The 72,089-nt window shown below is 39.6% G+C and overlaps 1 pseudogene; it reads left to right on the top strand.

Moving 5' to 3' along the window:
- Positions 1 to 11,995: 11,995 nt before the first annotated feature.
- LOC149212982 (polygalacturonate 4-alpha-galacturonosyltransferase-like) lies at positions 11,996 to 64,473 on the top strand (annotated as a pseudogene).
- Positions 64,474 to 72,089: the final 7,616 nt, after the last annotated feature.

The following is a 72,089-nucleotide window of genomic DNA, read 5'->3' as shown; positions in this document are numbered from 1 at the left end:
ATGCAGAGCTGCACTAAAGTGCGAAAATAAATTGTTCAATAGCTAACCTACTGAGGCCTGAGGCCTTCTTATTTATACAAGTTGAGGACACCCAACATTCCTCCTAAACTTTAGGAACTCGTATGCCAAAACTTGCAGATAACATCAACTTCACTAGACTTGCTCGGCTGCCCTTGTGATCATCGATGTGGTGGCCTTTGAATTCCGAGTCGCTAGTGGCAATCTGAATTTGAAACTACTTGAAATTTGTTTGCAAGGTATTCAATTCAGAATAAAAAATGTTTAAAACATTTCCATGTCTTGCAGAAAAAAAAACACATGAAATTTTCAGCTGTTCATGACCCATTCAAGCATAGCAGAGTTATTTCCTTTTGCTGTTTAACACATTAAAATGAATTTTTTCCGCAAAATAAATCAACCACATATGCAAAAGAAGTTGATAAAGCAGTTCACCCCCTCCAGGGCTACGTCTGTTGGGTCCAAAACTCCCAACCCGGCTTGTCCTTATTTTTATTAAATGCTCAAATTGAAAATACAGATGAATAGAAGCATCTACAAGTGAAATAGATGGAAAAAATGGATTCAGAACACTTGAATCCTTCAGGATTGACTATTGGATCACCTCCAATGGATATCTGCAACCCTATACAGTCTTCACAAAATTGGGCCCTAGTGGCTCCTAGAACTTTCATGGCTCCAAAACCTCTGCAAATGACCTCAGATGGCTGTAAGACCTGTACCAATGGCTTCCGAAGGTCGAAATTACCCAAAATCAAAAACAAAATCGTCCAAAACCGCCTTTCCTAGCCAAAGTTATGGCCATTTAATGATCCCCTCCAGTTTAGCCTAAAAGAACTCGAGCTAACTTTAGTGAAGGTCCAGTTAGGCCCGCCAAATATGGCGGGCCCGCCAATTTTGGCGCTCCTGCCAAATTTTCCGCCAAAACTGCAGTTTCATTAATTGTTTGCCTCGGATTTCGTGCTGACCATTTGGGGCTGGCGGTTGGCGCTTAAGCCCGTGGTTCTGGGTCGAGGTCATATGGAAGGCGGGGCTGGCCCCCTTTGTTTTCCCGCCCAGCAAATTTCAAACTTTAAATATAGTTTGTGCCGCCCACATGTGAAATGTGGCTGCATTGGTGCAACGGTAAGCATCTGGAGTCGCTTGCGGGAGGTCTCATGTTCAAACCCGACTGGTGCCAAAACATTTTTTTACATAAGCCCCAAGAGCTTGCTGACGTCATCTGGAGGCCACGTGGCGGCCTCCAGGCCTACCACGTGGCAGCTTCTGATTGGCTGTTCTGAAGGGAATATTCCCTGGAATATTCTATGGAATATTCCTTTTTTAATTTTTCAAAAAAGAGCTTGCTGACGTCATCTGGAGGCCACATGGTGGCCTCCAGGCCTGCCACGTGGCATCTTTTGATTGGCTGTTCTGAAGGGAATATTCCCTAGAATATTCCAAGGAATATTCTGCGGAATATTTCTTTTTTAATTTTTTTTGAGAAATTAAATTTTCTAATGTTATGGACAAATTATTCTTTTGGCCATATCTTCCTCATACGATGACCGTTTTTCGAACCGTTTGCGGCGCCGGAATCGGGAGGACGAGCACTTCCCATTCATTCAACTTTGAACCAGTTATAAGAACTTTAAATTTTGAGCATTTTTACGACACTTAGGACATGAGCACCTGATCTCGCCTCCCCATTGGGAAGATTTTGGACCCCAAAAGCCTTCAAATACCTATTAAAGAGGTGAGGGTACAGCTCCTTCACTCTATCCACCTCCATCCACTTTGCCTTGTTTGGTTTGCTGCCTTTGAAACCAACCCGAACATAATCTACACTGCCCCTTCTTGAAGTGCATGTCCTTCTGTCAAGGATTGTATCTTCTTTTAGCTCATCTAAGAATTTTGGCGAGAAATCTTCTATAGATGGCAGCTGAACAGCACTTTCATGATCAGCAATCAAAGGAGGCTCATACAAACGTAAGTTCTCCACATTGACAACAGAATACATTTGCATGTAGGAAGACAAATCTAATTTAAAATCATTATTTCCAACCTTCTTGATGATTTTGAATGGACCATAACGAATAGGCTTCAGCTTTTTACCTTCTCCTTGCAGCCTTTCCTTACTAATGTACAGCCATACCTCATCCCCTTCTTGAAACTTTTGATCGACTCTATGCTTGTCGTGTCTTTCCTTGTACTTGCCTTGACTCTTCTCAAGCTGTTCTTGAATTTGCTGATGTATTTGCTGAATTCTCTCAATGAATGAACGAGCTTTGTCAATATCACTATGTCCCTCAATGGCAACATCTTTCTCAAGAATGAAATCAAGAGGTGATTTTGGCACGTAACCAAAACAAGCTTCAAACGGTGAGGTGTTTGTGGAAGAGTGCTTGGCACAGTTGTAAGCATGTTGTATGTAGTGCAAATGTTCATCCCAAAGCTTGGGATGCTTGCTGCAATAACCTCTCAAGAGGTGCACAATGGTTCTGTTCACAACTTCGGTTTGTCCATCTGTTTGTGGATGGAAAGCAATACTTTTCTTCAACTTTGTGTCCATCATCTCCCATAGGTTGGACCAGAAATTCCCCACAAATCTGGAATCCCTGTCACTAATAATGGAAGTAGGCAAACCAAAGTGAATCCATACATGATGAAAAAATAATTCAGCAGTTTGTTCAGCAGTTATAGTTTTCTTACAAGGCATAAGTATACACATTTTGCTGAAACGGTCAACTACTACATATAAATAATCATGCTGCTTTCTAGATTTTGGCAAACCTCTTACAAAATCCATAGAGATGCTCTCCCATGGTCTAGAAGGTACCGGCAAAGGAGTATACAAACCAAGCTTCCTATTGCTAGGCTTGCTTGTAGCACATAATGAACAACCTCTTATGAACCTTGAAACAGAATCTACCATGCGAGGCCAATAGCAATACCTCTGTAGATGTGCAACTGTTTTGCTCACACCAAAATGGCCAGCAATAAGAGAAGAATGAGCTTCTCTTATGACATTTATCCTCTCCCCCTGTGGTATACACAACTTGCCCAAATGAAACAACAAATTGTTATGCATGTGATAATCATTTTCCTCTACATGATTCCCTTTACTCAAGTTAGCATACACATCTTTAAAGTCATCATCAGATGCATATTGTTCTACGTAACTATCATGTACAATGTAATCATTCTTAAGTAAAGTAACAACACCAATAATAGGCCTTGAAAGCATATCAACAACCTTATTCAAAGTACCTTTCTTGTACCTTATTACCAAATGGAACTGTTGCAAGAAGCCCATCCATCTGAAGTGTCGTGACTGTTGTAACTTGCTTTGTGATTGCAAGTACTGTAAGGGCTGATGGTCGGTATGTATAATAGTTTCTTTGCCCATCAAATAGTGTTTCCATTTTTTGACGCTTTGTACCAATGCATACAACTCCTTATCATATGTAGGATAATTTACAACAACACCATTAAAAGTTTCAGAATGAAAAGAAAGAGGCTTACCATGCTGTAGAAGAACTGCACCCATAGCATAATCACTAGCATCAGTTTGTATCTCAAATGGCTGTCTCAAATCCGGTAATGCAAGGACTGGAGCTGAACTAATCTTCTCTTTCAAAGATTCGAAAGCTTTTTGCTGCTTGCCTCCCCATTGGAAAGCATGCTTCACACTTGTCACTGCATGCATAGGAGCTGCTATAGAAGAGAAGTTAGAGATGAACTTCCTCCAATATTGAGCTGCACCCAAAAAACTTCTTACCTCTGTTATGGATTTGGGAGTAGGCCAATTCACAATAGCCTCAATCTTAGTAGGATCAATTCTCAAAGCACCTCCTCCTACTATGTGTCCCAAATAAACCAAAGAAGTCTTTCCAAATTCACACTTTGACATTTTAAGAAATAACTGATTCTTCTTCAAGACATCAAGTACTTTTCTAACATGCATGACATGATCTTCTCTATACTTGCTGAAAATTAAGATGTCATCTAAGTAGACAACAACGAAATCATCAAGAAAAGGACGCAAGACATCATCCATTACCCGCATGAAAGTTGCAGGTGCATTGCACAAACCAAACGGCATCACAAGCCACTCAAAGAGTCCTTGTTTGGTTTTAAAGGATGTCTTCCAAATGTCACTTTCTTCAATTCTTACTTGATGATATCCACTGCGCAAGTCTAGCTTAGTGAAATATCGAGCATCTTTCAGCTGGTCTAGCAAATCATCTATCCTTGGGAGTGGGTAATGATTCTTTACCGTTATCTTGTTCAAGGCCCTGAAATCAACACACATACACTAAGTGCCATCTTTCTTTGGAATCAATACAATTGGTGACCCACATGGCGAAGTACTTGGCCTTATGAAACCCTTGTCCAACAAGTCCTTGATTTGCTTCTTTATTTCAGCATTCTCCATAATAGACATGCGGTACATGCCTATGTTTGGAAGAGGAAAATCTGGATGCAAATGGATTTCATTCTGAATCTCCCTCTTAGGAGGCAAACCTGTTGGCTCCTGAAACATCTCATGATATGCATCAACTACATCATATAGATTTGATTTAAGTTTTGGATCACAATTGTCAAATGACTCATGATTCACATCAACCTTGGGCTTAATCATAAGAAGAACAAAATTCTTCCTTGAATTGACCAGCCTTTTTACCTGTCCTGCATTCACCATCGCTATATTTGTCTTCTTGCGATGAGCTCTAACAATGAACTCCTTGCCATCTTTGAACATATTATATTTGTTTTCATGGCGATGAAAGATAGCTTTCCTGTCAAACAAGTAAGGACTTCCCAAAACAATTCCTGCTATATCAAAAGGTACCACATCAAGTTCAACTGTATCAATAAAATGTGCAGTAATTGCAAAGCGCAATGTGCACTTTCTTGAAACTTGTAAATTTGCATCCTTGCAAATCCATCCAAGTGGATATGGCTTCGGATGTGGAACGGTCTCAAGTTTAAGCTGCTTGACCAATTCCTCTGATATAAGGTTTGCTTGTGACCCACTATCAGAAAGTGTGTCAATTTTAGTATGTTTTGAAATCACCCTCACATGAACCAGTTCAATTCTTTCTTCCTCATTAGGAGCTTGTACATGGCAGTTTGAGGTACTAGTGCTGGCTTGAGTTTCAATTTCTTTTCCCTTCAAGTTTTTCAAACCCATGGCTGCAATTTTTCTTTCATCACCTGAATCTTCCCCTAAATCTTGTGGTGTAGATGTAGTAGCAGCAGTTTTCTGTTTCCCTTTGGATTTGTTAAATTGAGGTCTTTTTTCAGGATATAATTTCCAACAATTTTTCTCCTCATGGCCTGGTTTAGAACAGTGTTTACATATCACTTTCTCACTCTCTTGTTTGACAGATACATTCTTTTTTCCCTTTCCCTTGGAGGTTTTCTCTTTTTTTTTCCCCTTGGGGGGCTTGTTTCTACCCTCTTCAAATGTGTTTTTTCCCCTTGCCTCTAAATGGGTAGCTTGGACACAAACCTCGTCTAGGCTAGTAGGGTTAAACACCAAGATGGTGTGTCTAAGGTAGCTATGCAAGCCACCAATGTATTTCAGCAGGGTTTCTTGGGTCTGTAAATCTACCCCTAACGAGAGAGCTCTTCTCCTGAATTCTTGGGTGTAGTCTTGGACACTCTGACCCTTAAGTTGTCTGAAATTTTGCCAGTTCATAATGGCTTTTTGCATGTGAGCAAGAGGATAAAATTGTTTTTTAATGGCTAACAGAAATTCAGGCCATGTTAAGGTAACCTTACCAAATTTCTTGATCTCCTCTTTAGTCTTGGCCTCCCACCAGACCAATGCTGCTCCATCCATTCTCAAAGAAGACAACTAAATCTTTGTGGCATCATCATGCATATTTTGGATCCTCAAGTAAACTTCCAACTGCCTAATCCAGTTGTCAAGCTTTTCTGCATTCACTTCACCATTAAACATAGGTAATTCGAATTTTACATCAAGCTTCAAAAAACGACTTTTTCCAGAGGATCTATGCTTATGAACAGAAGAAGACGAAAATGAAGAGGAAGAAGGTGAAGATGGGGGTGGTGGATCACCATTTCCTCCATGTCCTTTCTTAGAATGATCGTCATCCTTCTTACCTCCTGAAGAGCCCTCTCCTTCATGTGGATGTTTGGACCCTTCTCCAGCCAATTTCTCATTTCTTTCTTGGTACAATATCCTCACCATTTCAGTGAGGTCCAAGAAAGCCTTTCTGAAGACTCTTTATTCTTCTCTTGGATCTGTCTCTATAGGAATTTCTCCTTCATGTTTAGACATCCTTGAAGCTTCTGCTGAGACTCTTGAGGGTGAAATTGAAGGTGGAGGTGATGGCTCTCTGGCCTTCCTTGACTGAGGATTCTCTCGTTCTCTAGTCAACTGTCCTTCCCCTCTTTTGAGTTTCAACCTGGTAAGCATCAATACTTTGCAAGACAGTTAGAAGATCTTTACACAAAACCCTGAGCTCTGATACCAACTTGATCTGAATTTGAAACTGCTTGAAATTTGTTTGCAAGGTATTCAATTCAGAATTAAACATGTTTAAAAGATTTCCATGTCTTGCAGAAAGAAAAAACATGAAATTTTCAGTTGTTCATGACCCATTCAAGCATAGCAGAGTTATTTTCTTTTACTGTTTAACACATTAAAATGAATTTGTTCTACAAAATAAATCAACCACATATGCAAAAGAAGTTGATAAAACAGTTCACCCCCTCCAGGGCTACGTCTGCTGGGTCCAAAGCTCCCAAGCAGGCTTGTCCTTGTTTTTATTAAATGATCAAATTGAAAATACAGCTGAATAGAATCATGTAGAGGTGAAATAGATGGAAAAAATGGATTCAGAACACTTGAATCCTTCAGGATTGACTATTGGATCACCTCCAATGGATACCTGCAACCCTATACAGTCTTCACAAAACTGGGCCCTAGTGGCTCCTAGAACTTTCACGGATCCAAAACCTCTGCAAATGACCTCAGATGGCTGTAAGACCTGCACCAATAGCTTCAGATGGTCGAAATTACCCAAAATAAAAAAAAATAAAAAATCGTCCAAAACCGCCTTTCCTAGCGAAAGTTATGGCCATTTAATGATCCCCTCCAGTTTAGCCTAAAAGAACTCCAGCTAACTTTAGTGAAGGTCCAGTTAGGCCCGCCAAATATGGCGGGCCCGCCAATTTTGGCGCTCCTGCCAGATTTTCCGCCAAAACTGCAGTTACATTAATTGTTTGCCTCGGATTTCGTGCTGACCGTTTGGGGCTGGCGGTTGGGGCTTAAGCCCATGGTTCTGGGTTGAGGTCATATGGAAGGCGGGGCTGGCCCTTAGGGGCTGGCCCCCTTTGTTTTCCCGCCCAGCAAATTTCAAACTTTAAATATAGTTTGTGCCGCCCACATGTCAAATGTGGCTGCGTTGGTGCAACGGTAAGCATGTGGAGTCGCTTGCGGGAGGTCTCGTGTTCAAACCCAACCGATGCCAAAACATTTTTTTACATACACCCCAAGAGCTTGCTGACATCATCTGGAGGCCACGTGGCAGCCTCCAGGCCTGCCACGTGGCAGCTTCTGATTGGCTATTCTGAAGGGAATATTCCCTGGAATATTCCAAGGAATATTCTGCGAAATATTCCTTTTTTAATTTTTTTTGAAAAATTAAATTTTCTAATGTTATGGACAAATTATTCTTTTGGCCATATCTTCCTCATACGGCAACCGTTTTTTGAACCATTTGCGGCGCCGGAATCGGGAGGACGAGAAATTTCCAGTCGTTCAACTTTGAACCAGTTTTAAGTACTTTAAATTTTGAGCATTTTCACGACACTTAGGACATGAGCACTTGATCAGGTGGAGAACTCGAGGAAGGGGTCATTAATGCAGGGGGAACCCTTCCTATAAGTCCCCAGCTTCATTTATTCGAGTTTTGGCTGTGAATCTGCTCATAAATGCCTAGTCTTGGTCAAAAAATGTCCAAAAATATGCAATAAACACTCATTAGACTTTGTGGTAAAGTGACTATCCCCATTCACTCAATTAACATATATATATTAAAAAACATGCACAAAACTATGGAGAATGGTGGATTAAATGAAAACAATAGGCAAAATGAGCCCATATAGTTACCCATTTCTGGGGCTCATCATCATCCCCCTCCTGAATGGGTTGCTCATCCTCTGAGCAACTAATCCAGTTCTTCATCCTTGATGGCCTTAACAGCTTCCCTGACATCCCATGCTTCTGAGGTGATGTCCTCTTCCCTGTCATGAAAACCTACCTTTCTGTCTACTTCCTCCCATTGCCTGTGTTCTTCTTCTTCCTTAACCCCTTCCAGTAGTCCTAAGAGTAGTGGAGGACTGAACTTAAGGCCAATCCAGTTGGCTTTCAAGTTCTGCATTGATTGTTTGTACAGAGGCACTCTCACCAAAGCCTCCCTCATTCTGGTTGGGGAGTGATACTCCCTGATCTTTAAGCTGTAGGATAATGTATTCCATCTCCTCATACAAGCATGAAGGCAATCATCACCAAATAATCTTTCCATATCTTCAAAATGGGCGATAGCTTGCGCTTGCCTTTCGACATAATCTGGGAGAACTTGAGGGTTGTTGGCAAGGTGTTGATGAGCATATATGAGAGCTGAGGGGTCTTCCGGTTCTGCCCTGATTAGTAGGGGCTCATTCAGTTCTTTGGCCATGATCTATTGAACTTCCACTGCTCTTTTTCCTCATGGCTCATCTAGGAAGCCATAGCCATGAGCTAGTACATCTCCCAATGCAGCATTGGGGTCCCAAAAGTTCATATCAGGGAGTGCCATATTATGTAAGTAAAACTCTACTAATTTGGCCTTGTCCTCAGCCGAACTAGTAGCACACAGATGCATAAACTGACCATAATTTTGGAAAGGGATTGTGCCCCTTTGGGCCAATGTTTTGATTTGGAACTGGAGCCATTGGTCTTTAAGATACAATGCATAAGATCTAGCCAGTTGTCTACATTGCAAGGCTTCCATTGCCCAGCTAGCCATGCAGGCCATCTGGGCTTCTCTCTCCTGCAACTGCTGTTTCAGCATCAACATTTCAGCTGCTGCCTGAGACTCCCTCTCTTGCTGCTGCTTTATCATCATTTCCACATCAGGCTGTGGCTCTCCCTCTTGCTGCTATGTTTCTGTTGTTTCCTTGTCTGTTATGGGTCCTCGCTATAGTTGTTGTTCTTCAGAAATCTATGTTATGTCTACCCCTGGAGTTTCCTGTTGCTACGACTGCTTTTTCAGCAGTGCATTTTCTTCCTGTAGCTGGGCTCTTTTACTGCTCTCAGTGTGTCTCACCATTGCCAAATCTCTTCTTAATTATTTCAGTTGTTCTTCCATGTGGCCTATGTTTGCAACTCCCTTGGATTTAGCAATTTTCATCCAAGTGTGGGTCCTAACCCTTTCATGTTCCAATGCAAAGAAAAGTGGTGCAGCAAATTTCTGTGGGATGATCTTCCCACCTTCTAACAAGTTGTAATATGAGCCCAAATTAGGCTGAGGGCTTGGTTCAGGTATCTCCTCGGTCTTGTCTTCTTCTTGTGATTGTTTCACTGCCTCCTCTTCCAATTTTTCAGTCTCCTTTAGCTTGGATAACGTTTCCTGTAGAGAGGTCTTAGCTTCCTGTAGAACTATTTTGGTGTCCATCAGTCTGATTTTCTCCTTCCAGGTGGAATTTTTGGGACTTCCTCTCTCATAAGTGATAGATATTTTGGAGGGGGATTCCTCCTTTTTCTCAGTAGGTGCATCCTTGATTATTATAGGTTCCTTTGGTGGAGGCTGGGGCTTACCCACCTTTATCCTGGTGCTCCTTCTGGCTTTAAAATACATTGATGTTTCTCTTTTTCTTTTTCCTTTTTGTTTTGTTGGAGTACTTAATGCAGCCAGCACAACTGCTGCTTCTTTTGCCAATGTCTCAGGGGATGTTTCTTCCTGCTGTTGTTCCCCTTCATCTTCTACTGTCTTTTCCGTGCCTACTGTTTCTGCTTGTGTTTCTGCTATTTCTGGCAATGGCTTCTCTGCTTCTTGCTGGGTTCCTGCCTTGCTTGTGGCAGTCCTCTTTTGGGCTTTCTTAGGCTTTTTCTTCTCACTTTCTGTTCTGTTCCTTTTCTTTGTCTTTGGGGTGGTCTTCTTTTCTGTAGTAGGTTTTTCAAGTTTCTCTTCTGCTTCATGTTCCTCCTTTGTTTCCTGCTCTTCCTCTGTTTGAATATGTGGTGTCTCCTCATGCACTTCTTCCTCAATTTCCTCTTTCTCTCCCTCCTCCTCACTGCCAGAGGGGTTGATATCCTCAGTCAAAGTCTTGATGTCATCATCTCTGGACATATTTCTGAAAATTTCCCAAGCTATGGGAATGGTATATGTATGTAAGGCATCTTCTACCAACAGTTTGATGAGCCCATGGTGGGCCAACTGGTCTAGGATTCCTGCATTTAGCTTGGTACTACATTCTATTAAAGACTGGAGGAGGAAATATGGAAGGCTCAGTTTTCTAACTGGAGGCAGGTCCATCCCATACCTCAATTCATGTAGTAACCTGAAGTGATAACCATAAATAATGTTGAACCTTCCTTCACAAGTGATATATTTCATTATTTGGTAGCTAACTTCATTCCATGGAGGAGGCAAGCTTGTCCTCTTGACCCCATTTTTATCCTCTACAGGATCCTCCCCAGGTTGAAAAATGTCTTCTTGGCCACTTGTCCCAAAGCTTTTTCCTCCTTGCTCCAAGGGAGCCCAAGTGGAAGGCCTGTAATTCGACTGATAAAATCAAGGGTGAGTTCTAGGGACAGACCCCTAAAACTGACTGTGGCATGTGTCCTCGAATGGGGTTTTAAGGCCATCAGAAATTCTTCAGTTACCTCATCATCATATCCATGTATTCTTTCGAAGAAAATCATCCAATTTTCCCTGGTGAAGAGGGCCACCACCTCAAGATGTTCATGTAGTTGGCTAGAGTTCAAGGGATCCTTCCTCATAAACCCTCCTAGCATGGTGTTGAGTGGTTTCTGAAGTGCTTAGGTGAGGAGAAAAAAATCAGAGACAGAGGGACAACTGAGTTTTGTTTCTTTTTCTCTCTAAACTATAGGAGGAATTTTTGTGTGCTCCTTCTCACAACATCAAATTGCAATATTTCCCTTGTTTCAAACTGCTATTATCCTGAATTTGATCTTCTGCTTTTGGAAAGAAAATATTTTTTGACAGACAGAGGATAAATAACACAGGGTTTTTCTTAGAGAATAGATAGATATGCAAATTTGATTTTTTTACACAGGCTGGTTTCTACGATTGCAAGTGTTTTCTTTACAGTGGAATATGAGAAAGAAGAAGACAGACTTTGAATATAGAGAAGAAAATAGAGAACTGTGTAGAACTCAGGGAAAATATGCAGGCAGACTTTTAAACTTCATTCTCCTTTCTTTCAATCCAATTCTATGTTTTTAATCCACCACCTTATACAAATAAGTCCTATGCAGGGAGGTTTCCCGAGCCTACCTCATTTTAAGCTCGAATTTTGATAAAAATCTCGGGTTTTCCTTCTGCTGGCTGTTCTCTGCCTTTCTTGTAGAAATTCTCCGGCTCCTGTAGAATGTAGCAGGGCTCCTGTAGAGCCCGATAGGCAAGAGGGTTTCAAAAAAAACTGGTAGAAAACTGGTAGAGGATGACTGGTTTGCTGCTCTGAAGGTGGTAGATGAACACTGCAGTCGAGAGCTTCGTAACATGCAAATGAACCAAAAGGGTGGTGGAGGCTTGGAGTGCATTGTACTTAACTGTTGGCGTAATCCGCGGTGAGGAGATGAGGTGGCCGGATGGGTACGTTATCCCCATCCGGACCGTTGGTCTGATGCCAGTGTCATTATGGTTCCTCATGCTGCCTGACTGCCATCACCTCCCTTACTCCCGTTATCCGCCACCACCACTACCAGTTTCAAATGCCTTCTTCCCGAGTTGACATGCCGCACGTGCTGACTGCGTATCTAATCAGCAGTTTGAATTTGGACGTGGCTCAACTGAATTCTGCGAAGGGGTGTGAACTGAACGAGGGTGGCCAGTTAGCTGGCCACCGATTCCACGTAATTGACCATTCCCACAGTTCATGCAGTTTTGAAATATTATTCATGCAATCGAGGAATAGGTTTAGGCACTTACCTGCTCAGTCGTTGTTGTGTTATGCATATTTCGGATTTTGTCACTTCGTTTCCTCGTTGCTGCTACTGCTTGCGGTCTGCATGCTCGGCCTTAGGTTTACCCGATGATTTCTCGTTCAAACATTACTCTTCATACGTCCTGCTGCGTTGACCGTGTCTCTGGAGTATGTTTTTCAAAGGGATCAGCTGCTACGGGAATCCTATATGATTTCCTATAGCTGCTTCTCCTCTTGAAATTCAATCTAATATATGCGTGGGGCTAAAACTACTGGAGAAGTTCTCAACTGAGAAGGTATCACAGCTGGAGGGTATCAGGTAGGGATGAGTAAAACTGTTATTGCCTTCATTTGTCATCTTTTTTTTTGTGTTTGTGTTTGCCGGATGATTGATATAGAATATCTCTATGTGGTTGTGCAGGGATAAAAACGAGTGGAGATGTAGGTGTACAGGGATGGAATGGCGAAATGGGAAGATGAACGGTGGTAGGGAGGTTCACAAGGCTGCTAGACGAATTCGCAACCCTTGGGCTCAGTTTTAAAATGTATTTTGGCCTTCCTGTAATTTCTACAGGATCCTCCTGTAGAAAACACAGAGTTTCCTGTAGGATGTGGAATTATAGAACAAATGAGACCAAAACTTGGGAAAGGATAGCAGTGATGGAGTGATGGACTGTGAAGGGTGCATGAAACCTGTCATGTCTTTTCCTCTTATGCAACCCCCCTACAATGACCTTCCTGCAACCTACAATTTATTTAAAAAAGAAGTTAAGTTTTTTCTTTTTTCTTTCTTTCCTTTTTCCCTTTTTTTTTTTGAGACAGCTGGGGCGCCTCTAGGAGGTTTTCACCCTCACTGCTTGCCCTGGGCGCCTCCAAGAGGTTTTCACCCAGCGATCTTTTATTCCATTTTATATTTTCTCTGTTTTTTTGCTCAGGGTGTGGGTGGAGTGGAGACAGGGACCTGCTCCACTACCAGCACTGATTTACCCAGAGTTTCAATGAACTCCTGCTTGGAAAGGGGCTTCCTGTAGATCTTCAATCGATGCCCATTGACGAGCATGGGGATGGCTTCTTCATCAATGGTCCGGATAAGGACTGAACCATTGTCATTGCATTTTTCTACTGTATATGGTCCCAGCCATCTGGTTCTCAGCTTGCCCTTGAAATCTTTGTACCTTGAATCATACAGTAGCACCCAATCTCCTGGCTGAAATTGTTTCTCTTTGAGGTGTCGATCATGCCATATTTTTCTTTGAAGCTGGACTACCTCTGAGTGGAGAAGGGCTTGCATTCTCTGTCTATCTAATCCATTTAGCTGAAGAAATCTCTCTTTTTGTGCATGGCTGAGGTCTAGGTCGAGCTGAGCTACCAGCCTTAATGTGTTATATTCAAATTTTATGAACAACAAAGCTTTCTTCCCATAGACCAGCTCATAGGGTGTGAAACCTGTGGTAGTTTTCCAAGTAGTGTTATAGGCCCAAGTGGCCTCAACCAATTAGTCTGCCCAATCTTTTCTGCTGCTGCTCACTACCTTAGTCAAAATCTCCTCCAAAGCTCTGTTAGTGACTTCCACCTATCCATTTGCTTGTGGGTGATAAGGGGTGGAAGTTCTGTGCTTAATCTTGTGGTGTGTGAGCAGGTCTTCAACTAATTTGTAGGTAAACTGACTCCCTTGATCTGTAACTAACTCTCTCGGGTAGCCAAACTTGTAGAAGATATTTTCTCTTAAAAACTCAACTACTTTTTCTTCGGTTGCTGCTTTGATTGCCTTTGTTTTTACCCACTTTTTCAGGTAGTCCGTGCACACAATGATGTAAGACTTCTATTTTGAAGGAGGGTTGATAGTACCCACAAATTCCATGCCCCACTTCTCAAATGGCTCGAAAGTCACTTGAGCTTGAAGGGGCGTCTCATCCCTTGGAGTCAGTTTCCCCATCCTTTGACATCGGTCACATTGGCTGATGTATCTCTTGACATCTTGATGAAGAGTGGGCCAATAGTAACCTGCCTGCAAAATCTTGAAAGCAGTCCTCTTTGTTGCAAAGTGGCCCCCACAAGGTCCATCATGATAGGTTAAGAGGATGTCAAAGACTTCCTCTTCCCTGACACATCACCTCAAAATCTGATCCGGGCCAAGTTTAAAAAGATTGCCCCCAATCCAAGTGAATGGGGTGCTTTTCCTCACGATCTGGCTCTTCTCTTTTGAGGACAAGTGTGGCGGAAACTGTGCTGAAACCAAGTAATTTGCTATATCAGCAAACCATGGAGAGAGTACTGGAATAGAAAATAAGTGTTCATTTGGCATTTGATCATCCACCATTCCTTCTTCACCTGCAGGCAGATCTAGTCTAGACAAAAAATCAACAACATCATTTTCCTTACCTAGCTTATCAACAATAGTCAAATCAAATTGCTGCAACAAAAGTAACCATCTAATAATACAAGAATTTATGTCTGGTTTATTCATCAAATACCTAATTATAGCATGATCAGTGTGTACAAATGTTTGATAACAAGTGATGTAGTGTCTAAACTTATTTAGGGAATGGAATATAGCTAGGATCGCTTTTTCGGTTACAGTGTAGTTTAATTCTGCCTTGGACAGGTTTTTACTGACAAAATATATGGCATATGGTAGCTTCTTTTCAACTTGTCCTAAGGCTGCTCCTATAGCTTTGTTCAAGGCATTTGTGTGAATGTGGAAAGGTAAGGCCCAGTTTGGACCTCTCAAAATTGGGGCAGTTACCATCTTACCTTTCAAAGCATCCAAAGCCTCTTGACAGTTGTCAGTCCATATAAACTCAGTGTCTTTCCCCAAAAGGCCAAACAATGGAGAGGCTAGCTTGCTAAAATCCTTAATGAATCTTCTATAATACCTTGCTAAGCCTAGAAAACTCTGAACATCTCTTACCTTTTGAGGAGGTGGGACCCTTTGGATGATAGCAATCTTGTTGGGATCCACCTGTAATCCTTGCTGAGAAATTGTATGACCTAGCACGGTCCCTTCAGTCATTAGGAATTCACATTTATCAGGATTGAGGGACAGGTTCATTTCAATACACTTGGCTAAAACTTTCCTTAGGTTAGTCAATGCTTCTTGGAAGTTAGAACCATAAGGGGTAAAGTCATCCATATAGATTTCCACTGAATCATGAACCAACTCAGCAAATATGCTCAGTACTGCTCTCTGGAAAGTGGCAGGAGCATTGCACAACCTAAAGGGAAGGACCCGGTAAGAAAAGGTACCCCATGGACAAGTGAAAGTGGTCTTATCTTGGTCTTTCGGGCTAATTTGGATCTGGTTGTACCCGCTAAACCCATCAAGGAAGGAAAAGAACTTCTTCCCTACCAGGCCATCTAACACTTGATCTATGAAAGGCAAAGGGAAATGGCCCTTCTTGGTGGCCTTGTTAAGCTCTCGATAATCTACACAGATCATCCACTTCCCATTTTTCTTTGGCACTAGCACCAAAGGAGAAACCCATTTGCTGTCAAAGATGGGGTAGATGAATCCTACATCTAGGAGCTTTTGCAGTTCTTCTTTGACAACATCCTTGAGGGCGGGATTCATTCTCCTTTGAGGCTGCTTGACTGGTTTACAATCCTCTTTAATGTAAATGTGATGAGTACAGACTGAAGGGTGGACTCCCCTCATCTCCTTATAACTCCAAGAAAAAGCATTCAAATGGCTGCTCAATAAGCTACACAGCTCTTTCTCCTCAGAGGTGGATAGGGCTGAGTTAATCCTAAAGGTTGTTTCTGGGACAAATTCCACATTCTTAACTCGGAGAGAGGTCAGATCAGCCACATAGAGATCAACTGAAGCATTGTCTTGGGTTACTTCCACCAACTCTACTAATGGCAACTCATTGGGGGGTGGATTTTGAATCAAATCCTCAATAAGATCATCCTCGGTTTGTAGACCCCCCATGGTAGTTTCTACTATACACAATGGTGCAGAGTAGACTTCATCCTCATCTTCCTCCTCCAACTAGAGAGGTAAGTCGTGTTCTAGCAGAGGTTGGGCAGGAGGATAAAGGACTAGCTGCTTGGACATCTGCCCATTCTTGATGGTCATGCTCCCAGCTTGACAACTGATGTAAGCATCTGCAGTGACTAACCAAGGCCTTCCTAGGATGAGAGGATACCCAGTGAGCTTTTCCTTTGGCTGAAGAACCAAGAAGTCAGCAGAGTACTCCCAGGAATCAATGGAGACCATGACATCTTCCATGATCCTCTCAAGGGTCAAAGTGGAGCAATCTACCAATTGCAGTACTGTTTAGGTCTTTCTTAGGGAACCCTGAAGGTTGAGTTTGAGCATAGTGTCCCCGGTCATGACGTTAATGGCAGCCCCTAGATCAATCAAGGTGTAGGGGATTATGGTGCCATTGATGTGGACATCGACTACAGGACTCCCAGGGTCCAGATATTTTGGACAGATTACATGTCCCAACATCAGGTCAAATAGTTGTCCTATGACATTGATAGTTGGGGCATCTCTCTTGTGCCTGCTTGGGTGCCTAAAACACTTCTCTTTGATCAACTTATTGTAGATTGGTACATCTTTTATGGCCTGGAGAAGTGGTATTTTTACACATAACTATTTTAGTTCTCCCAGAGGTTTAGTTCCTTCTGGGTCGGTTGTGTGGTTCCAATTAGTCTCTCAGGAAAGGGTGGAATGGCTTTTGGTTCACTTTCCTGTTTCTCTTCTTCATCCTCCTTAGGAGGAGGTTGGCTATCTGGGAGAGCCTTCCCAGATCATAGGTTGATCTCTTGAATCTCCATAGCATAGGTAGGGCATGTTGTTTCTCCAGTATATACCTGCTGTGCCTGTCTGTTATTGGGGTTCGGGTTTGGTTGAGCAGGTATTTGGGGTTGTCTTCGAGGAGCATGAGGTAATGGTTGTGGTTGAGCAGGTGGTGGAGGCAAAAGAGTCGGAGGAGAGTTGTATTGCGGCCTCCACCCCTGATGAGGTGCATTCCACTGAGGTTGTGGCTGAGCACGAGAATGAAACGAATGAGCAGCAGGTTGAGTATAATATTGGGATGGATACAACCAAGGAGGGGGTGTGGACCAGGAAGGATGAGCAGGGGGACCCCAAGAAGCTATCTGAGTGGATTGATTGGGGTTGTAATAAGTCTGGGATGTCCCTTGCATTACCTGCTGGTAAGGTCTGGGTCCATGTGGCCTCCTTTGGTTCATGAATTAGAGTGGTTTGGTGGCCCCTTCAGCCCCTTGGTACATAGCTTTAAATCCGGGTAAGGATGGGCACTGATTCGTTGGATGGTCTTCTCCACAGACAAAACACACCTCTACGGAGTGCAATGGACACTCATTCCTAGGATGCTTTCTAGTGCATCTGGGACAAAATATGGCCAAAGCCCTCTTAGCTTCCTCTTGCTTCTTTTGGATTCGCAAGGTATTCATTTGCATGGCAATGGTCTGTCTCATCTCGCTTTTGAAGTCTTCCATCTGATTTGCAAATTCGTTTTTGGATAAGGGAGCATTGGCTAAAATTTGACTTCCCCTACCTCTTTTTCTGGCCATCCTAGAATTGTTTCTAAACACAGTTTTTATGTCATCATAAGGTAGCTGGTAGATGTCTCCCCCAGCCAGAAAATGGAGGGTATCTAGAAGGTCTGCAGGGACTCCTCGGAGCAGAACCAACTTCAGAGATTTGGGGTCAAGTGTGCACCTGGCCCTTTTATAACTGAGTTGAAACCTCTCTTCATAGTTTTCTAAAGATTCATCACTTCCCATGGTCATCCGAAAGATTTCTTCCTTTGTTTCCTTTGACTTACAGTAATCCCGGTATTTGTTGTTAAAGGCATGTTGAATTTGAGCCCAAGTTGTGATATTGTTTCCAGGTAACCCCATGAACCAGTGTAGTGCTACATCCTTGAGGGTAGAGAGAAAGAGTTTCAACTTTTGCTTGTCTTCTGCATAGTTATAGGTTCGGCAAAGGACAACAAACTCAAACAAGAAGGTATCAGGGTCTTCAGTAGTCAATCCATGGAAGTGAGGTAAGGCTAAGGGACTTATGTTTTTCATCTTTGTGTCCCCATTGGTCTCTCAGATGGAAAAGGTACCCTCTATTCTCTCCCCATTTCCTCTACCATTTCTGTTTTCAGCCATGGTCTCAGGAGGAATGTTTTCTTGATCTTCTTCTGTTATAGGATCTTCGTATATCTCTGGAGGTTCACCTATAGATTCTTCTGGATCACTGCCACCAAAGAAGAGAGAAGGGTGACTTAGTGATGTGGTGGGGGTGTTGGGTAGGAATTTTCTTGAATTGTCTCTGTTCCTACGAGGCATGAAAGGAAATCTCTTTTTTGGGTAGAATTTTTGTTTCTTTTTCTGCTTGTACCTGCAAAACTAGAATGGATTAAACATCAAATTGCAGCTAACTAAAGTCTATATTGTTGAAATGAAATTGCATAATTGAAATGAAAGCAGGAAATGATTAATTTACGCTTACTGAAATGAAATTACAGAATTGAAATGAAAGCAGGAAATGTCTAATTTACGCTTGCTGAAATGAAATTGCAGAACTGAAATGAAAGTAGGAAATGTCTAATCTACTTTTGTAGAAATGAAATTTTGGAATTGAAATGAAACCAGGAAATAACTAATCTACTTTTGCAGAAATGAAATTGAAGAATTGAAATGAAACAACTACTCTACTCTTGCTAAAATAAACTACTTAGCAGAAGGTTGCAGTGGAAAATAGAAGAAAGTAGTAATCACAAATACTCTTATGCTTCCCTGGAAATGGCACCAAAAAGAGTGGTGAGCTCCAATATTGCGGCAATAATGCTACAACTCCTAGGGCTCCCTTCTTTACTTTTATCAACCCGGTAGTTCGTAACAAACTTGGAAGCGACGGTGTTGTATGCACAAGTAATAGCTTTTACTGCAGGTTGTCACATGTTCGCTAGGAGCTTAATCCAACTTCTATGAGTTCTCAGAAGAAGCTTTTAGCTGTGATGGAAGAAAGCTAACTCAAAGGAGGCTATTCTACTTGCAGAAAGAAGATGAAAACTAAAAGGAAATGCAAACCCTAGCAAACCCTAGTTTTACCCACTAACCCTACTTTTGCCAGAAAAAGAGTTGAAACTACTGAAATGGATGCCATGGACTATTGTCAAGGTAAAATGCATGTGCTTAAGCTACTTCTGAAGGAAAATGTGGAAGAACCATCTTTTTGTACTTTTGAGCAATTTTATGCAGAATTATTATGCTTGTGTTTTAACTATTTGACTGTGCAGAGGTTTGGTGGTGAAGGGAGATGGAGTTGGCTGTTGCAAATGATGAGGAAGGTGTGGAGAGGACCTAAGGAGTCCCTAGCACCCTTATGGAGATTTCCATTGTGATCAGACTTCGAAAAATTGCTCGCATGAACTTCTACAGGAAGTCTGCAGGGGATCTACAGGGAATTCTATAGGAAGTTCTATAGGAGGAGGCCAAAAGTGATTTTTTAAGGGTTGGAGGAGGAAAATGGTGGAAAAAAGAAAATGAAAGTTGGATGAGGGTATTAGAGGGTCTAGGACTCTGCCAATGAAGATCAAAGGTGAAGGAGATGGTTGGAGTTGTTCAAAAGATAAGAAAGCTATTTTGCACAAAAACATAGAAATTAGGGCTGTTTGGGAAAGTGTAGCGAATGAGTGGAGAAAACGTTGAGATATGTAATGGAGTAGGTTGGGTGATGAAAGGATGATCAGCTGGGATGGTATTCAAGTGCGCTGCACACCTGGTTCTAAAATCTGATTCAAGGAGAACTAAAAAAAACAGAGTTTTACCTATTTTAACCTAATTCTGACCTAAAAATGAGAAAAGCGCTGAACAAAACTTTATGGACAGGAAATGATGCAATAAAACCATGGAAATTGAACAAGAATAGATCTAATCATGTAAATACAACTAACATTAATTTCTCCAACTCGAAATCTCTCACTAGCAATTGCATTGGAAAGCAAAAACAGTGTTTTGGTGGCAGCAAGAGTGCCTTGGTCTCAATTCATGGTCCCACAGAGGGAGAAAGGAGATCAAGGCCTGCTTGGTGGCCTTTTTGTGAATCTTCTTTTATTACTGCAACAAACTATCTAATCAATCTTGAAATTAGAACAACTACTCTAATCATAAAAAACAACCTAAGTAACAAAGCAAGATTTAATCTAAACAACATAAATTATTTCATGAATGCAAGAAAAACACATATAAATACAAGAAGGAGGTACTGGGAACTTGGGTTGGGCCCAACCCCAAGAGCTACATCCCCCTTAGAAATATCAGTGTTGGTTCAAAGCTGGATTCATCTTCATTGCAGAAAAATAATAGTCATATCACAAATTGTCTACAGAAAGAGCTCAAAAATGAGCTGAATGCAGAGCTGCACTAAAGTGCGAAAAATAAACTGTTAAATAGCTAACCTACTGAGGCCTGAGGAATTCTTATTTATACAAGTTGAGGACTCCCAACAGTCCTCCTAAACTTTAGGAACTCGACTGCCAAAACTTGCAGATAACAACAACTTCACTAGACCTGCTCAGCTGCCCTTGTGATCATCGATCTGGTGGCCTTTGAACTCTGAGCTTCTGGTGGAGAACTCGAGGAAAAGGTCATTAATGTAGGGGACACCCTTCCTATAAGTCCTTAGCTTTGTTTCTTCGAGTTGTGGCTGTCAATATGCTCATACATGCCTGGTCTTGGTCTAAAAATGTCCAAAAATCTGCAATAAACACTCATTAGACTTTGTGGTAAAGTGACTATCCCCATTCACTCAGTTAACATAAATATATTAAAAAACATGCACAAAACTATGGATAATGGTGGATTAAATGGAAACAATATGAAAAATGAGCCCATATAGTTACCCATTTCTAGTGCTCATACAGTGGTAATCTTGGTTGCAGTTGTGGAGGTAGATGGATTAAATGTAATTTTGGTTGCATGTGTGTAGGTAGACAAGTCACAGTTACTCCTTTGATTTTTGTCGATGATGTGTTACTATTTGGTAGATTGACCTCTTTTGATCAGTATTTGGACTCCTTATGAATAATATTAAATCTCATATGATTTATTCTTACCCAGATGATGCATTGCTGCTGGAGATTTATCATATTTTTGGTGTTATCTCCACTACATTGGATGCATATTTTAAATATCTTAGATTTATGCTTCAACCTAATTGTTATGGAATTAAGGGTTGGAGCTAAATTATAGAGAAAATCCACTATATACTTTTATCATGGGCACACAAGAGGCTCTCCCTAGGAGGCAAGTTGACTCTAGTTTGAGCAGTCCTTCAAAGCATCTCTGTATATTGGCTTCATATTTTCGCTCTGCCTAAGAATATCAGTAAATGTATCTTTCTGGCTTCATCTTGGCATGGGACAATTTGTGTCGTAAAGGATAGAGTGGGCCTGGTTGTTGTTTACTCTGTATGGAGGCGATGGATGACCAGAATCATCTATTTCTTTGATTCTCCAGAGTAAAATCAATTTGGAATGGTGTATTTAATATGTTCCATTTACAGGCAGATTATAACTACTCTTTTGTGGTTTATTGTATTTGGCACTAGATTATTGAATATAAAACATTTGGACCACTTCCAATATACATTGGGGGTTCGACCCAAAGGATGCATTACTATCCCAAGCTCCTTTGTTGTGATACATCCACTTCCGTCCTTGTCAAAAAAGCTAAAGGCGTCCTTGAACTTAGACATAACCTCCATCCCATATTCCTTTAGTAGATAAAACCCTTCTCACATTTTTTGACCATGCCAATCTACCCTCCATCTCATATTCTCTGATGAGCCCTATGTAAACCACCATTTCATTCAAGGATGGGGATTTTGTTGCCTACTCTAACCATATTTGTTAGAGACTTTCCCCCTTTTCCTGTTTATGGTTTCTTGAGTTGGCCTCGTCTAAATATTCCCTACTCTCCTTAAATTATTTGAAAGGTATCCTTTGGCTAGTAACCCCATTTTACCAGAGATCCTTGACATGTCCCTTGAAATTTTGATTCGGCCCCATGAACTATTTTATGCCAGTGAGTCGAAAGCTTTAGATTTCTTTTTCACATATTCATTCATGACCAAAGACTATACCGCTAGTTCTAAGAATCTTGTGTTTACTATCACCACAATAAATGTATATTGTATTTTAGAGGAGATAATAATTGTATATTGCCCTTTGGGACACTCCAAAAATATTTTGATGCACCCTATTTGTCTAACACTCTAGTATACTTTATGACCTTAATTCCCATTCCATGTTCATCCATGTGGATGCACTTTATGATGTTCTAGGACAACCTAATGTCCTTGTCAACTCCCTCTCATCTTCCTTGTCATGTTTTCTAGGACTTGTGTATCCAACAAGAAATTTGGGAGATGAATGACATCAAGGTAGAAATAAAGGGGTTTTCAAGTCATTTATTTAGGGTTCCCACTAGCATAGTCCCACCATATGATTCACCCAATCCCTAAAATGGGGTTTAGTGCTATTTCAATTAATTATTAGATGATCATGGTGGGCCATAATTTTAGGTTAAATGTTATGACTCTTCATAGGATATTATTAAACATACTTTAGGAGACACCTCTTTGGCTAAAGGGTCAAGGAAGGATTTTGACTTCAATATCAAACCATCAACCATATCCTCAACATATCGAACCAACAATCAAGAAGACAACTGAGGTGAAGCATGGGAATCCTCTCTCGCCCAGGTTGTTCAGGATATATATCAATCTATGAATGCCTCTACACTCCACCAACTGTGCATCAATAAAAATTCTGTGTGCTCCATTGTCCACCAAGATGGATACACATTGTCCCAACATTGGGCCTCTGATTGCCAAAATTGTAAAATTGGGATTTTCCATGTCAAAATTTTAATTCAAGACTGACCATGCATTGGAAGGCCAATAACACAATATTAGGACATAAAAATTGAATAATTGACACAATACCAAATATAATACATACATTGAGTTTTGTCTCACAAGGTATCTAGATGCTAATTGAGCAAGTTCACACAAAGAGAGAAAGGAAATGTCATGCTACATTGTTCAATTTGCAATCAAGAGCATTATCTTGGATAAGGGAGAAGTAACATTTAGTTTCTTTCTCATATACAAAGGCAAAATTATGAATCAATGTCAAATGCCTTTTGTGAAGCAATGTTGTTGTAAAGGGTGTTAGAAAGCTCGCATTGTAGGCAAGGCCCTCACACCATACTAGATTGTGTTAACCAAAGCATGTTAACCATGTCCAATGATCTCAAATTTCATGAGCATGTTCAATGAGTGACCATAAATGAGGGGTGTTAGAGTGGCTAATAATCATAGCTTATAGTGGATGATTTTCATCGTACATAACATCTATGGTCCAAGTCATTTGTTTGGTGCCCAATATTGGTGAATCATTGTATTACATCATGGTAGCATATCTTGCCTTTTTTAAAGCAAAAATATATTGAAAATAAATTAAGTTATGTCTCATGCAAATGTTCAATATTGTTGTGCTGTGAGTGGTTTTCATATTATATGTATCATATATATATAATGACTTATTTCAAGCCTACCTTAAGAAATTAATGAAGAGGTGCATGGCCTTTTCATAATAAGGACTCCCACCAACTCCTCTCCTCATAGCAATCTTTCAAACGTTAGCCCATAAATCAAACACATGCCCTTGTCTCTCTAGTTTGGAAACCCTTGGATGGATATGACAGTGAACTCCTCCCTACCACTTCTTTAACCATCTATTGAATGCCTTTGATTGGTATGTGTAAATGATTTTGATTGATTCCTGGAGAGGTGTCAAATCTAATTTTGCATTGACATAATACAAACACCAAACTTAACCCGTGGTAGCCAAAATTTCAGCATTACAACTCTCTCATCCAATATTAAATACTTCACTAATTAGTCAATGGGTAATCTCCTTAACAATATATTAAATATTAGAAGCATTCATATTAATTGAAAAAATAAGAATATTGTTTAATATTAAGTTATAATGCAGGTAGCTGCCAAGTTGACATATGAGACCCCCTTGTTTGTGAGACAAGGGATGCCCTCAATTCAATGCTTTAACTATTTAATCTATGGATGTGTACATACCTTAATTTCCATTGGATCGAATCCTGTGACCTTTAAAGAGGAAACACTTTAACACAAATCGAACATGTAAATATAAATTTAATTTCTATATGTACCAAAGTTGCTTTGAGAGTTGCATGGAATTCTTAATTCTGTATAGAAGCAAGGGAAAACTTGAAGGGTTGATCACAACAAACATGTATGGTCAATTATGATTATCATAGGTATATTAGTTTGGTTTTCCAAATCTAGAACTTGCACACTTTGTTACTACTGTTAAAGGCATGTCATGATGGTTTACTAGTGTAACATCATGTACATTTAGTTGTGTCTATTAAAGGCATGTTAGTTCAATGACAAAACCAATGGTTTGTCAACTTGGTCAGCTTAGTGAGCTATGTGTTAATCATCTCAATGAACAACATATAAGGTCAATTAGCTTAGCCATTGACATGCACATTCCATTGTCACTATTATTGACATGTTAGGTTGGATATTAATATGTATTTTTGATTAACATTATCTAGGAGATTAACCGAATCAACATGCATGTTTGACTACAATTGTGGGAGATATGTTAGATAGGTCAACCCCATCAACAACATTTATGTTTAATTACACATGTTAGAGGGATGACACAATGGTCAATTGATTAGTAACATGTACATTTTGGTTATCACTATTAAAGTTGTGTTAGGTTGGTTAGCTTGTTCAACGACTTGTACGTTTGGTTACAATTATTAAAGCCTCACTTGATTGCTTAATGTGGTAAATGGACTGTAAGTCTAGTTACCATTACCGAAGGCATGTTTTGTTGGTTAAATGAGTTAACATCATATACATTCAACTATGATTGTTAGGGCCATCCAAGTCTATTAAACCCATTTAAAGTAGTGCATAACATCGATGGGGGCTTGCTTATTGCGTTGTGTGTGAGTATAGTGTGTTATTTTTTTCTAAGTCAAAGATTTTTCTTTAATAAAAAAGAATGTACAAGGGCGTCAAAATGCATGGCTTATAATTATTTATATATTTAATGTAATATGCCTTTCATTAAGAAGAGGAAACAAACTTTGGGGGATAGGGGAAATGGCGTTGTCTAGGGGAAACGTCGATCTAATCTATCTCATCTTCACTCTCCCTTCCCAATCATTAGCATCCCTCTCCTTTTTTTCTTTATCCACCAACACCAATAATATACTTTTTGTGAAGAAGTAGCTCTGGATGACTCAGGACAAGGGTTAGAGCTCATATGTTTATCTTGGGTTTCTCCTTGGGGTTTCTGAGCTTACGTATCTTGCTTTAAATTATTCTTAAACGTCCCAACAATATCGTTTCCCATCTCTTATACATGAAACTTCAGCTTGCGAGCACAATATTCATCCTAAATTTCCTTTGAAGATTCATGTAGCCATTTTGCACCGAGGCCTATTCCTGGGGGGGAGATTGCGAGGATCTACATTTGTCAACAGACCTTTTTATTATTGTCCCATGCTGCCCCAAACTTTATAGCCCATGTTTGTAGCCAAGATATACCCTCTTCCATATGTAAATTATTTATCAGATTGATAAAAAGAGAAGACTGAGCTCTTCCATGAGCTTTTATTTGAAGATGAGAATGAAAGTGAAATGTTCATTTTTAACTCTACACCTAAACAAGCTTAGAGACCCTTCCACCTCAATGGCTTAGAATCTGGACTCAAACCATGGTAGAATGTGACATTTTGAAGCGTGTCACTCTAGTCCCTTTGACAAGGAGTGACATGACACCTTTTGTGAAAGAGAAACATGACATTGTCGCCTCTTGCCGCTTTGAAAGTCATGAAACTTTTTAGAAAAAGGGTAAATGTCTAAAAACATCATGGAAAAAGGATTCCAAAAATTTAAGAATGATTCCATTTTATTGAATCACTACTACAAGAGACTATCGCCTCTTCCCTCTTTGAAAAAGGTGAAACTGTCTAGAAAAAAAAAAATATCTGAAAACATCGTGAAAAAAAGTTTCCAAAGCATTTAAAAATGATTCCATTCATTGAATCACTACTACATGAATTCATCTTAAAATTTCATTTTATTTATTAAATTTATCATAATCAAAATTCCCCATGGAAGACATTGAGAGGCATTAGAAGATATATATATTTTTTTCATAAGATCTTGTTAAAACATACCATGGCAATTTAATAACTTTATTTAAGACATTTTGTCTCCCGCGTACTAGTCACCAAATAAAATTTCGAGGTGGGCGATGCAATTTTTGTAGTGTCATGATCCGGATTATCCACAGTTTCTAGTTCATTCTGCCAACGTTTCAAACCCCAAAGGGGGTCCATCATCAGGACAAATCAGATAGAATATGAAACCCTCAAGGAGCCCCTCGAGGAGCTTTCAAGAATGGAAGAAGAACAATGGGCAATGCAATTTTGCTCATACCCTGTATTTTTTAATTCAGGAGAAGTTTTCAACAATTTTGTTCAAACCATGAGTTTTTGAATTTTGGAGGAGGTTTTAGCAATGGAGACCAACATTTTGCTACGAGTATCCTATTTTTCCCTTCCAGTTTGATAGAGGTAGGGGATTGTTGGGGTTTTGTGCAAGGAACGGGACACCTAACTGGAACTTGTGCAACTCCTTGATTTCACTATGGAAACCCAGACCCACATAAGGTTCAAACAGGGCTTTTCCTTTCCACTGTCACCCAAAAAATGCCCCTCTCTCTATATCTTGTCACCTTATCCTCCAAGGCAGTGAAAGAGGTTGATAGACCTATTCCAGAAATTCTGGACTCGAGCAACTCATGAAAAAGATTCAATTGTTGGACTTTCCCTTCGGAATCATACATTTTCCCTAGCACAAGAAACAAAAACCCCTCTGAGGTTGTTGCAGCAAAGGCCAATGATAAATCTGGGGAAGAGGGGAAAAAAATAAATGGAGCCCATCAACCCGCCAAGCCTTGGGAAATAACTTTCGATTGTATCCATTTCTTGTAGCGGTAAGTCTCTATCTGACTCCAGTTCTATTATCGAATTTATGTCTTTGGCAGATTTGATGGTTATTGAAACCCAAGTAAATTAAAGGAAAGGAAAAACCATAGTAAATTAAATTCAGTTTGAATCCATCAAATAAAATAGACTTCTTTGACTAAGACTAATTCTATCCTAGCTTTAACTGATGGAATGCAAATTTGGCTGCTATGAAAAATAATGTGTAGCATGCACCGAGCATGGGTACTAGAAATTACTAATTAGAGTATATAAAGGTTTTTTAAACCCAAGATGTAAAAATCATATAAAAAGTGATGGATCTAGGCTAAACCCACATGTGTGGCCTGATTGCCTCAATGAGTTGATATGAAAAGAAATGTTGAGATGCATTTGTTGTTGGGAAAGGTATCTAATGCAGAATGCCCCTATCCCACTCTGAAGGTGATAGTACTTCAACAACAACTGAATGCAAAGCTATTCAAAGTTTCTTCTTTATGAGATGAGAGAGGGAAGAAAAGGATGATCTACTAACCGTTATCTTGCGCTAGTAGTCGATCCAGTCTTCACTCCTTGCTGCTTACTCCTAGCTCCTTGCTCTTTCATCGGCCCAGCTGCACACAGATCCTATAAAAGCACAAGAAAAGGAAACTACAAGAAGCATGCATCCATAATCGATTTAAGGATTAGCATAAACCAAATATACAAGCATCAATTCATCATCAAGGCACATGCATATAGAAGAACCTTAAATAATTTATTATAGAAGAAGTAAAGTTCTGAGAGAGTTACAACCATAATAGGCCCAATCCAGCAATGCCTCCCAGCAGAAAGAAATCTCCTCTTCACCTCCTTCAAGAAAAACACCCAATAGCTCTATAATCAAACCAACAGCACTTCCTTACTTTCTCAAAATTCCAGCCTACCTAGGCCTCATGAGAGAGATCTATATATAGGGTTTTGGAGAAAGGATGAGTCATCTTGAGACTGGCATAAAGCTGACTAGTGTCCTCTCCCACTTTAGTTAATCTTCAGTTCTTGAGTCCACTTGGAGATCAAGACCCTCTTACTCATCACTAGGCGAATTCCTTGACCCAAGTGTCAGTTTGGAAGCTTCCTGGGCAGTGGACACCTTGCAGAATGACTGTGCCACTTGGCCAATCTCGCCCAGCGCAGGTAGCCTTCATTAATTTTGACATTCAGCACAGGTACAAAGAGGAGCAGTTGACATTCAGCGCAGATGCTCAGTGGAGCAGCTGACATGATCCAGAAATAGTGTGTTTCTGAGTGTTTTCAGGTGGAGAACTGATTTTCAGTGCTGTGGTTTGCAGACCTTGTTCCTCTAAGGGTAAGAACAACATGTTTAGGGACTTTGGATCCCTCAGATTATTGACATTTCATGCTCCATGCTGTTAGGCACAAAAAAGTCTATAACAGTTGCCCCCTAAAGTATGAGGTCGTTTATCGGGTGAAATTCTTTATCAGGAGGATCCAAAGTTCATTCAATTGCTGAGAGGTGCCCTGCAATAAAATACAATACAATACATTATTTTTCATTCTACTTTCATGATCTAGCTGAGGCGGGCATTCCCATGCTCAGATTTATAAATTCATTTTGGTACATATAACAGACGACCGTCTGAGGATAGACTGATAATTCTCTGCTGAAATTATCATCCTTTGAGTAGGATGATCATCTGCTGCAATAATGTACATATCAAATGTCTTTATATTTCCTGAATATATATCGCAGCCCAGATGGATGAAACTAGATCCGGGGTCTTCAATCTCGTTCGATCTTCACTCTAAGTACAAGTCGATCCATGTGAGAATTACGCTGAAGTCGAACATGGAAAGACATCGCTTGATTACCGGTCAATAATGTAAACCGTTAACAAGCGCGAGAGGAGTCACCAATAATGACAATGACCCTCAAGGTACTGCAGTACAATTCACGTGGTGTGAATAAAGGACTTGGAGTCGAACACCACGCAAAATCTTCTGGTCGAAGGTCATTGATGTATACCTGTCGCCGGAAGTGAGAAACTTGCCATTGAGGCATGCAAGCTTCAAAGTACTGGGGGGGGGTGTTCCTAGATCAACTTCTTGGATAATGAGCTGAAGTCGACAAGAAGCGATCCGTCAAAGGAGGGACTTAATGAATCCCACATCAGTGACGCAGAACGGAGCTAATGATTTTAGTGGAGGTGAAAACAATCTGTGAGATATGATTCAGGGTGGCGATCATGGGTGGATGAAAGATGATGTATGGCAGTGGATGGGACACGGTTGACTCTTTCTGAACACATCTCTTGAACATATAATGACACTGATGTGATGGATTGGTAGCATTACCCCAAATACGGATGGTTTGGCGAAGACCATGGTGATGAGACCGGTGAATGAAACAACCCAACCCGATGTGGTACGGAGGACAAAGTGTCATGTTCAAGAGCGACTTGCTACCATTAAAGCTTTGAGGTTCTCCCAATTTTTCCCCAGTCATTTCTGACCAGTACCTCTTTATTTTTGTCAAGCTTGAGGAGGATAACATATGCTTGTTCTATAACTTGCCCTTCGGGCAAGCCCATCGCTATGTTTTAACGAGCCTAGCGATAGGGAAACTCGTTCTCGTCTAAAGACAAGTTTGTCGCTATTCAATCATTTTAACGAGTCTAGCGACAAAGACAACTCGGTCCTTTTCATTTTTAGAGAGTCTGAAAAGGTACAGAAAGTTAACTCCAAAATTCCTTTTTCGTCATCTAATCCCTTAAGTCCGAAAAAGTATAAAACAATACAGAATGGATGAGTTTTCAATTAATTTAATGAGCCGAATAAAACAAGCGCTCGACCTTTTTGTGCAATAATCCCTCAGGTCCAAAAAGATTAAAATCTAGAGGAGGGATAGCTCTTCCGTTCCTTTTTAACGAGCTGGAAGGCCAAAACTCGGCAAACTTTTCATATTTTACGAGTCAGATGAAAAGAGCTCAAAGAAGACTCGTTTTTTGAGGGACGAGTGATAAACAGGGATAGCAGCAGATTCCAGGTACAAGTTGGAATTTTCCAATCACGGCAGTGTCACAAGGATGGCTAAGTGAAATCACTCTTCGCAGTTGTTCCTCAAAATAGGTAAACAATCATATGGAGGTGAACGATTGGCCAAATGGAATGGAGGTGGCGGGTGCAAACACGACCAAGGCTTTTATGGCTAATAAATTTACGATCACAATGGTTATTTACCGGGATAGGTTCATTTTTTAATGAGCTTGAACTCTGGTGGAACCCTTGCTCACGCTTTTCTATTTTTTAACGAGCATAAATTCCGCGGTAAAACTGCTTGAACTTGCGTTTATTTTTTAACGAGCATGAACTTTATGCTAAAACTACTCTATTTGTGGCCAAATTTTGATTTTTACCATTACTAGCTTTTCTCTTTTCAAATATAGTACTGTATTTTTCAATTGCTGCAACAAACTATGTTAGAAATGAATAATATTTGCATGAAAATGAGATTATAACCCTAATATTTCACTTTGTACTATGTAAAAAGCCATTAAAAGGTTTTTTTACCTCTCATTTACCATTTCATTTGCATTTGGTCTGTTGGAGCTCTGGAGGTGCCTCTTCCCCCTTGATTTTCACCAGCTGATTCCGGGAGATTCTGCGGACGATTTTCGGCGCCTTCTGGACCAGGTAGGAGCTAGACCCTAGCTCTTTCTTTTCATGGTTTTCTTTTCCTCTTTTTTGCCTATTTTCCGGTCTTTTTGAGCCCCTGGGGTTTTGCCAGGGCGCCCTAAGATCACCGCAGGTTTCCCTTTCGAAACCTGCGCTGAAGGTCAAGCTACCTTAAGGCAGCCTGACCCTCAGCACAAGTGGGAGACTTCCTGCCTGCGCTAGGCTCAAAAAGACTGAGTTTTAAGGTTATTTTGATGAATTTTTCGCTAGTTTTTCACCAAAACAGGAACTCATTCTCTCTCTTGTTTTCTTTGTAGGGAACCTTGAAAAAAATGTCCCTTACATGGCGAGAACGAGAACATGAAGAGGAGGACATGATTTCCCTCCATGACCCGGTCACGGTGAACGTGCTGCGGAACTGTGGCCTGCTGAAGTTCTTCTGTATCTCTAGTATGAGAGCACAGATTTCTTTACTGCAGTATATGCTTGATGCTTGGGATCCCGTTAACCAAGTATTCCAGATTAGGGGGAAGACCATCCCCTTGACCATAGAGAACATGTACTTCTTGACTGGGTTGTCAAGACGTGGTGCCTTCGTTTCCTTATCAGGTACAGCCCGGGGGACTGATTCCACCAGAGATTATGTCCGCCAGTATTGCAGGGAAGGTTCTCAGTCGAGCAGAGATGGCAAGATTGTTATCCGTGAGATTACCGATCGGGCTCTCAACTCCATTCTGTTCACTATTGGTAGGATGGCCGGCAGCGCAGCTTTACATGTTGCCAACAGGTCCTATATGCAGCACGCCCTGGAATGTCTCCAACCGAAAGTATTCAACTGGTGTGATGCAGTACTTGTTCAGATGAAAAGTCAATTGACCAAGGTAAAGGACGGGAAGCTGAAGAACTTTGGATTTGGTTCTATTCTGACTGCCTTTGCCTTGGAGAAAATCCCACTGATGCAGCCTCAGTACATCATACTTGACTTGCCCTCTCCGACCGAGCCACGCATGCAGAGGTGGGTTGACCACATGTCTAGGCATGCAGGTCAACCTCAGATTACTTTCACTGAGGCCTTCTTTAGGTGGTTCGAGCGCCAGGAGATGGCGTTTTCTGAGTATCCATATGTGGGTATGGATTTCCGAGGTGATCCGGATTTGGTTCTACCGGATGGCAAGCAGTGGGGTGCCATTGGTAAACTCTCTGACCACATTACTGTTTATTGTTCTAATTCATAACGTTGCTGTGCTTTATTCTATCAAGACTTTTAATCGTACTCTTGGGTGCATGCAGATATTGGTCCTTTTCGTCCAGCAGTTCGTCCGAGATCACCAGCTGTTGCCCCAGCAGGGGAGCCTGCTAGGAGAGTTGTTATCCGCGATCTTGACGACACCGAGACCCTTACAGCTATGCAGGAGCAGGTTGAGAGCCTTACTCGTGGCCTTCCGGATGTACAGATCGACGAGTTACCTTTACAGATGCAGCGTCATACCATTGGCGTGCCTAGACGATGGACTCGTCTCTTGCGCATGATTGCACAGGCCGTGACGTACTATCATGAGCACCACTAGGTTAGGGTGCCCCCTAGCATCCTTTTAAGTTTTTAAGTCACATGACCAATTTTGTCTTGGTTACAGAACATTATGTATGAACTTATATAAACAACTTATATATTTTGATTTTCGGATTTTATTCTGGTTGATTTACGTGATCCATATGTACAATCTTTGATGATGTGTCCTTTTTATAAATGTTGGAAATGTCTATCTAACACATAGTTTGCTAATGAGTCTGTTAATGTGTTTAAATTTCTTGAAATATGTTGATATTGAATTGAATCAAATCGCCTTTCCAAGATCTTAACCCTTAGGAACATGCGATAAATAGCTGGATTGCGAACAGAATATATACCATTGAGTTGTAGTATTACGAGCTATGAGTCTAGCCTGACAATTAGTCGGCGTATGCCACGTGTGATGGCATCAGAGAGTAGTTCTATCAACGCGCTATACTCAGCGATGTTATTCGTTGATTGCCCAATACATACACCTCTGAAACTTACTAACTCGCCGCTTGGATCAAAAATGGCCCAGGCTGCGGAAGCCAGGTTCCGCGAACTACGACTCGGTCCGTCGGCATATCCAACACATGTCTCCATAAGGTTCGACATCTGCCACAAATGAAAAAGGTGGATCACTCGACTAGAACAAATACTTTAGCGAAAACAAAATACAACAAAAGCATGCAGGTTACTATTTAAGCATAGTAACGCTTGAGGTACAACCCGTTGCGGGGCTGCGCCAGTGGAATTCCATCGTAATCCATTAACTCATAGGCTCCTTTTGCTAACACCCTTTTAACAATATAGGGGCCCATCCATAAGGGCTTGAATTTAACTACTCCCAATTTATCGGATTCTTGATCATAAAGCAAGACCAAATCACCTTCTGAGAAGACACGGGGTTTGACATTTTTGTCGAACTGAGCCTTGACTCGTTTCTTATGGGCCTCGTTAGCCAAAGAGGCATCACGACGGGTTTCATCCAACTGGATTAATTCCAAGAAACGAGCCTCTTCCTCTGAAGTTCCGGGGAGGAGGTCGATCGCGAGTTTAAGCGACGAAATTTCGCACTGGATTGGCAAGACTGCTTCCGGGCCATACACCAATTGAAAAGGCGTGAACCCGGTTGCGTTCTTTACCGAGGTCCGGTAAGCCCACAAAGCTGAGTACAGGATTAGGTTCCATCTTCTTTTATGAACCCCGATCATCGTTTGCAACATACACTTCAGGACCTTGTTGATTGCTTCAACTTGTCCGTTGGCTTGCGGATAATATGGGGTAGAGCTGTCATGAGATAGCCCTAGCTTGGCAGCTAATTCGACCATCATGTGATTGCGAAAATGTGATCCATGATCTGTAACTATAGCTTGTGGTACGCCGAACCTGGCGACTACATGATTGAAAAAGAAAAGGGCAGCTGTTTCACCAGTGTTATCCAATGTAGGCATCGCCTCGGCCCATTTGGTAAAATAGTCAACAGCGACTATTATATACCCATGCCCCCCGGTCGAGGTGGGGTTACATTGCATGAAATCGATGCCCCACTTGGCGAAGGGCCCAAAAGCAACTATAGGTTGCAAGGGTGCGGGTGGTCGTCTGGTTTTGCTATCAAAGATTTGACAAGCATGGCAACTTCTGACTGCTGTTATGCAATCTTTGAACATGGTTGGCCAGAAGTATCCTGCTCGTAAGATTCTTTGTGTTGTTGCATATCTAGAATGATGCCACCCACACGCGCCCGAATGAAAATCATTCAGGGCTTTTTCGGCCTCCTCATGGGTAAGGCACCTCCTTAGAACTGTATCGACACCACGACGGTAAAGTGTATCACCGACGATCATGTAGTCTTTTGCTTGGTATTGTATACGCTTTTGTTCAGAGCGAGAGGTATTAGACCTAAATTTTTGGGTTTGGAGATAAACTATGATATCTCCATACCACTCATCGCTTGCAGATATGAGAAACAAACTTTCGTCCACGATTGACTCTTCCAACGTTTCATCGTTGGACGACGATGGGAAATCACATAATAATTCTGCGAAAACTAGAGCTTTCTTTGATTTGGATTTTACAAATTCCAGATCAAACTCTTGAAGGATCGCTATCCATTTTGAATATTTGCCCCCAAGAAACTGTCGCGACAGTATATAAGTCATGGGGTTACAATCTGACAAGACGGTAGTTTTCCGAAAGAGGACATAATGTCGAAACCTTTGAATCACTTGAACAGCTGCAAGCACTAGTTTTTCCACATAAGAATATTTACTTTCTGTATCGTTTAAGTTTTTACTTAAATAATAGATAGGATGTTCAATTCCATCGACTTCTTGAACTAAAACCATCGCAATGGTCGTACCCGCTGCAGCCAGATACAGGTTAAAATCTCTTTGATAGTCTGGGGCGTACATTAATGATGCTTTTACTAGGCAATCTTTCAGAGCATCAAAGGAAGCTTGCGCCACCTGGTCCCAGACAAAAGGTACATCCTTTTTCAAAAGACGAGTATAACCTTTAGAAAGTTCTGCGTAATTTGGAATGAACCTCCTCAGAAAGTTTGCTTTCCCTTGGAGTTTCTGAATCTGAAGCAAATTTGAAGGTGGAGGCAAATTAATGATTGCCTGAACCTTACAGGGGTCGAGACGAATCCTATATTTAGAGACTACAAAGCCAAGTAAACGGCCAGAACCGATGCAAAACACACATTTGTGTGGGTTGAGTCTTATCTTGTAGTGTCGGCAACGTAGAAATATCGCTCTTAAATGCTGCGGATGATCAGTCCGCTTTCGCGAATGAGCCGGAAGATCGTCAAGATAAGGTTGAACAATGTTCTTGATGTCATGGAAGGCATAATTCATTGCCCTCTGAAACGTCGCCCCTGCTTTCTTTAAACCAAAGGGTAATTTTCGATAAGCGAATGTGCCCCATGGACAAATAAATGCAGTCTTTGACTGGTCCTGTGGGCGGATATTTATTTGATTATACCCGGAGAATCCATCCATAAATGAAAAGATTTCACATCCGGCGCATTCATCAATTATCTGGTCGATGAAGGGTGTAGGGTAGTTGTCCTTTGGACAAGCATGGTTTACATCCCTATAATCGACACACACTCTAATCATCCCTTGCTTCTTCATAATAGGGACAATATTCGATACCCAATCGGTTAGAGGAATCGGGTAGATGAATCCAGCATGGAGAAGTTTTTCAACTTCTACCTTAATGGCAGCGGCTTTCTTCGGGTGCACTTGCCGAAGCTGTTGTCTTACTGGTTTGACATCGGGATACATTTTAATTTCATGTTCAACTATACTCAAGTCGATGCCTGGCATTTCATCATATGACCAAGCATAGACATCTCTAAATTCGCGAAAAAGAGCATTATATATTTCCAGTTCTGAAGGGGAACAACCTTTGCCGACATAAATATTCTCTACAACATCTGTTTTGGTCGAGATATTTATGGCTATAGTCTCTTCAATATTGGATTGGTTTCGCTCGGAATCCACCGTATTTACAGTATTTGTTAGGAATTCAAATACTGAAGGGTGATAAAGGTCACTTTGAGTATCTTCTTCATATTCCAGAAGAAGGGAACGATGGTGGTGATCATTCCATGGCGCCCCCTCAATCATCATTGATTGTAAGATTCTTTCCTCAGTCCCATGTATTTTCGACCAAGGATCTAGTGGGGTTCCATATTCTCTAGACCTATCTACCCAAACGCTTGACGAGCGTTGATTTGGGCTCGCCTCCCATGCCTAAAACATTGATTGCTACAATATTTCCAAAGGGCTTGGGGACAATACCATTGCATGACCCATGTTGACCTTCGTGGAAGATATCATGTTGCAGGTTGCTACAAACGGTATATTTCCTGAATAAATAGGAGGTGGTAGCGCGAAAGTTCCCATCAATATGGGGTCTTTCAATAATCCTACTCCGATATCTTGAATTGAATGGTTACTTTCATGGATCATGGGAATGCTTCCTGTAACTTGTGAACCATTTGGGAGGAAATTCTGTTGGTCGACGATCGTAATCCCTCCTTCAAACGGGAATGCGATCTTCCTAAAATAAGTCGACACGACAGCTTCCATGGCATAAATCCATGGTCTTCCCAGTAGGATGTTATAATCAAGATTTCCATCAATGACTTCAACATCAATTTCTACTGTCTTTCCTCCTAGTTCAACTTTCAAGTTATTAAGGATACTGTAAGGGGTATAAGTCCTTCCGTCGAAAGCCTTTAATGTCGTCGATGATCGAGACAAGGTTGGAGATCCTAAAGTTTTCCAGCAGCTCATCGACATAATACATGTCGATGCCTCCTCATCAATTATCGTTCTGTGAACAATTTTGTTGAGGGCTTTCACTTGAATAAGGAAAGCTAGTTGAGCCGGTAACTGAGGATCATATCCCTTGTGATCAAAGGATACCAGATTTGAATCCTTAGGATCTACTCCACCAATTGCTGATAACAACGCCTGCCTTTGGGTTGGACAATTTTGTAGCACTTCAAGAGTCGACATAGCGGATGGCGATTGGGCCAAATCTTCCACTATGTTATAATGCTGCGCCGCTCTGGCGCGAGGATTAAATGTCGACTTGTGTACTACACCCTTTGGCGGTTTTATTGTTAATTCAGGTATGATTGGTGGTACAACTTCTGTCGAAGTTGTTGTCGAACTACTTGGTTGATCTTTACCTTTTTCGTTCGACACCTGAGGATTCCCATAATCTTTGTTCCTTGTCGAAATCAAAGCATCATTCTGCTGTTTCGAAACCGACAACATAAGTACTTGTGACGGGGAAGCATTTCCACTATCAACCAGATTTTGACCTAGATTAGGAAAAGGATCAGTTAACACAGCTGATGTTTGGGAACTTTTAAAGAACCTTTTTAACTTAGCTTTGAATGGGAAATTCCTTGTGTAATGATCCTCATCATCGCATATCTGACATGGATAAATTTGTTTCCCTTTCCCAGGAGGGTTTGAAGAATTCTCCTTAGGCGATGATTCACTTTGTTTTTTCTTCTTCCCCTTGTTTTGTTTTTTCTTCTTGCTTCCTGGTTGATTGGTTTCTTTGCCTTTATCTTCCGATACGGCATTTACTTCCGAAGCAAGAATTTCTCCTTTTGCATTTTGATTCGAATTCTTACGGGCTTTCTTTGCGGAAGCCTTTATCGATTTCGTGTTTGCGGTGCCAATCACACCATCACCGGCATGAGAGTCACTATTTGATTTAGGAGGGGGAGGAATTGAAAATTCCGGTCTAGGGGCGTCAGGTATTTTGTCATAGAGTGTGCCGGACTGGGTATACACCAAGTCCAAATATTGTGCACGAGCAATAACTTGCTCCTCTGTTAAGACTCCTTCCCTTGGCCACATCTTCCGTAATAGCCGGAAGTAATGACTTTATAAACCATTCAGCTAATAGCTGATCGGGAACATATGTTTTCACCATCCTATGACGACGACGCCACTCATGTATATGATCAGATATATGGGTAGCAGTTGTCTGTTTGAAGTTGGTTAATATTTCTGTTCCCGTTTCATACCTTATCGGTAACTGAAAGTGGGTTAAGAAGGTCGTGGCTAGGGAACTAAAGTTGTCGAAAGAGGCTCTTGGCAATTCAATATACCATTTAGCTGCTGGACCTGTCAATGTCCTCTAGAAAAGGCGAAGTCTTATCGAATCGTCATTAAGGGTGTTCGACGAACACCACAGATGAAAGGTCATGACGTGATTCGATGGGTCTTCACCCGGATTTCCATTGAATTTAGGAATGTCAGATGGAAGTTTATGAGGAATCGCTGGCCACCAAGGGGCATAAGCAATCGGATCATTCGTTAACCGATGTAAATCAGGTAACTCTAAAGTCGCCACGAATGGTAACTGTTGATTCAGGTTAGGCGAATCGTAACCAGGGTACGATGGAATCGCTTGAGCAGTGGGTCTTTGCATACCAGCATAATGTAATTGATGTTGGTATGACTGATACGGTTGGTGGACTTGACCACTGTAAAGCGGTTGGTTTTGACCGTTTTGGATATACAGTTGTCCACTATTCGCAAAGATCTGCTGCTCAGAACCTTGGTATACTTGCTGGAACTGCGGTTGTTGGTATTGTACAAGCCATGGTTGTGACGCCATCTTTTGTTGCGCCATGCTAACCATTTGACCAAGGTGTGGGGTAATTGTACCCGTTTGTACTTGTGTCAACCCACCAGTTGGCGATTGTGGTTGTGACCCATGGTCAAGCGACTGTTGCATTACAACCTGAGAAATCTGAGGTTGACATGTAACATTTATCGCTTGAACTTGCGACATGGTTACAATAGCCGGTGTGGTTGGGATGTTCGTCACAGGTACACACTGTTGCATAGAATATACAATCCTTGGTTGTTGAGGTAGCATGGGTACCCAACTACTTGATGCAATTCCATTATAACCTGAACATTGTTGTGAACTCACGTATGGATACCCTCCCGGAGGGGGTAATGAAAGGGCATATTGCCCCCCATATGGTAGCAATCTGAAATTAAAAGGGATTGATGGACCAGATTGACCTCCATGAGGATCAATCTGTTGAGTCTCAACATAAGAGTTGCCGGGTATTACTCCGGATGAACAAACTGGAACAGACCACACTGTTGAAATAGTCCCTTAGTGGACTCCTTCTAGCTGTTGAGAACTAGTTGGGACAACTGGTATGCCGGAAAACATCGTCAGAGTGATGGCAGGAGCTTCTGCTGTCGCTGTGTCATTTGACACAGTCCTAGATGATGACGGTTGTTCAGACATTTTAAGTCTATCCAATAGATTTCCTAGCGATTCTACAGGAACTTCCACTTGTGGTGGATTAACTTCTGATGAAGGAAATAGAGTGACCCCGACTCCAAACTGAGTTGGAGTACTTGCTTGCGGATCCTCTGCAATTTCCTCTATCGCAATCAAACCGGGTGGAAGAGGAAGACCGTCAGGTCCGTAAAATATTTCTGGTGCCGAAGAAGTGGTTGCTTCGACAGTGACAGTCGTTTGAGGAGAAAAACTCTCTGAACCGGTTACAGATGGAACTGATTCAGTTACACAAGTGTTTGCCCCCAGACTAGGATCAGTATTACTGTCCTTCTGTGGCTGTTGAACTTCTTCTATAGAGGCAGGGTTTCCAGAAATGTTAGGAGTAACCGGAACCTCGGATGTAGTAGGAACACTTATTCTAACTTTCAAAGGAGATTTTGAACCGGTTAAACGAGTTCGCTTTGCCCGTACTATTTTCGATTCTGGGGACAAAGACGGTTGACTCGCAAGCCTCCGCGAATGATGGGTTTTCAATTGACTTTCTTCCACGATTGCGGATTACTCGATCAACCAAAATATTAAAAGGGGAAAATTGTGTTCCGAATTGAATGAATTTTATTAGACGCTTTTAGACACAACTTGCTTTTTCACTTTTTAAGAGTCAAGAAAAAGCTAAAGATGAATCTAGTCTCCTTCGATGTATTAACGAGCCCAAAGTGACAAATGCTCGGTTGGACTTTTTCAGTTATAGAGTTTGAAAAAGGCCAAAAGAAACTGCTCTGGAGATCTAGGCAGAGGGTGTGCCAAACCTTTCGCAAAACCACAGAATACGTTTTACGGTACGAGTGGTCGATCTTCGTGAATGCTGTGTTCACTGCATTGCGATCAGTAGGGCGGCCGACACGGTTTCCTATGGATAAAGGCTTTGATCCTATAGGGGTCTCCCAATATATACGCGACGGTACGTGGGAGCACAAGTCTGTATTGATACTTATCGCTTCACCGTGGAGGAATCACCCAACCACTCAACGCTAAGATATCACGTTTAACGACGTCGGAACACGTCTCTAGCTTAGACCTCTAGATGTTTGCGTTATGTTTCAATGCGTTGTTATGTAAATTCAATTTATTTTAAGGTTGATCTTGTTTAGCAGATTGCATTTATGGATCACCACGAGATGTATAGTAACACTCCTGAATGCAATCTAAGATGATAAGCAAGCTTTTCAATCTTTCAACTTTGAAAACCTTAACTACTGAGGGAGAAGGAAGATAACACCTTTTCAGCACAGGTACAGAGAGGAGCAGTTGAAATTCAGTGCAGATGCTCAATGGAGCAGCTGACATGATCCAGAAATAGCCTTTTTCTGAGTGTTTTCAGGTGGAGAACCGATTTTCAGTGCTGTGGTTTGCAGACCTTGTTCCTCTAAGGGTAAGAACAACATGTTTAGGGACTTTGGATCCCTCAGATTATTGACATTTCATGCTCCATGATGTTAGGCACAAAAATGTCTATAACAACATTTGGCTTAGACACCAAAAAAAGTCATACCTATTTAAATGAGATTGTAGAACATTGTGTTTCGGATTTCAAGATCCTTGAAATGATTTTTATTTGTCATGAACCCCCTTTCCTTTGATACCAGAATCTCAGAGATGCACAAAGGTTGATCCTTTACCTTCAATAAGCATCTACCCAATGGAAAACCATGAACACTATTTTTCAAACCCTCTTGATTGATGTCCAAGGGCTGAGGATACTTCACCTTTTGTAGCCTTTTATACTTCTCTATGAGACAGAAAAAGCCCTAATGCAAGGTCGAAGGCATGTCAATGAGCTCAAGAATAATATTATATATATGAGCTTAGATGCTAGGAACTTTATAGAATTCCGAGTGGGACACTATTTCCAACCCAAATTCAATTCAAGGGTGATTTCATAATAAAATATTTGACCCTAAAGCAACCAAAGCTTCCTGGCTGTAGTCATGACAAAAGGCCTTAGATATAGATCATTTGACCAACAATTTGACAGAGAGCTCTATCCTAGAGATGCCTTGATTGATTGATGAGGCCTTGATCTCATTCCCTTCTAGGATCTGCAACCTAGAATTTTACAGTAGGAGTTTCAGTGCTTCACGATAACTGATCTTTGAAGAGGAAGGAGGTTAGTGTTGTCAGAAAACTTCTTGTGATTTCTTTCTTCCTTGCTTGGGCTTGCCCTCACCTTAGCTCTGATACCTTACCCTCACCTTAACTTTGATACCATTCTGGCGGGGCAAGCTAAACATGAAAACAATAGAGGTAAGAAGTTGTAGATTCCCGTGTTGTCTGTCTTTTAGCTTCTAGAACATCATACGTTTTATTGCCAACTTATGCTAAATTTAAAATTGACATACTGATTTGAGAAGAGGGTTTGCAATGCTAATAACCTCTTCTTTAGTCCATGTTGGCACACTCGAGTCTTGTTAAAGGACCAACTATTTCTTGTGCAAAATTCGAAGCAGATGACAACATAAAACATGTTTTCTAAGAATCAAAACAACTTCTAGAAGTGCTATGACATTAATCCAACACCATGTTTATAAACCGGTTCATACTAATGGACACAGGATTTGTAAAATGTATTCTTTAACAAAAAATTTCTCTGTCAGCTGGTTTAAAGCTTACAGCCTTACTCATATCTTGAAGAAAGGGTACTTTCTTCCCTTTCACTTCATAGGTATATGAAAACCCAGTTTTGTAAGCACCCATAACCATGAATACTATACCAACTCCCTATAGTTAGTGCATCAATAATGTAAGTGTAACACTCATCCATGTGGCAGTCATAAGGCATTTAGGCAAGGTTTTACTAACACTGGCATCCCAGACCATTAAGATCTATTCATGGCCTCAAAATGATGTATTTCCTTTACTCAATAGAACACTCGTCATTTCTCTCCCCTAATCATCAAATTTTTTCCCTTCATTCTGAATGAGAAATCAATCAACAAGTCACCATTTTAAATGTTAGATCACAATATGTTTAGTTTCTCTCTTGTGCTTACACTATAGTATTCTTGCAGCTTCATAATCGCGAATCTTAAACACAGTCTTATGATGTGCATTCAGGGAGGCATAATTCACCCTTGCTTTGAATCAAATTACCCCCCTAGCATTCTGTTTACCTTTACATGCCTCAATGCAAGGCATGCCAAGTCGGTACCTGCTCAGTTAAATTAGTAAGTTGAGGGGCATCATATATACCCAACACTGCCTACATGTTCTTCCTCTTCCTATGTCGTAGTTTATGAATAGTCAGCCAGACTAGTGAGGATTCCCATTAATAATAACATCTATGTTGGCATCTAAATCAGAATGACGTGTTTCCCTTAATTATATGTTTTGGTTTTTTAACCAAAAAGGCTAACAGAGATAGAGACCATCAAATCTGTCTACTTCCGGCCCCTATGCTCATTTTCATCTAGGTTTTTACCATGTTAGTGTCCCTTTCTTTCTCAAAACTGCATGAAATCAGTTGATCTATCCATTTCGTAATGCATTTGGTAAATTTTTCAATCAAATGCTCTAAAGTATATATGAGATCTAAGGGTTTTTTTAGTTGTTGCTGATTTCATATATTTCTGCTAACCATGATATGGGTTTGATGTAGAGGATTATGATTGTGTAAGGGTTGCATTGCTCGATATCTGTTTAGGAGGAGGAGAAGGAGAAAAACGATGTTAGGGTTGAGAGCTAAAGATGCCTGTGAAAAGAGGAGGTGTGTGGAATGGAGGGTGGCAGGGCTACCAGCGTAGTAGAAATGGAGGATGGGGAGGTATGGATTTTCATCATCGAATAGCTGTGGTGGGCTTCCTTGTTATCTTTGTGGTCATGCCATTGGTTTTTTTGGTAGCTAGGATTCATCACTCCGCATCTACATCTGCAACTAGTAAGCTTCTTCCTGCCCTCCTCCCTCGCTGGTAAGCTTCTTCCTGCCCTCCTCCCTTGTCAGGTTTCTTCTGTCTCTTTTTTTGGGGTGGTTCAGCGTTTAATTTATCTTTATTGGCATGCATGCCCTTTCTTAATCTGGTAGTATTACAATGAAGTGTATACTTCTTACAACATTCAAGTAAGATCTCCATTACAATGAAGTGTAGTCATCTTATACTATTTTAGAAAGATCCCTTTCATTGAGAACGCATTGAGCAATATATTTATGTGATTTGAGCCTTGGCAGGGAATTATCATCACTCCCAGTTAACCATTGAACCAAGACCCCATGGACCTGCTTCGAAATTTGACTTGCCTTCACCACCCCCAGTTAACCATTGAACCAAAACCCCATGGATCTACTTTGGAATTTGATTTTCCTTTTCGCTATTTCGCAGGATGTGAAGGCACAAATGTTATCAAACTTACTTTCCTCACTTATTGTCAAAAGTTTAGCACCTCTAGCATCTTTCTAGACATTTTGTGAGTTTTCTTTATAGGTTTCCTTTCATTTGATCTGTGTGAAGTTGTGAACTCCATCTCTGCATTAACACGGTACAATACCTACCAGGAGAAAGATTGAAAGTTTGTACCTCTCTCATGCAAGAGAAAAGGTTTTACCAACTGCCCCTAGGGTAATTTTGCTTGCCAAAGATAGTGAAGCCATTCATCCCAATAGCAAGAAATAACAATGCTCTTTCCATTTTTTAACAAAGGGAAATGCATATGACTGGTAAATTCGTTGGGTAACTGCTCGGTGAATTCGCTGGGCACTCCTCATTCTGAGTAGGATGGTACTAAGTGTGTGCTAGATTCTGCATAAGCTGGATGGGTATTATAAAAGTATATTTGTTAAGAGTTCAGTTCAACATCTTACTCATGGGAATTGAATCTGGGTGAGAAGGGTAACAATCATTCTTCCCATCCACTCATTATCCAAGCCAGACCCACTTTCCATCCATAAAGCTAAATCCACTTCTCATCAATCAAGCTAAAACCAGTTCTGGTCCACCCAACCTAGACCCAATTCACAACGACAATCTTGTTCACTAGCTACTTTCGGCTATACATATCATTTTCACATTGTTCCCATAGTGTTTAGAGTACATTGGCCAAAACAAATGATAGATATTATACACACCATTTTATTATTGATGTGTAATGAAATCTCGATCTTAGCATATGCATGATAGCAAAGCAACCCCGTTTTTAGTGTTTCAATATTTTTATAGATATTCTTCTCCATCAAGTCTTTCTACCTAACCTTTTATGCATTTTTTATCATTTAAAACAGCAGGGCACAAATTCTCAGGAGATGGATTTGTTAGAACGGTATTCTCTTTCCACATATTGAAAACCAATTCTATTTTTCTATGGCCATTTTGTTATTTTTCAGGATCTGGGCAATGCACTTGTACTTACATTAGTCTAATCCCAGAAAATAAATAATGTCCCTAAACTGAAATTTAATTGACCTGAGTGGATTGAAATCGAGTGGAATTATTGAGGATACTAGAGCTCTGTCATATGTTTAAAATCACTCTTATCTATTTATCTGTGGGGTTCACAGGAACATGCAGATTACTGGAGAAAGAAGAGTTTAACAGAGAGCATTGACTCTCTCTTCCGAAAGGAGGCAAGTATTAGAAACCCGCTGCATTTGGATGTCTTAAATTTGATTTCTCCCCTATTGAGCAGAGGATTGAAAATAGATTTTATTCACTGGGTAGGTGATTGATGTCATAATAGTTATCAGAGAGGACTCGGGAACTCTAAACTTAAATATTGGTGGACGGAATGACTTATCTTCCTTATGGGGATTAGAAAAGCCCTCCGAAGTAAACCAAAGGGATATTACTAACTCTGAGGTATGATTGGTGAAGATTTTGGTTATTTTCTCTATTGAACATTTAAGGAAACCTATGTGATGATGATCTATGTAGTTGAGTAGGGTTGTATTAAGCAAGAAGTGAAAAATGACATTGGAAGGGGTGCTTCTCTATTTCTAACGGTGTACATCAAGCAGAGGCAAATGACTTCTGGAGACAGCTCAGAAAAGTTACATTCACAACAAGATGGTGTGATCTTCAATGAAGAAGGTAAGGAAAATCCTGAGGGGACTAAAATGAATGACGAGGTGCAGAAAAAAACTTCCAATGACGAAGAACTTCTTACGAGGTTTCAAGAGGATGACACAGGAAGTGAACATCAAGATGTCAAAGAGAATGCTTTTGATGGTAAGTTTTGATTTTCCTTGGTTAATTGATCTATGATGTTGGTAGCCTACTGTAAGGTAATGTCTAGTCAAACTCCCAGGACAATGGTTGTTGTAATGCAGACCATTTGTAGGTTGAAGAAAGTCCAACAAAAGTTTCGCGGAGAGTAAAATTCTTTGCTGCACTAGATCGCTACTTTTTGTTCTCATGGAAAAGGGAATTGTTATATTATTTTCCAAAATCCTTTTTGAATGTTACTTCTCCAATAGAAAAATTAATATTTCTTAGATTTTAGCATAGTATGCTTTAATTTATAGTAATTTAATGCTTACAACAATTGAGACAAAAGAGGAGGGAGAAAAGGTCAACAGAGCTGATTCAACAGGGTGAAGAAAAATGAGTTGAGCTTGAAAACGCAACAATTAAACATTCCAAGGAGGTAGATTCTGCTATCCTAGGAAAATACAACATTTGGAGGCGAGAGAATGAGAACAAGAATTCTGACTCCACTGTTAGATTGATGTGAGACCAACTGATCATGGCTAGGGTGTATTCAAGTATTTCCCATGCTAGGAATAATCTTGATTTATACGATGAATTGATGCTTCGTATTAAAGAATGTCAGCATACATTGGGTGAGGCTAATGCAGATTCTGGTCTACCTCAAAGGTAATAGTTTTCACATTGGATGATTCTAAATAAAGAGTAGTAAGTGCTTCCATTTGCATTTGGTTTTCATATCCTTTGTTTCTTTTAAAGTTGCAGTCTGTGTGTCAATCTTTCTGCTTTTCATTCTCTTTTTCATGGCCGATAATTTATATGAATGTTTCAGTGCACCCGAGAAGATCAAGGCTATGGGTCATGTCCTATCCAAGGCTAGAGAACAATTTTATGAATGTGGGATAGTAACAAAGAAGTTGTGAGCCATGCTTCAGTCTGCAGACGAGCAAGTAAGGACCTTGAAAAAGCAAAGTACATTTTTAAGTCAGCTGGAAGCAAAGACTGTTCCCAAGGGCCTGCACTATCTTTCCATGTGATTGACCATGGATTATTACTTGCTTGCCCTTGAAAAGTGAACTTTCCTAAAAAGGACAAGTTGGAGAATCCAACTCTTTATCACTATGCATTATTTTCTAACAATGTATTGGCTGCATCTGTGGTTGTGAATTCAACTGTCATGAATGCTAAGGTGAAGTGTTATGAATTTAAAATACTCTAAAGTTTGGAAGTCCAAAAGTTTTGCTGCATTTTACATTTAATATTTGGATCTCATTGTAGGTGATTTACTTGTGTTTGCAGGAATCTCAAAAACATGTATTTCATCTCGTCACAGACAAGTTAAATTTTGGGGCCACGAAAATGTGGTTTTTACTTAATCCCCCAAGGAAATTTGCGATACATGTAGAAAATGTTGATGATTTTAAATGGCTAAATTCCTCCTATTGCCCTGTGCTTTGCGAACTTGAATCTGCAGCTATGAAAGAGTATTATTTCAACGCAGATCACTCAACCACACTCTCTGCACATTCCTCCAATTTGAAATATATAAATACAAAATATTTATCCATGCTAAATCATCTTTGTTTCTATCTTCCACAAGTTTATCCGAAACTGGACAAGATCCTTTTCTGGGATGATGATATTGTGGTGCAGAAAGATTTGACGCCCTTGTGGTCAATAGATCTTCATGGAAAGGTTAATGGTTCAATGGAAACTTATGGAGAAAGCTTTTGACGGTTTGACAAATACCTTAATTTTTCCAAGCTGCACATCCAGGCACTTTGATCCTAATGCTTGTGGTTGGGCATATGGGATGAATGTATTTGATCTCAAATAATGGAAGAAATAGGATATAACTAGAATATATCACAAGTGGCAGAACATGGTAAGTGTGTAGTGTGGTTTATTTATGTTAATTCCTGTGATGCTTACTTTAAAGTATTTGAAGTAAATCTGAAGTAATTAACTAGAAAACTTAATGGGTTTTTCTTTGTTCGATTTCTAAAATTTTCTTTTATTGTATGTCAGAATGAGGATAGAGTGTTGTGGAAGCTTAGAACACTACCCCATGGATTTTCACATTGGCTGCTTCTAAATCAAGAGTAGTAAGTGCTTCCATTTGCATTTGGTGTTCATATCCTTTGTTTCTTTTAAAGTTGCAGTCTGTGTGTCAATCTTTTTGCTTTTCATTCTCTTTTTTATAACTGGTAATTGATATGAATGTTTCAGGGTACCTGAGAAGATCAAGGCTATGGGTCATGTCCTATCTAGGGCTAGAGAACAATTTTATGGTTGTGCGAAAGTAACAAAGAAGTTGCAAGCCATGCCTTAGTCTGCAAATGAGCAAGGACCTTGGAAAAGAAAAGTAAATTTTTAAGTCAAGTGGCAACAAAGTCTATTCCCATGGGCCTGCACTGTCTGTCCATGCGATTGGCCATAGATTATTACTTTCTTCCTCTTGAAAAGCGATAATTTCCTAAAAAGGACAAGTTGGAGGATCCGACTCTTTATCACTATGCATTATTTTCTGACAATGTATTGGCTGCATATGTGGCTGTGAATTAAACTGTCATGAATGCTAAGGTGAAGTGTTATTAATTTAAATTACTCTAAAGTTTGGAAGTCCAACAGTTTTGCTGCATTTTACATTTAATATTTGGATCTCATTGTAGGTGATTTACATGTGTTTTCAGGAATCTGAGAAACATGTATTTCATCTCATCACAGACAAGTTAAATTTTGGGGCCATGAAAATGTGGGTTTTACTTAATCCCCTAGGGAAAGCTACGATACGTGTAGAAAATGTAGATGATTTTAAATGGCTCAATTCCTCCTATTGCCCTGTGATTCGCCAACTTGAATCCGCAGCTATGAAAGAGTATTATTTCAAGGCAGATCACTCGACTTCACTCTCAGCACGTTCCTCCAATTTGAAATATATAAATACAAAATATTTATCCATGCTAAATCATCTTCATTTCTATCTTCCACAAGTTTATCCCAAAATGGACAAGATACTTTTCTTGGATGATGATATTGTGGTGCAGAAAGATTTGATGCCCTTGTGGTCAGTAGATCTTCATGGAAAGGTTAATGGTTTAGTTGAAACTTGTGGAGAAAGCTTTCACCGGTTTAACAAATACCTTAATTTTTCCAATCCGCACATAGCCAGGCACTTTGATCCTAATGCTTGTGGTTGGGAATATGGGATGAATGTATTTGATCTCAAAGAATGGAAGAAACAAGATATAACTAGAATATATCACAAGTGGCAGAACACGGTAAGTGTGTAGTGTGGTTTATTTATGTTAATTCCTGTGATGCTTTAAAGTATTTGAAGTAAATCTGAAGTAATTAGCTAGAAAACTTAATGGGTTTTTCTTTGTTCAATTTCTAAGTTTTTATTTTATTATATGTCAGAATGAGGATAGAGTGTTGTGGAGGCTTGGAACACTACCTCCTAGATTGAACGTTTTATGGCTAGACCCATCCTTTGGACAACTCTTGGCATGTGCTAGGTTTAGGATATAATCCTAGTGTGGAATGTTGAGAGATTGACAATGCAGTTGTTGTTCATTACAATGGGAACATGAAACCTTGGTTAGAGCTGGCAATGAGGGTTAATTTGCACATGGACATCTCTCTTTTGACAATGAAGGCAATATGCTAGGCTCTCATCTAATATATGTTCCTAAGATATAATAAACTTATGGTGTATGAGTTATCATCATTCTTACTCAGTTATATTATATGTGCTCCCTGTCTTTGTGCTCATGGCTGAAATAAATAACTCTCCATTGCATTTCTATTAGCATCATTCAGAAACTCTTGATTGATTGATGCTCTATGAAATGCATTAGCTCTAAGTTACTCATAATCCACTTTCTTGTTGAGTTAGAGGTCAACTGCCACAGTTCTGGAGCTGTTGCATTTCCCCAAGGAGTTGCTAATTTGGTTTCTGTACGATTGTTAAGAATTTCTCTCTCCTTACCTGGAGTGTTCTTAGGCGTTCTTGGGTGGATTTCTACTTACTAGAATCGTTTCCCTCTCCCCTGAGCATTATTTTCATTTGCTGTGGTGAGTTTGAGCTCAATCTTGGTTGTCTGAAAGGCCATAGTTAGTAGACAAGGCCATACATAACTATAGGAGATCATTGGCTTTCCAATTTCCCTTCATTCCCATAAATCCATCGAATACATGGGTGCTGAAATCTACAAGGCAAAGCATTCTTGATGTGTATTTATGGTAGAATGTAATTATATTATAATTTTGTTAAATAGAGATTCATTACTTGAGTGATTCAAATTATATGTTGTTCCATTGGTATTGGGAATCGTTACATGAGAACTCATTAACTACAATTATTCACCAATAATATCCAGAGGTTGTTCTGTACTAGAATGATGATTGTCCAGTATGATGTATAATGAGGATAAGATTGAAGAAATGAATGAGGAGAAATCACATTCAAGGGGCAGTGTGGATGAAAGTTGTACTGTAGAAAAAGAAAATACAACAGTATGGACAAATATGGACAAATTCTGATGAAGATCATGCAACATCAACCAACTTTGATGAAAACACAAAGTGTGAACAGTCTGAGTTGTCTAATTTCGCACTTATTGCATATTCAGCTGGTGGATCTGTATCTTCTTGTATTGATAATATGGAAGATCAAGATTACATATAACAATGTATACAACTTTTTACCTTAAGGCAAAGTGTTGGGCAGAAGAACCTCAAGGAAAACTCCCCTGAGACAAGTATCAAGTCAGTGAGCAAAAACTATTGTAAAGATGCTAGCAGTCAATTGTCTAAGGGTGATGTTTGGATGCCCTCACAAGAACTAAATATTGTATCCCACTATCTAAATGATCTTCTCTCAAGTAAAAAGTGTATGCTAATAAATGCTTATGGGAAAAAGGCACAACACATTTATCTTTGGTTTGGAGCTTATCCATATTTCCCATGATGTAAATAGTTATAATGTCGTGTTGAATAGATTTTTGGCACACCTTTAAGAAGGTATGATTATCAAATGGGGGCTAGAAATCTAAAATTTTATCCATTGAATTAGATATAGGATTATATTTGTCTAGATGGGAAGGTTGATATAGTTTGAGATTGTAGGAATTAATTATTGGAGAATACCCTATTGTAGAGGAAGCTTTGGGTTGAATGAAATTTGATGAACCTACTATAGAATATGTGAGCTAATTTTTTTATTTTTAATATATTTTTGCCTTATACTATTTCTTATAACGGATGGCATATGATATGTAGGAAGCTTTTCACTCTATATAAGATATTCATGTCCTTGTGTATGGTCAAGAAGATTCCTAAACCTCAAATGACGACAATATGCTATTCAAAGTTAACAAAGATATTTTGGATATTAGAAAGTCATTTGTATCATGCTTATGCATGGTACAAGCTCTATATCCTCCAAAAAAGCTACAATAAATACTTAGCATAGAAGGATTTGTAGCTGATGGCATCATCTAGATTGTTGGCTGCCATTGTGAAATGGGATGAGGGAAATGTGTAGAAAAATCATATTCTAGAAACCATTTATCTTTGGTTGGGAGTTTACCCATATTTCCCATGATGTAAATAGTTATAATGTCATGTTGAGTAGATTTTTGGCACACCTTTAAGAAGGTATCACTATCGAATGGGGGCCAGAAATCTAAAATGTTATCTATTGAATTAGATATAGGATTATATTTGTCTAGATGGGAAGGTTGATATAGTTTGATCTTGTAGGAATTAATTATTGGAGAATACCCTATTGCAGAGGAAGCTTTGGGTTGAATGAAATTTCATGAACCTATTATATAATCTGTGAGCTAGATTATTTTTATTTTTAATATATTTTTGCCTTATACTATTTCTTATGACAAATGGCATATGATATGTAGGAAGATTTTCACTCTATAGAAGATATTCATGGCCTTGTGTATGGTCAAGAATATTCCTAAACCTCAAATGACAACAATCTACTATTCAAAGTTAACAAATATATTTTAGATATTAGAAAGTCATTTATATCATGCTTATGCATGGTAGAAGCTCTATATTCTCCAGAAAAGCTACAATAAATACTTAGCATAGAAGGATTTGCAGCTGATGGCATCATCTAGATTGTTGGATACCATTTTTATTATGCCCTATGATCACAAGCATGGGGCTCACCATTTTGAGCTAGAGAATGAGAAGGAAAGAAGTTGAAGAATGGCTAGTCTTCTAAGTTTTGGGATTTAGTTTGGATTCTAAAATGGATACCAGAGAAGTGGTAAGTTATTTCAATGAAAAGGCTTAAGTTCATCTGTCACTGTTTGAGATGTTTGCATTTGTATATGTTTTTCTAGTATAAGTATTATATTTTATGCTTAGTTCAAGGAGTTTTCTTCCAATATGTCTAATAATAATATGTTTTTTGGGCAGTTGTCAAGCTGAATACCTCTATTTGAAGTGGTAAGTAATAGGTACAAAGATCATTAAAGAGTTTATTTTTGAAATTAAGTCTTTCCTTGATGTTACTGAGAAGTGAGAACACACATATATTCTTCTAAGCACTTCTTATGCTTGTACAGGTTACCTCCCATATGTCTTTCCATATGTACCTTGTACCTTCTTACCTCCCAATGTACCTTGTTACCTCCAAACTTGCAAGTAAATTGTTACCTTCCATATGAAGAATTATCGGCCACTGAGACAGAAATCAATGTTTCACCTACCAAAGGTCCCAATGTTCAATCAAAAGTAGTACCCATAGCAACAACTCCACCTCCTATCCTAGATCTTCTTGGTTATTTGATAGGTTTAGGCAATGCACTTGTCCCTAGAGATTAGTGAGTAGTAAGCTCTGGGTGGGTATTAGATAGTCAATTCCATTTCATTTTGTAAATAACAAATGGAAAAAATTGGCTTTATTGTTATTAGATGTGAATTGTATTTACTATGATAAGTGTCAACCTGATTAAAGCAACTTGTGATATTTGGTTAATGCTTTGTGCAGGCCTCCATTGCCTGTTTTACTTGCAACATCAGTATGTCAAGACCTTCAGATCAATGGAAAATTTATATGGCGCGATGTTCAAATTTTTTACAGCTTGAAGCTTTAGAATAACTTTTTTGGTCTTGCAGCTGTTGGACCTCTACAGGTACAATTCATAAAATGTGAAAATAGTTGAGATATTAGTTCTATTTACTGTCAATATTGCTAGTTTAATAGGATGTAGATGCACATCTATTTTGAGTCCTTTTCCTAAGTTTTGTTCCTGGTAAATTAGGTGCCACCATTGTAGCTTGGTAGCTCAGCACACACACTGTTACCAATGGTACTATTTCAAAACATATCTCTTGGACCAGCAAATGCTCTTTTGTAGGTGGAAGTAAAAAATAATCAGCAACTTATTTGGTATTTTAATGATAATATTTCATTTGAAGTTTTCTTCACTGAGGATGACAGGATGGAGCGTGCAACATTTCTGGACGTAATAATGAATGATAGGATCTAAATTTTAAGCTTTGGAAGTTTTCTTCATTGAGGATGGAAAGATGGAGCATGCAACGTTTCTAGAGGTAATAATGAATGCTAGGACCATTCCCTCTCCGCCACTCTGCCTGTGCCTTCGACTCTGTTGGATTTTTAGGACTTTTGGGTCAGAAGGATTGGGCAGGATGGACAAGTCCGAGAGATCAAAAGGGGAAGAGGAAGAGCACATAGACGGTGAGCGTGTTCTCTCTATTGAAAAGTTGCAAGAAATCTAGGATGAGCTTGAGAGGGTAAGTTCTCATGCACTCTGAAAACTGTCTTTTGGGGTTATTTTATTTTATTTATTTATTTTTAAATTGGTTTTTTTCTTATCTTTTTTTAAAACATTTTGCCCATTCCTTTCACTATGTATTATTTTTCTGATTTATTGGTGCATATGTGGATTGATAGAATTTTTGCTTGTCCGTGGGCTACTTGAGAATGATTTCTTATAGCCCTTAACAACGGTTTTGAGGAAAAGAGCGATTTTTTTAGTAAACCGACACTTCATCTTCATATTCTTTCACTCTTTTGGATATGGACATTTTGATTGGTTTACATATATTGTTTTTCCAATAATGTCGGGCAAATTATTTCGAGGAAAAATTGAAACTAGAACATCCTCAAATTAGTTATTTTAGTTTTTTTTCCATATCCATTTATTGTTTTGGCGTGAGTTGGTAAAACTCGGGGTTAAACAAATGTAATATTTTATGCGACAATTCTTGATTAGTTACAGTCAGCCTGTTTACGATTAGGTTCATAATGACCTGGTGACCTGAGGCTTTCTCAATGTAGTATGCTGCACTCCTAAATCCCTTCTGGTCTCAATTACAGTCTGCACGTTTATGATAAGGTCATAGTGGCCTGGTCACCTGGGCTACTCTCGGCCTAGTCACTGCCCCAAAGGATCTAACAAGGTTGTTAAACTTAATGGAAAAAGATCGCAATTCTATTCGGCACTTGCCCTTAGGGAAGGGTAGACCTGCCTTACCTATATGGTTGTTGACAGTTGGCTTATTCTTACATTCGTCTTTTTATTAGTTGCTGGAAAGCTTTCTTGGAGGAATTTGTGGATAGAGTTTAAGTTGGATTCTGGATGATACTCAGAGTATTCCTACATTACATATTTGTAATTTCATAGTTTCATTGAATTGAGGAAGAACCAGATTCATTGTATCACTTTTGTTTTCCCTTTCCCCACTTATATGGCGATGTTGCAACTCTGGATTTTATTTTTTCCTTCTACTTTTTCTCTCTGAGATTGAATCTAAAGTTTCCAGTACCTAGCAAAGCCTTTTTCTCTTCTATCATAAGATGCATATGTGTGTAAACCTATGTAGTTGATGAAATAAGTTTGGAGTGGATTGAAACAGTGAGATTTTTCTATGGCGGTGGCGATGGATCATTTTTTCAATTGAGCATAACATGTCTATATGATATAATGGAGAAAAATGGAAAACAAAGTGAAATTTTTAAAGGTTGCATTGAGCTGCTCTCATTTGGCTATTCATCTCCAGTTATGTTGAATGTTAGAATTGGGGGCCAACTGCAAATTTATTTTTTCTTTCATGAGACCGCAGAAATCGGTCTCCAAATGAATTGAAAATGTCTTGGTGCACTCTGGGTTGTTCTATCACTATTCTTACATGGGATGTTTGTATTCAAGTCATTCAGGTTATTATTCTTTTTAGTTATTATATGATGTCCAACTATGTGGGGCCTTCTACATGGGTAAATTACACTTGGGTATTATGGACAATTGAGTCCTCAATTATTTTTTGTGCGTTTCCTTTCACTACAGGATCTTTAACATTCATTACTATTTGATACACTGAGCATTAAATATCATCTGCCCTTCTTTGTGCTTTGCCTTTCACTATAGGGTCATTAACATTCAATACTGTTTGATACACTGAGCATTAAATATCATCTGCCCTTCACCATAAACCATAAAAAAATAAATCTTTCTTTATATATAATTTATTTCAATGAAGGAAAGGGAGAGAGCCGTTGTTTCAATTTCTCTATGGTGACATACACCAAACTGTGAAACACATCGTTTCTATTTTAATAGAATAAGCATGCAGTGCATTGAATTAAAAATCGAATTATATGAAAGCTACAAATCAGAACACCCATTTTTAAAAATCCCTCTATCAGGGAACAACATGGAAATATGCTTATTTCCATTAGAATCGAGTGCCAAGGCTATGATACGCAGCTTAATGTTATGAACATTTCAGCCTATTTACATGAGATCGTCATTGTGAACTAATGGCATTCTAGGAAGGGGTGTCTTCCTTGTGTACAATCTGAAACAAGTTCTTCGTTAGATATATCAAATTTTCTGATAATACAACATTCAATAATCATGTGATTCTGGATCCTATGAATAATAATAATGCGATACATAGGACTGAGAATTGACCATGGTTAGCAATGTCTAATCTCAGTAATTAGGCAGGGAAGACTGCAACTGAAGAAGGTGATGATAGCAATCTGTAGCAGAAGGCCTTTGATTTGGGTCTTGTTCCAAGCATCTATTCTGTAAATTCCTCAACAGCTCAAACACATTCAGCCCACTTGTCCTAAAAAGGTGTCCAGTACTCCACACATCAACTTTAACCCCATGAACACCCCTAGACATCTCAAGAGCATGGTTCAAGCCACTAAGATTATGAGGGTAAATCTGAGGTGCACCAATGGCATCCTCAAAATATATTATAAACCACTCATCTAATTCAATGTTCTTCATCACATTATCCCACCTGAGATCCCTGTGCATAAACAAAAGGGTGTGCAAAGGCACCAGTGCCTTGGTCACAAATTTGAGACCTTCGACAAGCTGTTTTGGTTTGGTGTTTGGGTTTGTTCGTAGTTTTTAATTTTTATCTTTTCTCTTTAATTTAAAATCAACGACTATAAATGTAATTCTAAGGATTTCCATAACTCTTCACTTGGTTTGGTGTTTGGGTTTGTTCATAGCTTTTAATTTTTATCTTTTAACTTTTTTCTTTAATTTAAAATCAATGACTATAAATGTAATTTTAAGGATTGACATAACTCTTCACATAATTTTTTAAAGTGTGCTAGCTCAATGGAAGATCGTCTGCGTTAGAAGGTAACATGAATTAATCAATGATTTTGTAGTTCATTTTTAATTAAATGGTTTTTATATCGATTTATTTCGATGGTGAGATATTTTTGGATTCATTGCTTTATATTGTCTCTAAAGAGACAAAAGTGATCTTTAAATAATTTTTTTATCATCTCTAGAGAGACAATAGCTAGTATTAAAGACATATTGTCTCTAATCCAAGTGTTGTCTTTAGAAAGACAAAAATGAAATTGTCTCCAGTGAGACAAAAATGAAATTGTCTCCTAAGAGACAATAATGGTTGTGTTATATACTCTCTTTATAGAGACAATATTTTTTAAGACAATAATGTTTAAAACAATATACTTTAAGACAATATTTGATAAGGCGATAATATTTAAAACACTATTTTTTAAACAATAATCTTTAAGACAATAATTTCTGAGACACCCGACAATATCTAAGACAATACACAATTTTTTTTTTCTTAAGACAATTTACCCAAAAATTGTCTCAAATATTGTCTTAAAACCCTCCTTTATGTAGTAGTGTAAACTAACTGTATATCAACACATAGTCAGTCCTAGATAAACCGATAATCTTGCACGGCATTTATTCTTTCCCATACCTACCATGCAATAATAATGTACTTAACCAAAACCAAAAGAAAAGAAATCGACAACGCCTTTGTGTAGACCAAAAAGAAATCGAAATCATGAACCATGACATATTTGTGCATATACTACACTGAAGAAATATTTAACGACATGTACTGCATTGAAGAAATATGAAGCAAGATATCACATAAATATCTATAAATATGTAACAATAGGTACACTTAAATTTAATTAGATACATTTAAATGAATATATACATTAAATTTAATTTTGATTGATAATTTTTTATTTAATTAATTATTCAATTAACTACTTATTAGGAGATATCACGACCTGACCATAAAATCATTAAAACAAAGTAACCAAGCAAGTAGGTTTTTCTCCTACATAAATCAGAATTGCAATATACCAACATCCATCTTCTTCTATTTATAAGTAAATAGAGTATTTGGCTCTAAGCTAACTATATATCAACACATAGTCAGTCTTAGATAAACAGATAATCTTCGACTGCATTTATTCTTTCCCATGCCTGGAATGCAATAATAATGTACTTAAACAAAACCTTGAATTGATATGGGAATGCCTTATAAGTAGACTATTTGGCTCTAAACTAACAGATAATCTTCGACTGCATTTATTTTTTCCCATACCTGCCATGCAATGACAATGTAATTAACCCTAAGGAAAAGAAATTCATGACATATTTAATGCCAAAATTATTAACGATGACATATTTGTGCATATAGTGCAGTAGTGAAGAAAAACGAAGCATAAATTTCAGAGAGGAAAACAAAAGCCACTTAGTATAAGTTGGTCTAGTTAAGTTGCCATTACCTGGTGTCATAAGTTGCTCTACAATTTTATCAGGCTGTTGTTGCTGCCGCCTTTGTTGTTGCTCTTGGTGTTGTTATTGTTGCCGACGACGGGATTGTTCATGGTGTTGTTGCTCTTGGTGTTGTTGTTATTGCCGCTGTTGTCGCCGAGGATTGGATTCCCATGGATCTGGGTGTTGGGGCCAATGACGTTCTTATCGCCGTTGTCAAACTTGCGGTCAACCTTGTTGTTATGGCCGCTGACGTTATTCCCACTTCTGCCATAACATGGACATTGATAAGTTACTGTGAATCAATGCTTAACGTTACTATGAATGTGAGCAAAACAATGATATCTCACAGATTAGAAATATACAACCATACCTAGAACTAGAGTAGGGCGAATTCCATAAGCAAGAGGTGAGAAATACAATTGCATAGCCTGCCTTATCACTACTACACCAAGGGCACTTTTAAGACATTTTTTAAAGAAAAAATAAATCTTTTGTCTTAAAAAATCATTTTTTATTTTAGTTATTTTACATTAAAAATTAATATCAATTGATTTGTCTTAAATATAAACTTTAAGACAAAAATAGGCTGAGACAAAAATATATTAGGACAAAGCTATATATTTAAGACAAAAATAGTTTAAGACAAAAGTAGTTTGAGACAAAAATATTTTAAGACAAAACTTTATATTTAAGACAAAAATAATTTAAGACGAAAATATTTTGAGACAAAACTTTATATTTAAGACAAAAGTAGTTTGAGACAAAAATTTAAAGACAAAACTTTATATTCAAGACAAAAATAGTTTAAGACAAAAAAAATTTAAGACAAAATTATTTTAAGACAAAAACAATTTAAGACAAAATTATTTTAAGACAAAGCTTTATATTTAATACAATGACCACTTTAGATCAAACCTATGTTTAATACGATATTTCACTTCGAATGAAAATGGAGAGCGAAGCGCTTAGGGTTTGACGCTGCTCTGCAACTGGTAGACCTTCATAGAGTGCGCCGTTCTGCCATTAACCTTCAGCCATAAGGTAGCTACAACACAATAAGGAATAGCTATCATGCAATGGAACCCCCTCAAGGGGAGGACATGACGCCTCCCCCCGCTGATACGGAAAACCGCCTGCGACAGACTAAAAATGTCAGGATGGACCCTCCAAAAGATACAGCAACAGAGAATGAAAATATGTCAATGAATAACAACAAAAATGGAGAACCACGAGTGACGTCAAACACCTGCAAGCCGGTAGCAGTTGAAAAACCCAAAATCGAGCTCCCAAGTCAGCGCATCAACACTTACATCCAGTTTATGAGGGATCATGCTTTGATAGGAAAGTTCATAGGCCTTTGGCCAATGGAGAAAGCTTTGCACGGCTGGATCACAGCCAAATGGAAGCCAAAAGGGCACATAACACTGCAGTTAGGGACTAAGGGCTTCTTTACTACCATTTTCAATTGTTTAGAGGACCGAAATAGGGTATTGGATGGAGGACCATATTTCTTCAACGCAACAGGGCTATACCTAAGAGGATGGATCGAGAGCTTTAACCTGGAAAAAGAAGATCTGAGCTAGGCCTCGGTGTGGTTGCACCTTTATTCTCTCCCTCTGGAGTATTGGGACGAAGACTCTTTGCGAGACATTGGGAATGGTTTAGGCGAATTCATCAAAGTGGCAGAGGAGACAAAGCTGAAGCGATACACCTCCTATGCGCGGATCTGTGTATACATGTACCCCAACAAAGCTCTCCCGGACGTGGTAAGCCTCTACCATGATGATTATGAATGGTTACAAACAATATATTACCAGCATGTACCATTCTGTTGTCGAAAATACCACGCCCTGGGCCATTTATTCCGAGACTCTCCCTCCAATATGAAATCCACGACCACCCCTTCAAGGGACAAATCCAACTCGGATGGGTTTACAAAAGTTCCCAATCACAAAAAGACCCATAAAAAGCCCTCTACTTCAGTCAAAAAACCTGTCACCAGCACCTCCTTGCCTTCAACAAGCAACAGCTTTGAAATCTTGCTCCAGCCGGAGGTTCATATTTTAGATAATCAGAAACAACCTGAAGCCATTCCTAAGACTTCCGCCCATTCTGCTCCATCAAGCTCAAAGAAAGCCCTCACTTCTAAGCAACCTGTGGACACCAAAACGCCCTCTCCCAGTAACATGCAGAAAAGGACTACTCAAGGTATGGAGGTAGATAGCACTCAGATGCAGCTCACGATTGTAGATGATACAGAGGCAGAGTAGGAAACAATACAGCACATGGAAGAGGAACTGGAGAGCTTCGACATTGGAGATCTAGATATACTGGGACTTGAACAGGCTTGTAAGAAAAAGGAATATGACAAAATTCCTGAGTGACAGCTAGAGAACTTAGAAGTAATTCTCTCAAGAGCACAGAAGCAAAGATCATTAGGTGTCCAAACTGGTAGTCAGTGGGATGGAAGAAATATCTTCAAAGACAACAAGAAACGAGAACGGAAAACCGATCTTCAGAGAACCATCCACATAGGGAAGATGCTGGTGGAATCTGGAAGATACTCCAAGCTCACCAAATACTATAATCCCCTTCCCAATCGTGAATCATGAAGCTCATCTCATGGAACATTAGAGGGCTCAACAGCTCGGGGAAGGGACGATTAATAAAGAACATGCTACAACATGAAAAGCCTCAAATTCTCTTCTTGCAGGAGACCAAGTATAATTCCACAACGTTGGATCAGATCCTTGCCAAAGCATAGCTAGGAAGCAAAGAAGTGGCGGTGGAAGCCATGGAAGCCTCAGGAGGGCTAGCCATCGTTTGGGATGATACAACTATAACACTTACCAACATACATGCTAGTAAGCACTTTATTCAGGCCAAGTTTCAATTAATAGGGACAAATGTTCATGGACACTTAACTAATGTCTACTTCCCCCAGGGGGCAACAAACAAAGTAGACACACTGAACACCCTAACTCAGAGCAACTCAGAAAGATCCCACCCACTTTGGATCACAGGAGGGGACTTCAACATGATTACAAGATTGGAGGAAAAAAGAGGAGGACGGATCAAGCTGGACCGTGAAAGCAAGCACTTCAAAAACTACATTCATAACAATAGGCTTATAGATATGGAATTCAACAATGGCGTTTATACTTGGAAAAACAAGCATGTAGATGCCCACCAAATTGCATCTTGGTTAGACAGATTCCTGATCTCTGATAACGCAATACATCTTGGCGGGGATCTCTTGGCCTCTATATTGCCACTCTCTGGCTTGGACCATTGGCCTATTAGGCTTCACTGGCAAAGACCAGGAGACAATGTTCACAGGCCCTTTCGCTTTGAAGCCTTTTAGCTGAATCACCCCGATTTTCATAACCTAATAACAAAGACATGGAGAAATTTCACACCACTAGAAGGCGCAAAAATGTGCAAGCTCCAACAAAAGATAAAACATATCAAGGAAAAAATAAAACACTGGAATCGCTTTACCTTCAGCAATATCTTTCAGGCACAAAACACTCTTGAACAAGAAATGCAAAATTATAGCAGAGAATCATAGTTGAAGGCAGATCCGAAACCATAGCAAAACAGGGATGTCAACTACAAACGCATATCTCAAAAAGAGCAAGACAGGCAGAGATTCTTTGGAGACAAAAATCGAGGATCTGATGGCTTAAAGAGGGCAAACGCAATACAAAGTTCTTCCACCATACCACTATCCAACGGAAAATGCACATCAACATTACTTTCCTACAAAATCGACAAGGGGAACATCTAGAGAAGCATGAAGATATAGAACTGGAACTCCTCACCAACTTTCAGAGGGTGCATCAGGAAATGGAGACCGATCAACTGCCAGTTATAGAGAAGATCATCAAGACTATTCCTAAGATCGTAACTGAGGAACACAATCAAATACTCCTCAGGCCTATTTCTTTACATGAAGTGGAGACAGCTATGCGACAACTTAAAGTTGGGAAAGCACTTGGACCAAACGGCTTCACTTCGGACTTCTTTCACAACTTCTGGGATCTAATCAAGGAGGAAGTCTGGTAAGTAGTTGAGGAGTCCAGAGTTAATAGATGGGTGCTTCCATCCTTGAAGGCCACCTTCATTGCCCTCATCCCTAAGGAGGAGAATAGCCAGACTCCGGACAAATTCCAACCTATTGCACTATGCAATGTATTGTATAAAATTGTCTCCAAAGTGATCGCCACACACCTGAAGCCCCTGCTTCCTCTTCTTATATCACCAGAGCAATCAGGTTACATGGAAGGAAGGCAGATCACTGATGGCATAATTTTGACTCATGAAATCATTCACTCCCTAAAGCAAACCAAAAAGGTAGGTATGCTCCTAAAAACAGGCCTCTCAAAAGCTTTGGATACTTTAAACTGGAAATATATTCAAAAAATACTGCTAGCCTTTGGCTTTACCCCCCCCCCCCACCCTCTTGGGTAAGATGGATTATGAGTCTCATCACTTCTACCTTTTTCTCAATTCTTGTCAACGGGACCCCCTCCACCCCCTTCCACCCGTACAGAGGTATTCGACAAGGGGACCCTCTCTCACCCTTTCTATTTGTTATTATGGCAGAAGGTCTTGGACGTTACATCAAAGATGCCCTTCAAAACCAGCAATTACGTGACCTTTCTTTCTAGAATACCCCTACTTTCACCCACCAGCAATTTGTGGATGACAATATGTTATTTGGTCATCCTTCGGTCCAGGAAGCCTGTAAGATGAAATCAATTTTATCTAAATTTTCGGATGCCTCTGGCGCCTGCATTAACAAATCAAAATCTCAAGTCTTCTTCTTTCACACACCTCCCATCACTCAAGCCTCCATAGCTAGAATTATGGGCTTCTCGATTGCATCTCTGCCCTCCAAATACCTGGGAGCTCCAATGACAGCCTCTGCCTTAAAGAACTCATCTTCGAAAATTCTCCTAGAAAAACTGGAAGCCCGTATCTCTTCATGGACCTTCAGATCTCTCAATATGGCGAGTCACCTAGTTCTAATCAAGGTAGTGCTACAATCTATGCTGCTCTACCTCTTCACGGTCCTGGCAGCACCCAAATGGGTTCTTAAAGAAATCAAAAATCTTTAACGGGATTTTTTGTGGGGGAATACGAAACAAAAAAGAAAATGGGCTCTGGTAAAGTGGGAAACAGTTTGTTACCCAAAATCCTCTGGAGGCACTAGATTACAGGATCCTCAGCACAGTAACGAGGTCATGGGAGCGCGCATCTAGTGGAGATGGCTCTCGAACCCATATACTCCTTGGGCAATCCTCTGGACAGCTAAGTATGCTCATAATAGACCAGTGGATGATTTAATTCGGCTCAAAGAAGTTGGCACATGCCCTCTAATTTGGAATGCTGCCAAACAACATAAAGATCTAATCCAAGGACCAAAATTGAAGGACCTACTCATGCCCCACTAGCTTCAGGATTGGGTAGAGCAACCAATGATCAAAGTAAATCAACTTTGGAGGAAGTTCACAACCAAGGTTATAGGCAATGGTTATGCTCGAACCTCATTCTTGGGCAAGCCACGCAATCCATCAAAGATAGCCTAGATACGAAACTCTCAAACAGGAAAATTTGCCAATCAGATAAGAAAGACATCATCAGATGGGGTTATGAAATGAGAGGTACCTTCACTTCTCAGGAAGCATATCATACAATACTAAGGGACCATACTGTCAAGGATAGCCTCTGGCACAAAGTTTGGGAACCACCAATTTGGCAAAAAATCTCCACCTTTCTTTGGTTGTTGTGCCAAAATTGAATCCTTACTTGGGATAATCAAAGGAAACGGAATTTTCACGGACCTTCCATCTGCCCAAATTGTAAACAGGCAGAAGAAACTAAGGAACATCTCCTAAACTCATGTCTATTAGAAACCCGACTTTGGGAGAAGGTTAGCTTCAGATGTCAAAGAGATGGGCGAAATAAGGAGAATTCAACCAGCACTATTCATTCGTGGGCACCTCACGCTTATAAAAGAAAAATCTTAAACGCCTTATGGAAGCTAATACCAGGTTTCCTCATGTGGACAGTCTAGAAAGAGAGAAATATCCGCATCTTCAAAGACCATTCCTCTCCCATAGAAGTTCTATGGATCAATATATGTCAAAACATACGAGAAACCTTGATGCTCCAAATGTGGCTTGATGATGATTTCCCATCCACACCACATGAACAAAATATATGGCTGAACTGGAACCTTCAGTGGAACCATGAGTAGGTACACCTAAGGAAAATCCCTCCCTCTGGAGATACACCTGACAAATGGACTCCACCCCCACCACACATGGTACTACTCAACTTTAATGGAGCATCAAAGGGAAATCTAGGTAAAGCAGGATTTGGGGGAATATTTAGAAATCACAAGGGCAATGTTCTCCAAACATTCATGGGGTCAATAGGTTGGCATACAAACAACTCAGCCGAATTAGAAGGAATTTGGCAAGGACTTCCCCTGGCTCAGAACAATAGATTCTTCCCACTTATAATTGAAGGGGACTCTCAGATCTTAATTAACATGATCAACCAGATCGTACAGGGAACTCCAACACATAAAGTGGGTAGCAGTTGGAGATTGGCGGAAAGGCTGGAACAGATTGAACAGTGGCTACTCATTCATAGAGCAGTTACCATCAGGCACACTCGTCGGAATGGTAACAAAGTAGTAGACCTCCTAGCAAACATTGGTGTTGAAAGTGGTAAGACTATTCATGTAGGAGCTCTTAGCACTATAGCCAATACTCATCAATTGCAAGATTTCAATGATCTAGTGCAAAAGGAAAGGGAAAATGCAGAGGAAACGCACCCGGATGTGGGTGTCAACAAAGACATTTAAATGACAAGATGGATCGCCGATGGGTTGGGAAGCCATCTGGCTAAGTGATTTGTCCTAAGATCTCACCGCAGATGGATTAAAAACACCTTGCAAGTGACATTTATTAACTCCGAAAGCTGTGACGAGCTCACCTCCTTCAACACCATGGCCCCTGCAAACCGTTTTGTTACTCCTCCCCTTCTCCATGGCGTTTGTCCTCTGCAAGCGACTGAACTGTGTTTTAGAACTGCTACAGGAAGTTGTTGCCTAATTCTCCCTTGTCAGGATTTTGGTAATGGTTTTCATTTTTCGCATTCCCGTCATTGTCTTCTTGGTTGTGGTTTGCCCACCCCTGCACCCGCTCATCGTCGCCTTCATTCCAATTCTTCCGCTGTTAATTCAGCCATGGCTCGCCTCAGGCACCGCATGCGCAGTAGGCGTGGAGGTTCACGTGGAGGTTTTAACCACTCGCGAGCTTCTACCAGTTCCACCTCTGACTCCCTGGACTCAACTACTGAATTGCCCAACTCGCTCATTAACCCCACTCATAGCTACCCGAATACCAGAAGTGGGAGAGGTTGGAGGGACAATGTTATCCACACTGTGGATCTCCCACTTCCTCCTCTTTCTGGCCCTCACAACACACAATTTCGTTTCTGCAGTTCACTAAACAGGCCTACAATCACTGCTACCATCACAATTTTTTTCAAGGAAGAGTCTGCGACGCAAGCTACTCTATCCAGTCGTGGGAACAAGAAGAACAGGGAAGAGACAGGTAGTCATTGGATCAACAACAAGCAGCAAGGTGAAAGCAATAAGGCTTTGCATGACAAAGATAAAGTTGGGGACGCTGGTAAGCGACAGATGGATGCTAAAGGCACTGTAGATGCTCCAACTGTTCAAGGTTGTGGCGTGTCTGAAGAGGATGACGATTGGTATCAGTTTGCCTGCCGGATTGAGGAAGAGCCAGCTCCAGAGGAACCACCAACCTAACACGTGGCCTCATGCAAAGGTCTCCGGCTCCCAGGTGGATTCATCTCACTTTTTGTGGTTTTTGGTCTCTCGCAAAGGTGTCCAGCTTCCAGGCAGATATGTTTCTATGATTCGTGGTTTTGTTGTCTGGATGTGTTCTGTCTTCATCAAGGATAATTCTAGGGGCGAATGTTCGCCCTTTGGCGAAATTAAGTGGTTTTAAATATTTAGTGGGCGAATATTTTGTATCATAGTACATTTTTACAAATCACCTCAAATAGCCCACCTTATTTTAAGGGAGAGGGTAAAAAAGGTAAATTTAGCCCTTGAAATTAGGACTTACAACCTTCCATTCGCCCATTTTCAAGAATAGGTTTTATTTAAGTGAATCCATTCGCCCATTTTCAAGAATAGGTTTTATTTAAGTGAATCCTATGGGCCAAATACCATATTTATAAAAGAGGTATGGTACATTAATAAAAATATAAATAAATGAGAGGTATGGTACATTAATAAAAATATAAATAAATGAGAGGTATGGTAAATAAATAAAACATTTTTTATATTTACTCCATAAGTCACCTTATATACATGTAAGGGTGTAAACAAATAAAAATATAAGTAAAGTTGAGGTATGGTAAATAAATAAAAATATAAATAAACTAGACATATCGTAAATAAATAAAACCTCTTTTTATATTTAGTCCATAACCCTCGTTCTATTTATGAAGACTCAAGAAAGAGGTTTTATTTAAGTGAATTATATGGGCCAAATACCATATTTGTAAAAGAGGTATGGTAAATTAATAAAAATATAAATAAACAAGAGGTATGGTAAACAAATAAAATATTTTTTTATATTTACTCCATAAGTCACCTTATATTTACGAACACTCAAAAAATGAGTTATATTTAGGTGAAACCTATGGCCAAAATACTATGGGACAAATACCATGGACTAGATTGTTATTAATACCATGCAAAAAAACCATTATTAACCCTAATATTAGAATTAACAAAAATAAAAATGGCACATGGTATTGATCCATGGTATTCACCAAAATGGCACATGGTATTGACCCATGGTATTCACGTGGAATGTAGCCTATTTAAATGGGGGAATTAAACCAGCATGTAGCCTATGCTAAGATTAACTAGGACTTTACAAAGTTTTATTATTTAGTGAAAGACTCGCCAAGATCTTACAAGATTTTATAATTGAGTAAAATATTCGCCATGTCTGGTGAGAGATTCGCCAAAAAATTATATATACATATTATATTATTGATAAACTCGCCTTCCATTTTTCCTATATACCATGGAGATTCGCCCATTTATTATATTTATAAATTTAGGGGGGGTTCTTAAAATTTTCCTTGGTCTTCATGCCAAGTGTCTTGAATTCTCTAGTTGACTCTCTGCCAGGTGGAAATGGCATACTGTTACTTGGTTATGTCCCTGTCTTTTTGGTTCAGGATTGCATTCCTCTTTATTCATTTTGGAAAACCAAGGTCTACTTTGAAATAGTTATTCTCATTCAATGGCTAGTTTCCCACATAACAGGGGCAGTCTTCAAAGCTTCTTGGACTGGTTTCCCCTCTCTTGGGGCAGTCCAATACCAACAGTTGCATTTTGTGATGATGACTGATGCTTAACATCTCTAAGATCAGGTTTCTCTGTAACTTTTTTTGTATTATATTAATAGATCAGTACTACTTAGAAAAAAAAACTATGTTTAATACAATTAACAATTAAGACACAAACATACCAATTTAAGATGATATTATCTAATTACAACTAAAAAATTGACTGTGATAGTGCGCCCTAAGTCGGTCAGCTTGTAGACAGCTATTGCCTTGCGCCTATACCGAGGTTGTTATTTTACTTACCATTCACGTTATCTTATATAAAGACAACGATTTGTTGGGCTCTTTGTTTTGTGGGGGTAGTCGACTAAGAAGAACGCAACAAGTTTTACTAACAAGATTTCTCGGACATTAATTCCTCTTCTGTCCCTTTCATATATGCTGATATGATTAGAGACAACTTGTCTATTGTTGCATTCAGCACTACTACATGGAGGGGGACTTTAAGACAATTTTTTAAGAGAAAAGAAATATTTTGTCTTCAAAATTTCAATATGAGGCGATAGGCAAAAAAGGTAAAGGTAAAGGATTAGGGGTCTATCTACTGGCATTCACTGAGTGGTTGGTTTACCATGGTTGTGAAGTGATATTCAACAAAGGAAAAGCATTCCCGAGACACATAGCCAAGGGGCAGGTGAAGCAGATCGGGGTTCGTGTGAAGAACAAGTATAAGCTAGATGTGGAAGAATGTGCTACATTAAGCACTAAGGCAGAGAAAGTGAAGGTCGTGATGTCGATGAACTTTGACACAAAATACTTGGTCATTTGTATCATGGTACCTCAAATATTATAGAACAAATAACCACTCGCCTCTCTAAAGGAGCACTTAAGCAATAGGATATATGCAAAGGATGTACATTACAAAAGTACATGAAATCCACATTCCATGATCAGGACAACGAAGCACATGCAGTCCTAGAAAGGATCCACTATGATGTTTATGGACCTTTCTTGACAACCTACACTGTCAGACACAAAAATTTTGTCACTTTTATTGATGACTTCTCACGGAAGTGTTGGATCTTCTTCACGTGGAATAAAGATGAGACATTCTCTGAGTTCGTAGAATTCAAGACACTAGTTGAAAACGAAGCTAGCAAGAAGGTGAAGGTTCTGTTGTAGAGGCTGCAACACCCTCCAAAATTTTGGCCTGCACTTAAATTTCAGAGCCTACTATGGATATTGTGATCAATCGTTCCTTAGTCACTTATTGGTAAGTTGATGATCTCAATCTCCCCTTTTCGATCTTAAGAGTCGTTTATGCTTTTATCTTTACATAGAATGTGTCATTTTTTGGCATGGGGTTAATCACTTGTCATGCAAAGGGAGGTTTGTTTTGCTTCAAGGGGAAATATTTATGAGAATGAGACATGTTTAACACTCATTTCACACACTCTTACACAAGTGTCACCTTTATCCTCCCAAAGTCTATAATCGAAGCCGCACTTGTCGTAAGCTGCCACAAAGGTTGTTGCATTAAGTGAAGTATGTGTTATATGTTCTGGATGGTCTATTTTGTATCAATAAGTTTTCAAGTGTGTGATCGTAGTGAAGTTTTATCACTATTCACATAAGTTCCACTGATCCCACACTTAGCTAAATTTCAGAGTTTCCTTAGCAACCTAGCCTCATCCAACTTTCCTGAACTACACACTTCACATATGTAACCCTCAAGCTTTTCTGTTGCTTGTTCGAACCGTGCAATGCACAGAAATCCCAACCTCCCTTACCATTCAAAAATGCACAGTGGTTTCCTCCAGTGTCCTTCCCTCAGCTGGAACCCACTGTCTCCAAAAACTGTGCAGTTTTGTCCCTTGACTACCCAGTCTGCCTTGCATCCTGAAATTGCATAGATGTGTCCTCCCAGGGCCTCATCCCAAGTAGTGCCTTACATCCTAAAACTGTGTAAATGTGTCCTCCCAAGGCCCCATCCTGCAACAGCCACTGCCCGTTGAAACTACACAATTATTTATCTCACGGGCCACGAAGAAAGATGACATGATAGGTGACTCTTAAGGAGCCGAGGAGAAAAATAAGCAGATCAAGAAACCCAAGGTATGATAGAATATTAGGACCGCATGAAGACTCCATCTGATGCATAACCCTTTGGAGGCTAGGTATGGAAAACAAAGCACGTCTTTTGAAATACACCTCTTAATGTGGCTTAAAAGTTTGCTTATCATTGTCATATCATTCCGTCTTCAATGACATTCATGGTTGCAAGAACTGAAGTCATTCCATGTGTTTGATCTACGTTTCTTGCTCCCTTTCACTTGTTTATTACATAGCTTAGAAGATTAAGAGTATTACCACTTGTTTATTTAAGCTACTGAGGTTGTGACCAACATGACCTTATGACTAATCAGGCATGATGCAAGGCATCCTAAGTGGGATGAAAAATGTTTGATGATATGTATGTAGTCAGTACACTCCTCTGCATTACTCCTTTGCATTAAACCTTGCTTTGTATCTTGCATGTACCGTCACCGCTTGTCAGATTTGTCTACCTGTTGCCAATAGTCTCTTAGCTCTTTCTTGACAAAGCAGGTGAAGGAATTTCCTTCAACCTAATTTCTTCAAGGCTCTTCATAGAAATTATAGAGCTAAGAGAAGGAGATGTGGAATCTCACTATCAAACTCTTGAAAATACTTTGCATGTTCAAATATATCCAAACAATTAAGCTACCACTCAACAACATTGTCAATCTTGGAAGCCTCAAGAAAGATCACATCTCTAGATATTATAAACTTCTTATTCACTTCATCATAGAGATGGTATGCTTTGGAGATATGAGTACCTAAAGAAGATACATTTGTGATTCCTTGCATTGAGTTTTTTTATCTGTTCCTTAGGTATGAAGGCATAATATGAGGAACCAAAATCCCTGAGATGCCTCACCAAAGGAATGTGGCCATACCACATTTCATAGGGAGTCTTGTTTCTAATAGCAAGAGTTGGACACATATTATTTATATACACAACACATAGAACCACATCAGCCCAAAACCTTATGAACTTAACATGTGAACTATGCCAAGTTCATAGTGAAAGTAATACATTCCAATGAACTATGTGTTGAAAAATGCAGCAAGAAATTCTCAATTTGATTTTTCCTTGATTAAATTAAAAAAATTCAAATTTCCACATCAACGGACAACTTGGATGATGTTAACTTGTGTGACATGGCTTGTGTCACCTAGTTTACTCAATAGATTCGAGTTGGAGGAGATAGAGTTCAGTTCTGCATATGCGATTGCTAACTTGTGGCAATAAAGGTCAATTATCTCAGGTTGTCGTCAGTTAAACTAGTTCTAGCTTTTGGAGGAACTAGTGGAAGGTCATTTAAGCAGTGGGACTTTAGTCAAACTCAGTGATCATCTAGTTAACTGATCAATCAACCCAAAATAGTTGGGGCATGAAGAGAAGTCAAATCCTCTAAAATTTGTGGAGATTCAAAGGTAGTTTTAATTTCTTGTAGCTCACACAGTTGCAAGAACTTGCTATAACCATAGAGGAGGAGGTAGCCTGATTAGGAGCTTCTTGTGAAATTAGAGAGCGAATGATTGTTGGTAGCATTAATAGCTTACCAAAAATTTGTTTTGCACCACACTTCAATGTTTTGGGCATGGCTTTTGAGGGTGGATATTTTTTTTTTTATGCTTTTTGGTCATGCATGTCCTCACTAAGTATCTTGGGAGGTCTGTAATAGCTCCTTGCATGCACATCCTCACTAAATATGTTTTGGGATGTCTGTACTAGGTCCTTGTAAATTTATGTTTGCCAAGGCTTAACTACTTATGATCTTAGGTGCTCAGAACAATTCGACAGTTTATGGCACTTTCCAAATCACCATTCCTGAAAGGATCCAACAAAATGACTTCAGAGGAAGATGAGAAGGGAAAACTCTTATTGGAACTAGCCTAGAACTAGTGGAATTGGTTGGTCCCAATGGTTTTAGAGTTGTACTAGTCTAGTTTGGTGGTTCAGATTGGATAAGGTCGGTCTTGCATTGAACTGACCTTAAAACACCAAATTCACTAGTTCTCTAATAAACTGACCAATTCTGAATAATGTAGGGAAACATAGCTAATGACCACCAAATAATAATTTTTTAATAAAAAATACTGAAAAGGAAAAACAAAAATTATTAACTCGAGGGCCCTACAAAACCTAACTCTAGTAATTAATGGTAATATTTAATTTTTAAAGTTAAAGTAAAAGTTGACATTCTTCTTATCTTTCCTTTTTCAAAAGGAAAGATAAGGATAATGTGAGCTTTTACTTAAATTTTTAATATTAACATTAATTGTTTCGAGTTGTTTCAGAGTGGTTCCAACTTCATTCAATTTTGAGAAAGTCAAATTTTAGATCCCATTCAAAACTTAGTGGTTATTGTTTGAACCGCTTCTTTATAATGAGTCTTAGACTTTGACTTCCAATTTTTCAGGTGCAGTTATTGCATAATCATATTCCTCGTGAGACTTTGCAGCAAAAGTTGATCTTTAATCCATTGCAAGCACTTGACCTAGCATAGGGAACCATCAGCGACCCCTCCCAAGTTGCACCTCAACATTGAAATTTTCTTTTTCAATAGACATTCATTTTATCCATTAGATCATTTCTTCCACTGTGACAGTCCAACAACACCCCTGCCAGCATATGCTTGACAATCCATCTCATCTTTACTGCTACCTTATAAACACTCTTAAATCATATAAAAGAGGAAGAACCAGAAAGGGCCTTCTTGGCCCTCTTCACAACCCACAATATGTTTAGCTTCTCTCTTGTGCTTACACTCTAGTCTTCTCACAGCTTCAGAATGGTGAATCTTAAACACAGTCTCATGATCTCCATTCAGGGAAGAATAATTCACCCTTTGTTTGAATCAAATTACCCCCCTAGCATTCCCTTTACCTGTAAATGCGGGCATATATTTTCCTTTTGGATGACTATTAAGCATCCCATCTCTATTTTGTCTCCCTCTCCTACCCTCATGAACCCGATAAGCTAAATTTAAC

Source organism: Pinus tabuliformis, chromosome 1_1 (genome assembly GCF_031772625.1).
Source record: "Pinus tabuliformis cultivar Carrire ecotype Pingquan chromosome 1_1, CPIR1, whole genome shotgun sequence".
Taxonomy (NCBI): domain Eukaryota; kingdom Viridiplantae; phylum Streptophyta; class Pinopsida; order Pinales; family Pinaceae; genus Pinus; species Pinus tabuliformis.
Note: the sequence above shows the minus strand (reverse complement) of the source record. Positions and strands in the feature narration are given on the sequence as shown.